General features: G+C 43.0%; 1 protein-coding gene across 1 annotated transcript; it reads right to left on the bottom strand.

Annotated features, from left to right (window-relative positions):
- Positions 1 to 29,728: 29,728 nt before the first annotated feature.
- LOC149441896 (uncharacterized) lies at positions 29,729 to 55,258 on the bottom strand. Its single transcript, XM_089656776.1, has 7 exons — positions 55,121 to 55,258; positions 41,985 to 42,018; positions 34,619 to 34,738; positions 34,467 to 34,532; positions 31,700 to 31,761; positions 31,539 to 31,604; positions 29,729 to 31,108 (listed from the first exon to the last, which is right to left on the bottom strand). The coding sequence occupies exons 1-7, from the start codon at positions 55,256 to 55,258 to the stop codon at positions 30,461 to 30,463; spliced, it is 1,134 nt and encodes a 377-aa protein (XP_089512902.1). The 3' UTR covers positions 29,729 to 30,460.
- Between the last annotated feature and the right edge of the window lie 16,831 nt (positions 55,259 to 72,089).

The following is a 72,089-nucleotide window of genomic DNA, read 5'->3' as shown; positions in this document are numbered from 1 at the left end:
CCTTTCTGGCTCCTGTGGCTGAGCTAATTCCTCCCCAGGACCATTTGGGCACCCACCCTGATGGATGGATGGATGGATGGCTGCAGCTGGATGACTAACCCATAGCTGCCAGCATACCGCTGCACCCCCAGATGTGTGATGTGTATAACCCATGTGCATTAATATTTTTGTTCTGGTGAGTGTAGACCAGTCCCAAGGGTGGTTTATCTTTCACGAGTTCATGCACTACTGTTCGTCATGGAGAAACCACACGTGCCATTCATAGGCACTCTCTGAGTTGGTACTCTCACAAGAAGGACATTCCATTATTCAGGAATGATTATATGAACTTATTTTAGCACCATTTACCATTTTACATCATTATTGCAATTATTTGCACTTTTTGGTTTTTACATGCGTTCATTATTGATCACATGCATTTATAGCGCTGCACTTGACTTAAAAAAAAAAAAAAAAATAATAATATAGGTGTACTAATTATGTTACATTCTAAGTATTCTCTTTTGCTAACAGAAAAACGCCAATGGGACAAAGCCCGCGCTTGTGCACCATCTAGCGAACATATCTGGTATTGCACCTAAAAATGTGCCAGATGCGATTTCACATTTACTAATAGTAAAGTAGACGTTTGTCAATGAGATTGCTAGACGCCGCTCAGAAGACTGACAGGTCTTGATTGATTTAATTGAGTCTGCCTGAATGTTCAGAGTCTGCTGGTAGACTCAAGTCTTAGTAAATCAGGCCATTGTGTCCATGGAAGATTTATTTTTTCCACAAGTTTCTGGAAAATGACAAAAACATTTTTTTTTTACACAAAATTGTCATTTAAATGATTTATTTCTTGCACAAGCCATGGGTATATGTGGAATTACACCCCAAAATACATTCTGCTACTTCTACCGAGTATGAGGATACCACACGTGTGAGACTTTTTGGGAGCCTAGCCACATACAGGAGCCTGAAATCCAATGACCACTTTGAAAGCCTGAAGGTGCGTAACTTCTTCATTTCACTTCCTCACTACCTAACTAAAATTGGTCATTTGGGGGGGTTTGGTGCTATTCTGGCATTCCAGGGCCTCCGAAACTGTGATAGGTAGTCAGGAAGTGTAATGAGGAAATAAAGCACTTTAAAAGCCTGAAGGTGCTTATTGGATTTTGGGGTCCTGTACTTGGCTAGACTGCCAAAATTTCTCTCACCTGTGGTACCCCCATACTTGGGAGAAGTAGCAGAATGTATTTTGGGGAGTAATTCCACATATGCATATGGCTTGTGTGAGCAATAAATTATTTAAATGACAATTTTGTGTAATTTGTTTTTTTTTGTCATTTTCCAAATACTTGTGGTAAAAAAATAAATTATTCTATTGATTCAACATGCCTCTCAGCAAATAGTTTGGGGTGTCTACTTTCCAAAAAGGGGTCATTTTGGGGGGTGGGGGCATTTTATGCCCAGCATTAGAAGTTTATGACACACATCATTCACTCTTCTAACCACCTGAAGACCAAGCCTTTTCTGACACTTTTTGTTCACATTAAAAAAATATGTATTTTTTCTAGGAAATTAAAGTGAACCCCCAAACAGTATATATTTTTTTACAGCAGACACCCTAGTAAATAAAACGGTGGGTGCTGCAATTTTTTATCTCACATATTACCATATTTTTCGCTCCATAAGACACACTTTTTTCCCCCCAAAAAAGGGGGGAAAATGTCAGTGCGTCTTATGGAGCGAATATGGAGCGGCCGGTCCGATATTTCCACCGCCGCCGTGTCAGAATACCGGGCCAGCCGCTCAGCTCTGCAGCGGGACCTTATGGAGATGACTGCTGACCTTTGGGGAGCGAGTACATGATTTTGACAGGTACCCGCTCTTATTTCCGCAGAGTTGTTCTTTGATCTTACCTGTTCCTCTATCCAGCGGCGTGCTGTCTTCCCGGCTTCTGTAGTGTGGGCACTGGGCTTGACAGCCGGGTGCCAAGTGCGCATGCGCAAGAAGCGGTGCTTTTTGTGAATGGTAAGGCGGTACCTGGACACATGACAGATCCCAGAAGCTGCCGGACCAATCACAAAGCGCAAGTGCTTCTCGCCCATGCGCACTGGGCACCCGGCTGTCATGCCGAGCGCCGACACTACAGAAGCCGGGAAGACAGCGCGTGGCTGGATAGAGGAACAGGTAAGATCAAAGAACAACTCTGCGGAAGTAAGAGCGGGTACCTGTCAAATTCAGGTACCCGCTCCCCCCCCCTCCCCAAAGGTCAGCAGTCATCTCCTGTACTGTCCGCAGTCTCTGGTCATCCCTGTGCTGTCTGTAGTCTCTGGTCATCCCTGTGCTGTCCGCAGTCTCTGGTCATCCCTGTGCTGTCCGCAGTCTCTGGTCATCCCTGTGCTGTCCGCAGTCTCTGGTCATCCCTGTGCTGTCCACAGTCTCTGGTCATCTCCTGTACTATGTCTGCATTCCATTAGTTCAGAATTTTTTTTTCCTGTTTTCTGCCTCTAAAACCTAGGTGCATCTTATGGTCAGGTGCGTCTTATGGAGTGAAAAATACGGTACTTACACAGCGATTTTTCAAACGCAATTTTTTTGAAAAATATACACTCTTTTTAATTTTAATGCACAAAATCACAATATATTGGCCAATTATTTGGTATGATATAAAAGATGATGCTATGCTGAGTAAATAGATACCAAACATGACATGCTTTAAAATTGCGCTTGCCCTGTGCAATGGCGACAAACTGCATACATTTTTAATATCTATAGGCAATGCTTTAAAAGCCTTACAAGCTACCATTTTAGATTTACAGAGGAGGTCTAGAGCTATAATTACTGCCCTTGATCTGATGTTCATGGCGATACCTCACATGCATGGTGCAATCGCTGTTTCCATACTGGCACAGGGTCAACGCTCACGACCTCAGGTGTGCGCGTGCGCGGATGGGTGAGGGTACTTTTAATTTTTCTTTTTTTCTTTTTTTTCTGATTTATTTAATTATTTTTGCACTGTCCCTTTAATTTTTTTTTTCATCACTTTTAATGCTATCTCAGGGAGGGGGGGGGGGACATTTTCTCCCACTGCTTGTTAAAGCAATCCTGCAGCTAATTAGCCACTAGGAATGATTTTACATGAAAGCCCATTGCAGGCTGAAAAAATGATACCAGGATGATGCCTGCAGCTGCAGGCATCACCCTGGTATAACCATTCAAAGTCCAGTGATGTACCAGTACGTCGCTGGTCCTTGTTGGGTGCTATGCTATGTTCTTTTTTTCTTTATGCAGCCTGTGGGCTGAATGAAAAAAAAGAAGAAGAAATCTCTGCCAGAAAAAGTGTGTGGTATGCCCACCATTAGAAAACCTCCCTGCATCCACCCACTTCTAATGGTGGGCACACATGAAATATAAAATATATATGCCGAAGCATAGGGGTCATCCACGGACTGGCCACCCCAGGCCCCCATGCTTTGGCATATATTCTCTTTTTTTTAACTGTAGCACTGCACACACCTACTTATGTCTATTCTGAAAGCAAGACCCTATTGCTGTCAGAATAAACAGGTCAGTGCTGCAGTTTGACATTCCTGCAAAGAAATCAACAATGGTTAACAATAAAACAAACTCAATAAAACAACTTTATAATTGAAATATCTCTGCAAGGAAAAGTGTGTGGTGGTATGCCCACCATTAGAAAACCTCCCTGCATCCACACACTTCTAATGGTGGGCACACATGAAATGTGCCAATATAAAATGTATATGCCGAAGCATAGGGGCCATCCACCGACTGGCCACCCCAGGCCCCCATGCTTCGGCATATATGCTCTTTTTTTAACTGCAGATGAAAAATGTCATCCAACAGCGCTGCCCACATTGATTTATGTCTATTCTGAGAGCAAGTTCCTGTTGCTGTCAGAATAAACAGGTCAGTTTTGCAGCTGAAAGCATTCCTACAAACAGAAATGATTAACAATAAAACAGTAACAATAAAACAGTAAAAGTAGAACAATCACAAAAATGACAACAACAAAAAAAACTATAACTATTTTTGGTTTTTAAATTTTTTTTATTTGGGGGATTTGTACTTTTAATTTTTTTTTTTTTTTTAACTTTTTTTTTTTCAAACTTTAAACATTTTTAAAACAGATGGTAGGGTCTCTCCAAATGCGATAGCCAGTTTCCTGACTACCTAACATCTTTCGAGATCCTGTGTAAATGTGCCCTGAACTGTGCCGTGCTGTACCCTATACTAATAGTTCACTAGTGTATGGTAGAGGCGGAAGCAAGGCTTGAAGCAGAGGCCAGGTTGGCCAGGACAGGAGGGACAACAACAGCGGCTGTCACGCCTAATTCCACATTTGCTACAGGCACGACATCTTTTTTGGGGTCTTCTTTGGGTTGGGGTACAAGGAATGGTATCGGGAAAATGTTTCTCATGGAGACGGCTAACTGCATCTGAGACGGGGTTTGGGGCGCAGCACCTTTTGGATACAAAAGGGCCCTGATGATCTCTAACTGGAATTTTAGGTAGGATTCACTATCTCCAGTTGCTTTGTAGAGAACAAAAGCGTTATATACAGCCAATTGTAATAAATAAACAGACACTTTTTTGTACCAGCGTCTGGCTTTTCAGGAAACTAAGTACGGCTTCATCATCTGGTCGTTGAAGTCCACCCCTACCATGTTAAGGTTATAATCGTGGACACAGAGGGGCTTCTCAACAACACCAGCTGTCGTGACAATTTGGACGGTTGTATCTGCGTGAATGGAAGACAGGAGGTAAACATCCCGTTTGTCCTTCCACTTCACTGCGAGCAATTCTTCATTTCTCAAGCAGGCTTTTTCCCCCTTTCTAAGACAGGTATTTACAAGCCGTTGGGGGAAGCCCCGGCGATTAGGTCGCACAGTGCCACATGCGCAAATTCCCAGATTGAACAAATGTCTAAATAGTGGCAGGCTTGAATAAAAATTGTCCACGTATAAGTGGTACCCCATATGGAAAAAGGATGACACCAATTTCCAAACTATTTTGCCACTGCTCCACATGTAGTCTGGGCATCCAGGGGGCTCCACGTGACTATATTTTCCCTCATAAATCCGAAACTTACATGTATAGCCTGTTGCCCTCTCACAGGTCTTATACATCTTGACCCCATATCTGGCACGCTTGCTGGGGAGAAATTGTTTGATTACAAGGCGGCCAGAAAATTGAATGAGGGAATCATCGATGCAGATGTTTTTATGGGGAGTATACATATCTGCAAATTTTTGGTTAAAGTGATTTACGAGAGGCCGAATTTTGTGGAGCCGGTCAAATTCAGGGTCACCCCGAGGACGACTGAGTGTGTTGTCGTAGAAGTGCATAAAACACATTATCGTCTCATATCTATGCCTAGCCATGGCAGTAGAGAACACGGACATATGAACAAGCGGGTCTGTGGACCAATACAACCACAATTGATTTTTTTTATTAATGCCCATGTTGAGGGTTAGGCTCAAAAATCTTTAAATTTGGAAACCGTAATGGGTTTCCATGTGAATGGTCTGGCAAGGTTTGAATCTGAGTTGGCGGAGATAAATTGTTGTGCATATAAATTGCTTTGATCCACAATCAATGCATAAAGATCATCTGAAAAACAGCTAAAAAAAATCAAGGGGAGTATTTAAATTTGCTGTTTCCACCTGAATTCCGGGTTGGGCAGTGAAGGGGGGAAGTGCGGGTGCTGCAGAATTTGTGGGCTGCCAATCAGGATTTGCAAGCACATCCGGAAGGATACTAGGGGCTCTACGGGCCTGTCTGTGAATTCTTGGTGGCCGCGGGACACTACTTGTGCTTGCCACTGCACCAGCTTGTACTGCACTTATGGGACTCGCCACGTCACCAAGTGATACTGCAGTGCTGGTATGTATAAGACCAGGATGTACTAGGCCGCTGGTGCTCGCCAGTTCACCAAAAGGTAGTGCGGCACTAGTACTGACACTCTGCTGCATATGAGAGTCATCATGCATTTGTACCACCTCAGCAACCTGGGAATGGGGTCGGGTACACCTGATCTTAGCAGGGACCTCTTCTCCGTCGTCTGAGCTATCTGTCAGGGTGCCGCTGCTGTCTATAGGTTCGTATTCTGAGCCCGATTCTGCCAGTGAGTCTTCCCCTTCGCTCTCATTTGACATGCTCAGAATCCTATAGGCCTCTTCACTAGAGTACATTTGGTTGGACATTTTGGCCACTAAATTTACAGGTACCTAGTGCGACTCATGGGAAAAAGAGCGCCTGGCTGTCAGGGACTGCTTGAACCGCTACAAAAAATTTACCGACAAGTGCTAACAGAGATCAGGCCTGATTCTGTGAACACTGCGGTTTTATGTGTAATGTATCAAGTGACAGTTATCTACTGACACTGCACTTGCTGGGGGAGAAGGGGGGGCATAGGGGCTAAACGCAGGTGCTGGCAGGTGTCGGGGCTGATCCCGCTAACACTGCGTTTCTGGGGATACTATAGTAATGTGAACGCTAGTATAGCGCTGATCTGATCAAAGATATTGATCCAATCAGACACTATACTAGCAATGGAGGTTTAGCGTGCAAGTGAGCGTGTTCCTGGCAATCAAGGGGTCAAATGTGATTACTTGTGTACTAGCAGGCAATCTGACGCTATCTGGGAGGGGCGCTAACTGACTCTAACACTATCAGAAGTCACCAGTGACACTAATACAGTGATCAGTAAAAAATCTGTTCACTGTAATCAATGACACTGGTGACAGGGCAGTGAAGGCGTTAACTGGGGGGGGGGCAATCAGGGGGTTAAATATGTCCTGAGTGTGTTCTAAACTGAATGTGTAGTGCTTTTGTACTCACAGTTCTTCTGTCTTCTTCTCTGTCTGGGACGAATGTTCCCAGGCAGAGAAGAATGACATCATATCCTGTCCTGTGTAACTTTCAACACAGGACAGGATAGGACAGGGACCGATCATCCAAATTCAGCCGGACATCACAGGCTGAAATCGAATGATTGATCCCTTCGGGATCAAATCGTGACACCCGAGGGTCAACGGGAGCGCGCATGTGTGCGCCCCCTGCCCGCGAAAACCTCGGGAGCGCGGAGCATGTTTTAAAACGTGCTTTTGCGCAGCCGTGCCGCCCTGCAAACATTTATATGCAGTGGCAAGAGGTTAAGAACAGATAATTAATCTGATTTTAGTTTTCAGGGAGAAGTCCTCTCTGTCCCCATGTTTAGGAGGTGGAGGACATTTGTTTTCCGAAGGAGAAGAGAGGAGACCTTTTTTCAAGATGTGTATAGATTTCCAGAGATCTGTGTAGATGGTTGAGGGGCTGCATGTGATCTCCTGAGATAATTGTAATTAACGATCACCTGAGTTAAACCAGTGAAAGAAAAGTAAAAAAAAACATGGAATGAAAATAATAAGCACTGACCACTGTGCTTTGGTAAAGCCACATTTTGGCACATTCTGGTTTCACACTGATGCGGTGTGGAATTTGCAGTGTTTTCTGTGCAAACACTGCACCGCATCACAACCGCAACCCCTTCATGCCACCTGCTGCGGCTTTGTATGTGAAGTTAACAACACACCAAAATTGGTCCACAAAGCGTATTCCAATGTGCCAAATGGGATCACATGCCTATTCACACCCATGTGCATACCCTGAAAAAGGGTCCTGTACCTTTTTGGCCTGGATGCGGTGCCGTGCAAAATGTATGTCTCAAATTGCAACACACACAAATTGCATGTGATTTTCCCAGGAGTGCGGTTCCTGTCCAAATGACATGTGTTATACCACAACGCATGTATGTAAAGCCAGAATAAAAATATGTGTATTTTGTCTACTTTTAATTTCGCATGTTAACATTATGTAAGTGCATTTTTCTTCTGTTTAACATGCTATAGAAATGGAACAGATTGACCCTAGGGTCACACCATATATTAAGCCGCGTTTGTCAGAAATGCTGTACAGTACATTTAAAGCGGATTTACACTTGACCTATCAAAAAATAACAGTCATCAGCTACAAAAACTGTAGCTGCTGACTTTTAAAAAGCAGCCACTTACCTTTCCCTTGGTCCAGCTGTCCTGGTTTCCAGGAGGACGGCATCTTCACAGTGGGCACCCGGCTGTGACTGTTTGCGGCTTCACAGCCGGCTACCCACTGCACATGTGTGAGTAGAACCACGCTTCGTGAATGGCCACGTCACATGTCCCAAAAGACTACAAGGAGGAAGGACACCTACCGTTTCCAAATGTCTAGGCGATCGTAGTGGGAGCATGTACCTGTCAAATTTGGGGACCCGCTCCCCAAAAGTGCCAATCCTTAATGGGGAACGGGGGAGCAGACCTTAAAGCAGAACTTCCCCTTTTGGATGGAGCTCCGCTTTAAGATGATTTCCTATGGGACATGTTTACACCTGTGCGTTTTCACATGGCTTGTTTTTTGGAAAAGGTCAGAGCCTTTTTGGAACTCCAAAAGTGTAATGTTTTTGTCAAAATACTTAAATGGAAACACTGCAGACAAGAACGTATTTCATGTTGTCTGCGTTTTGCCATTTTAAATCTGCCTAGCAACAAAAATGAAAACAATAAGGCACAAAAAAAACATAAAAAACTTGTGTCAAAAAACAAGTGCAAAAACAACACAAAACACAATGCAGAGACGGCTACAACACAATCTGTGTTGCCTTAGGCACTTGAGGGCACATTTGGCCACAGGTGATTTTAACAGGCATTTTGGCGTCAAAGCATGTGTGTTTGCATTTGTGGAAAGTGTATTTTTGATTTAATTTTTGGTGTTGTTTTTTATGCATACTTTGGCAAACTGCACATCTGCATTCAACTTTGTGGTGAAAATTAACCAAATAATGTCCCAGCCAAAATGACATGCATTTGGCATGTGTTGCCAGAACACACACAAAAATGCTGTGTCAGGGATCCCAAGTTTTGCCGTGGCGCACGAATCTGCACATGCGTAGGATCCCGACAAGACATGCAGGCGGGCACTAGAACCCAGGCACGCCTGTCACCAATGACAGCGCCGGGCAGGCAATAGGACCCAGGCACGCCTGTCGGTGCCAGGCAGGCTATTTAAACCAGCTCTTGCAATGCTCACATTGCCGTATGGTCTTGTTCCTGTTCCCGAGAGAGTTCTTGTTGGTGCCGAATCCTGCTTGATCCTGACCATTGCTGACCTTCTCCTGCCCTGACCTCTGGCTCGTTTGACCATTCTTCTACCTGTTCCCGATTGTCTGATCTCCTGCTGCTGAACCTGGCATGTGACCTGACGACCCTCTGCCTGCTGCTCTGTACAGCTCTGCCTCCACCGTTATTGACCTGGCCTGTCTTACTCTGCTATTGTTCCAGTGTGTTCCATCCATCTTGCACGGGCTGCTCTGCCTCTTCACATCAGGCTCTCATCCTGCTACGTGCCACCGGCGGTTCGCTCTACCACAGCTGGGTGTGCTCAGGGGCCGCGACCGGGTCTCAGTCTGCTCCAAGTCCATCCCCACCATCTGGGGCTCTGGTGAACAAGCAGATTGGGGCTTAGACTCCGCGCCCTGGGGAAAGCTGGTCTGTGGAGCGCTAGAGCTACCGTAGGTAGGTACATGACAGTACCATACGGCCATGTCTGAGTCTGCAAGAGGACCATCCCCCCTGGATGAGATTTGCCAACATTTGACGGCACTCACCCAAGCAGTCAAGATGCTACAGGAGGGATATACGCATTTGGAAGGTCGTATTCAGACCCTAACCTCACCGGCATCCATACCTCCAGATCCTGCTTCTCCGCCTCCAGCCAGGAACTCCACGGAACCCTTCGCCGGAGCAGTGGTCACATTCCCTCCACCTGAACCCCGCATACCGACGCCGGAGCGTTTCAATGGATATCGAGGGAGGTTCAGGGCTCTTCGGAACTCATGCCAGTTGTACTTCGACCTGCAGCCATGGACATTTTCCTCGGAATCCGTGAAGGTAGGGTTCATCATATACCTACTGCAAGATGAACCCCAGGGCTGGGCCCATCGTCTACTGGAAGCCCGCCATCCGCAATTAAATTCGGTGTCTACGTTCTTCGAGGCAATGGCGCAGTTATATGATGACCCGCAGCAGGCAGCTTCTGCTGAGGCGGCCCTGCACTCGCTCCGACAAGGTCGCCAAGCGGAGGAAGACTACGCCTCTGAATTCAGACGTTGCGCCATCAGTTTCGCATGGGCCTGTCTGAACCGCTTAAGGATGAGCTGGCCAGAGTGGGCATACCCGACTCCTTGGAAGATCTGATAACTCTGGCCATTCAGATCGACCGCAGGCTGCGGGAACGCAGGCTAGAAAGGTCCAGCCAAGGTCAGAGACCGACATGGGTGTTACCTCAGTTCCCGGTCCAATCAAGTCCCCTTGTTGGTAATCAGAATCCTGAAACTACCAACATTCTTTCAATTTACCATGGCTACCTCGATGTGTTCAGCAAACGGGGAGCAGACGTTCTTCCTCCGCATCGAGCGTATGATTGCCCGATCTACCTCCTCCCGGGGTCTGAGATTCCCTTCGGGCGAATCTTTCCTTTATCGGAGCGTGAGTTGGGGGTATTGAAGGACTACATAGATAACATAGATAAGAATCTCCGAAAAGGTTTTATCCGTCCTCCCACGTCACCAGCTGGAGCTGGTATCTTCTTTGTGGAGAAGGACAAGTCCCTGAGACCCTGTGTGGACTATTGGGAGTTAAATAAGCTGACTGTAAAGAACTGCTATCCCCTTCCTTTAGTCCCCGAGCTGTTTCAGAGCCTGAAGTCAGCATCTGTCTTCACCAAGCTGGATCTGAGAGGTGCCTATAACTTGGTTCGCATACGAGAAGGGGATGAGTGGAAAATGGAATTCCGCACCCGATTTGGCCATTTCAAGTATTTAGTCATGCCGTTCGGGTTGTGCAATGCACCCACCACGTTTCAGCATTTCATTAGCTGCTTCAGACCCAGCCACTGCATGTAAACATTTGCAGGATGGCACGGCTGCGCAAAACCACGTTTTAAAACGTGGTTTTGCAAAACAGGTAGGGGGCGCGCGCCCGCCCTACCTGTCCCACAGGTCTCAGCCGCTGGGTCACAGCCGGTCATTACCAGCCGGTTTCCCCTCGATTAGCAGTGATTGCTGACAGAGAGAGGGCTGCATTATTTACACACAGCCCTGCTCTCTGTCAGTTGCCTGTCAGATCCTGACAAGCTAAAGAGGGAGAGAAGAGTTTCTCTCTCCCGATCAGCCTGTCCCTGTCCAGCACACACCCCCACCCCCTAGTAAAACACTCCCCTCACACAGTTAACCCTAAAAAAGTTAACCCCTTCCTCCCCAGTGCCATTAGTACAGTGCCAGTGGGGTTTTTTTGCACTGATCACTGTATTGGTGTCACTGGGGATGTCAGTGACCCCAAGTCAGTTCCCCCCCAGTGTCAAAATGTCCGCCGCAGTCCCACAGTCCTGCCATAAGTTGCTGATCGCCGCCATAAGTCGCTGATAGCCGCCATATGTCGCTGATCACCGCCATTATTAGTATAAAAAAAAATTAAAAATCCCAGTATCTTTCCTGCCATTTGTAAACACTATAACTTTCATGTAAATCAATTAATTTACACGTACTGGGATTTTTTTTTAGCAGAGACATGTTGCAGAATGCATTTTGGATGAAATTTGTGACAAAATTTGATTTTTTAAATTTTTTTACTGGACATTATATAGCAAAAAGTCCAAAATATTGTTTTTTTTTCTCAAAATTGTCAGCCTTTTTTTTATAACGCAAAAAATTAAAATCGCACAGGCGATCAAATACCACCGAAAGAAAGCTCAATTTGTGGGAAAAAAAGGATGTAAATTTAATTTCGGTACAATGCTGCATGACCGCGCAATTGTCAGTTAAAGTAACGCAGCGCCGTAACACAAACCTCTTCTGTAACCGCTTCCTGACCACCCTACAGCAGAAATACTGCTACAGGGCTGCATGGGTACGCAAAATCACACATATATATATGTGTCTGTGTGTGTGTGTGATTCGTGCTCTTGTGGTTTTCACACCCCTCCCAGATAGCGTCAGATTGCCCGTCAGTACACCAGTCATCACATTTAACCCCTTGATTGCCAGGAGCACGCTCATGTACAGTAAACCTCCATTGCTAGTATAGTGTCTGAACGGGTCAATATCTTTAATCAGGTCAGCACTATAACAGCGTTCACATTAGTATAGTGTCCCCAAAAACGCAGCATTAGCGGGATCAGCCCCGGCACCTGCCAACACCTGCATTTAGCCCCTACGCTTACCCCCCCTTCTCCCCCAGCAAGTGCAGTGTCAGTAGGTCACTGTCACAGGATACATTGCACACAAAACCGCAGTGTTCGCAGAATCAGGCCTGATCTGTGTTAGCACTTGCCGGTAAATTTTGATGACTCTCATATGCAGCAGAGTGCCAGTACTAGTGCCACTCTACCTTTTGGTGAACTGGCGAGTACCAGCGGTCTAGTACATCCTGATCTTTCACATACCTTCTTGATTTTTGGAGCTGTTTTTCACGGAATATCTGTATGCGTTGATTGTGGATCAAAGCAGTTTATATGCACAACAATTTATTGCCGCCAACCCAAATTCAAACCTTGCCAGACCATTCACATGGAAACTCATTACGGTTTTCAAATTTACATTTTTTTTGGGGCCTAACCCTCAAAATGGGCATTACTAAAAGAAATGAATTGTGGTTGTATTGGTCTGCAGACCCAATTCATCATATACCGTGTTCTCTGCTGCCATGGCCAGGCATAGATATGAGAGTATAATGTGTTTTATGCATTTTAGCGACAATACACTCTGTCATCCTTGGGGTAACCCTGAATTTGACCGGCTTTACAAAATTCAGCCCCTCGCAAATCACCTTAACCTAAAATTTGCAGATGTCTATACTCCCTAGCAAAACATCTGCGTTGAGAAGTCCCTCATTAATTTTTCTGGCCGCCTTGTAATCAAATAATTTCTCCCCTGCAAGCGTGCCAGATATGGGGTCAAGATGTAGAAGACCTGTGAGAGGACAACAGGCTATACTTATAAGTTTCGGATTTACGAGGGAAAAGATAGTCACGTGGAGTCCGCCCGGATGCCCAGACTACATGGGGAGCAGTGGCAAGATAGTTTGGGACTTGGTGTCATCATTTCTTCATATGGGGTACCACTTATACGTGGACAATTTTTATTCAAGTTTGCCACTATTTTAGACATTTATTCAATCTTGGAACTGGCACTTGTGGCAAAGTGTGACCTAATGTGTGCCCACCATTAGAAGTGGGTGGATGCAGGGCGGTATATTCTAATGGTGGGCATACCACACACTTTTTCTGGCAGAGATTTCTTCTCATTTTTTCATTCAGTCCACTGGCTGCATACAAAAATAAAAAGAACATAGCATATATAACCAACAAGGACCAGCGATGTACTGGTACATCACTGGATTTGAATGGTTATACCAGGATGATGCCTACAGCTGCAGGCATCATCCTGGTATCGTTTTTTTCAGCCGGTGATCGGCTTTCATGTAAAAGCAATCCTAGTGGCTAATTAGCTGCAAGATTGCTTTTACAAGCAGTGGGAGATGATGTCCCCCCCCCTCCCCCGCTGCCTTCCACGGCCTTCTCGGGCAGTCCCGTGCCATCAGGGGAACCTGAGAATGCAGCCTGTGTTTCTGCCAGCTGACCATAGAGCTGATTGGAGACCAGAACGGTGCCAATCATCTCTATAGTCTAAGAATTCGGAAGCTACAAGCATTTCATCACTTCAGCATTTCGCAGGATATAAACAGCGCCATTTGTAAATTGGGAAAGCATCTGATCACACCAATTTTGGTTTGATTAGATAATGTAAGGGCAGAGGAGATATCTAGAGTCTGATAGACCCCAGATTTCTCAAAAAAGAATATGACAATGCCCATTGAAGTTATAGGGGTTATTTGCATTCCCTGTTATAGCATTAACAGTGATAAAAGAAAAAAAAAATGAAAGGTACAATGTAAAAATAATAAAAAAAAATCAAAATAACTAAAAAACAAAACAAAATTGCCCCTCCCATGTGTGCACACCTGTGTGCACAAGCCTTGACCCTGTGCCGTTATGTTAACAGCAGTTGCACCATGCATGTGATGTATTGCCGTGAACGTCAGATCAAGGGCAGTAATTCTAACACTAGACCTCCTCTGTAAATCTAAAATGGCGGCTTTTAAAGCGCTGCCTAATGATATTAAAAATGTTTGCAGTTTGTCGCCATTGCACGGGGCATGCACAGTTTTAAAGCATGTCATGTTTGGTATCTATTTACTCGGCATATCATTATCTTTTATATTTTACCAAACAATTGGCCAATATATTGTGTTTTTGTGCATTAAAAGTAAAAAAAGTGAATTTTTTTAAAAAAAATTGCTTTTGAAAAATCGCTGCGCGAGTACTATGTGCCATAAAAAATTGTAGTACCCACCATTTTATTCACTAGGGTGTCTGCTTTAAAAAAATATATAATGTTTGGGGGTTTAAATTAATTTCCTAGCAAAAAATACTGATTTTTTTCATGTGAACAAAAAGGCTTGGTCTTCAGGTGGTTAGAAGCGTGAATGATGTGTGGCATAAACTTCTAATGCACCCCCCAAAATGACCCCTTTTTGGAAAGTAGTCACCCCAAACTATTTGCTGTGAGGAATGTTGAATCAATAGAAGAATTTATTTTTTTACCACAAGTTTTTGGAAAATGACAAAAATAAATATTTATATATATTTTTTTTACACAAAATTGTCACTTAAATGATTTACTGCTCACACATGCCATGGTTATATGTGGAATTACTCCCCAAAATACATTTTGCTACTTCTCTCGAGTATGGGGGTACCACATGTGAGAGACTTTTTGGCAGTCTAGCCAAGTACAGGACCCCAAAATCCAATAAGCACCTTCAGGCTTTTAAAGGGCTTTATTTCTTCATTACACTTCCAGACTACCTATCACAGTTTCAGAGGCCCTGAAATACCAGAATAGCACCTAACCCCCCCAAATTACCCCTTTTTGGAAAGTAGATGCCCCAAGGAATTTGATAAAAAGCACAGTAAGTATTTTGCAGATCTCATTTGTTGCCACAAGTTTTTGGAAAATGAAGAAAAAAAACAAAAACATATTTTTTCTATTTTTTTTATATTTCAAAACCTTGTGAGAAAAAATGAGATCTGCAAAATACTCACCATGCCTCTTTTTAAATTCTTGGGGTGTCTACTTTCCAGAAAGGGGTAATTTGGGGGGGGGTTGGGGCTATCCTGGCATGTCAGGGCCTTTGAAACTGTGATAGGTAGTGAGGAAGTGTAATGAGGAAGTTACGCACCTTCAGGCTTTCAAAGTGGTCATTGGATTTCAGGCTCCTGTATGTGGCTAGGCTCCCAAAAAGTCTCACACATGTGGTATCCCCATACTCAGTAGAAGTAGCAGAATGTATTTTGGGGTGTAATTCCACATATACCCATGGCTTGTGCGAAAAATAAATCATTTAAATGACAACTTCGTGTAAAAAAAAAAAAAAAAATGTTGTCATTTTCCAGAAACTTGTGGGAAAAAAAATAAATCTTCCATGGACTCAATATGCCTCTCAGCATATAGCTTCGGGTGTCTAATTTCTGAAAAGGGGTCATTTGAGGGTGTTTTTACTATCCTGGTATTTTAGCACCTCAAGAAATGTGATGGGTAGTCAGAAAGTAAAAGCTATGTAAATTCCATTATCTATCCCATAGTTTGTAGATGCTATAACTTTCACAAAAAGCAATCAATATACACTTATTGGGATTTTTTTAACCAAAAATATGTAGCAGAATACATTTTGGCCTAAATTTATGGTGAAATTTTAGGTTTTTTTAGATATTTTTTTATGACCAAAATAAGAAAATATTGTTTTTTTTATTTTTTAAAAAAAATTTTCTTCAAAATTTTTCTGGTTATAGCGCCAAAAATAAAAAATGCACAGGTGATCAAATACCATCAAAATAATTCTCTATTTGTGTTAAAAAAAGGACATAAATTTCATTTATGTACCATATTGCATGACCGCGCAATTGTCTGTTAAACTAGTGCAGCGCTGTATAGCAAAAAAATGTCGTAAATTGCAGTATCTATACCATAGTTTGTAGACGCTATAACTTTCACACAAAACAATCAATATACACTTATTGGGATTTTTTTTAACAAAAACATGTAGCAGAATACATTTTGGCCTAAATTTATAACTAACTTTGAGTTTACTATATATTTTTTATAGCTGAAAGTAAAAAATATTGTTTTTCTTCAAAATATTTGGTCTTTTTTTTGTTTATAGCGTGAAAAATAAAAAGCGCACAGGTGATCAAATACCACCAAAGAAAGCTCTATTTGTGTGAAAAAAAGGACATAAATTTCGTTTAGGTGCAGCATTGCATGACCGCACAATTATCAGTTGAATTAGTGTAGCGCCGAGTAGCAAAAAGAGGCCTGGTCATTAAGGGGGGTATATCCTCAGGAGCTCAAGTGGTTAATGATGTGTTCAAGGACTATTTAGACATTTTTGTTGTCGTTTACTTAGATGACATTTTGATTTTTTTCTCCATCCCTGGATGCGCATTGGGGGCATGTTAGGAGTGTATTGGAGCGACTTCGCCAGCACGGGCTCTATGCCAAGGCAGATAAGTGCAGTTTCGAGCAGCACAGCATCCCGTTTCTGGGATTAATCATCTCCACCACAGGAATTGCCATGGACCCTCAAAAGATTTCTGTGATCCTAGAATAGCCAGTACCCTCTGATAAGAAGGGTATACAGCGGTTCATTGGCTTTGCCAATTTTTATCGGAAGTTCATCAAGAACTTCTCAGGCCTTGTGTCCCCCATCACCCAACTCACGAAGATGGGGGTTCGGTTCCAGTGGACTCCCGAGGCGCAGGGGGCTTTTGAGACACTGAAAAAGATATTTACAGCAGCTCCCATCCTAAGTCACCCGGATTCTTCCTTGCCCTATATACTGGAGGTAGATGCATTGGAAAACGCAGTAGGGGCAGTCCTGTCACAAAGGAAGGGCCTTAAGGAGCTTATGCACCCCATAGCCTTCTTTTCCAGAAAACTCACACCAGCGGAGAGGAATTATGACAGTGGAGACCTAGAGCTCTTGGCCATCAAAACGGCATTAGAGAAATGGAGGTACCTGCTGGAGGGGGCCATGCACCCGATCTTAATCTACACTGTCCATAAAAATTTGGAATATTTGAGAACAGCTAAGCGCCTGAGACATCAGGCCAGATGGGCGCTGTTCTTTTCAAGATTTGTGTTTCATATCACCTATAGACCGGGGTCTAAGAACACAAAGCCCGATGTTCTCTCTCGCATGTTCGAGGACCCGGAGGAAATCTCTAAACCTGACACTATCCTGCCTGCAGGGAATTTTTTATTGCTGCAGTCTGAACTCCTGTCCAAGTTGCAAGCAGCATCTGTGGGAATACCCAGTCCACCCAGAGTTTCGGTGCAGAACAGAGACGGACTCTTGAGGAAGGGGGAACAGATTGTGATACCTGAGGAAGCTCGAACACTTGTCCTGGGCTACTGGCATGACCATCCATTGGCAGGCCATTTCGGAGTGTTCAAAACATTGGAGTTGATGCAGCGCACATTCTGGTGGCCAAGTATGGCTAAAGACTGCGAGACATACGTGAAGACTTGTGCTATCTGCAACAGAAACAAGCCCACCAGAAACAAGGCCTGGGGCTTGTTACGACCTTTGCCAATACCCGATAGACCATGGAAAATGATATTTATAGACTTCATTGTGGAACTTCCACCCTCCCAGGATCACACTACGATCTTCGTGGTAGTGGATCGTCTGTCCAAAATGGCCCACTTCCTACCATTGAAGAATACACCTTCGGCACCAGAAACTGCACAGATCTTCATCAAGGATGTTGTAAGGCTCCATGGGGTGCCTAGGGATATTGTCTCGGACCTAGGGGTTCAGTTCATCTCTAAGGCTTGGAGAGCCCTGTGTGAAATCTTAGAAATCAAGCTATCCTTCTCTTCGGCCTACCATCCACAGACAAATGGGCAGACTGAACGGACCAACCAAACCCTCGAGCAATACTTCAGGTGTTACACGTCTTTCCTCCAGGATAACTGGCTGGCACTCCTGCCTTTAGCAGAATTCGCCTCAATAATGCAAGTCACTCTGCCACCAAGCAATCCCTGTTCTTTGCCAATTATGGATTCCACCCTACATTCCTGCCTGATCTGATTCCGGAAACTTCAGTCCCTGCCACTCAGGATACGCTGGATTTCTTTTCGTCCAATAATAAGGTGTTACAGGAGGCAGTTGCAAAGGCTCAAGAAAACAATAAGAAAGCCTTTGATAGAAGGAGAAGAGGCAAATTGATTCTGCATCTGAGAGACCAAGTCTGGTTGGCAACGACCAATCTGAAGTTGGCTTGTCCAAGGAAATTGCCACCCAAGTTCGTGGGCCCATTCCGGGTAAAGCGTAAAATTAACGAGGTTGCTTAGGAGCTAGCGCTTCCTGAATCCTTTAAGATACATCCTGTCTTTCATGTGTCTCTGTTAAAACCTGCAGCACCGGATACTTTTTCAGATCGTAGGTCTAGACCCCTGGAGGCCACAGACATTGATGAAGAAGAAGAATTTAAGGTTGAAGCAATCTTAGACTGCAAGAAGAGGAGAGGGTTAACACAGTACCTCATTAAGTGAAAGGGCTATGGCCCAGAAGAAAATTTGTGGGAACCATCCCAAAATGTCCATGCTACAAAGTTAATTCAGGAATTTTTCTGCAGCCACCCACAAAAGAGAAGTCATTTGGGCATCCAGAGGCTGCCCATAAGGGGGGTGGGGCAATGTCAGGGATCCCATGTTTCTCCACAGCGCACGAATCTGCACATGCGTAGGATCCCGACAAGACATGCAGGCGGGCACTAGGACCCATGCACGCCTGTCACCAATGACGGCACCCAGGCGCGCCTGTTGATGCCAGGCGGGCTATTTAAACCAACTCTTGCAATGCTCACATTGCTGTATGGTCTTGTTCCATGTTGTTCCTGAGAGAGTTCCTGTTGTTGCCGAATCCTGCTTGATCCTGACCATTGCTGACCTTCTCCTGCCCTGACCTCTGGCTCGTTTGACCATTCTTCTGCCTGTTCCCGATTGTCTGATCTCCTGCTGCTGAACCTGGCCTGTCACCTGACGACCCTCTGCCTGCTGCTCTGTACCGCTCTGCCTCCACCATTATCGACCCAGCCTGTCTGACTCCACTATTGTTCCAGTGTGTTCCGTCCATCCATCCTGCACAGACCGCTCTGCCTCTTCACATCAGGCTCTCATCCTGCTACGTGCCATCGGCGGTTCGCTCTACCACAGCTGGGTGTACTCAGCGGCCGCAACCGGGTCTCAGTCTACTCCAAGTCCATCCCCACCATCAGGGGCTCTGGTGAACAAGCAGATTGGGGCTTAGACTCCGCGCCCTGGGGAAAGCTGGTCTGTGGAGTGCTAGAGCTACCGTTGGTAGGTACCTGACATGCTGTTACAAAATAATCCAAAATACAGGCTCAATCATGACAAACATGCACATCCAAACATTTTACAAAACATATCTGATGACCAAAAAGCATCAAAAATGTTGATTACAAAATACACCACAATGAGCATTAAAATGTCCAAGAAAGCAAAAATTTAACTTTTGTGCCCATGGAGTGTTGTGTCTTTTTTCAATGCTCATTTAGGTGCGTGCCTAGCGTATTTGTTAAATGTTAAAACGTGCAGCAAAATGCATGTTTGCTAACAGCACTTGGGGTGCCATTAACAATGAATGGCACCCAAAAGCACAACATGTATTTTAAGACCATTTTAGCACAATTTAGAAGTACAGCAACAATTATGCATTGCACAGGTGAGAATGCATTGAAAATAACAATACAATACAATTATACTGTATGTACGTGTATACACACACACACGTATGTAGATATAGTTCATGTTTTAGCTTGCCTTTTGGGACAATTATCCCCTGCTTTGTGTAAGATATTTTGTATGTTTGATTACACAAACCTCTTACATTTAAATTCTTGACCTTTTTTAGTCATCCACAGATCCTACTGGTATGCAAGTATGATGGTGGCTGCTCCAATTTTGCCAAGCAGACCATCCTGCTCCACATAAAAAAATCGGCTGTGGCAGAGATTCCACCATCGCTCCCCTGTGCTACAAATACAGCACAGTTGGAGCGTTGTGAAGCGGCGCAACCCTGCCTTGTTCAAAAACGTTGCCCGCCGAATCTCTGGTAAGTCAAATTGTTATTAAAAACTTTACTTTGATTTTTGTATTGTGAAAAATGTTTTGCTACATTCATTCTTAATTTGTTTGGCAATAATGTTGTTTTTGTTGACTTGTTCTAGCCACAGCTGAGGGTTACCAGGCGGTGGTCTGCTTTGCAAAAAAGCCACACAGGAGGACAGCCACCATACTCTATTTCCAGCCACAGGCGGGGCATCCCCTTCGAAGGCTCCGTATTGTGGAAGGTAAGCACAAACTCTGTAAGCTTAGACCTCATGACCTTGCCATTGTTGGCATCTCAACACTGACCTACAGTGACTGTAAATTGTACATTAATGCCACACACATAGTTCATAAATGACATGATAACTGTGATGGAAGCATAGGCAGGACACAACACACACGGAGGATGCTAAATACACCAAGCTTTGTTATATGGAAAGCACTCAATCAGGGTAGGAAGGTAGCTTCCAGGTACCCAAAAAGGGGGAAGAGAGGGGAGTAGCTCAAAACAATTGTAATTCAGCCCATGATAGGGCAATTTGTGTAGCAATGGCCCAAGCAAGTATTAATGCAAGCAGGCAGCTCCGGCAAAAGTAATAGGGAGGTTCAATGGGGCAATCCAGGCAAAAAATGTATGAGATTTCCACGGGACAGTCCAGGCAGGGAAAATAGGGGGATCCAAGGGGGGGTAGTTCAGACAGGAGGATAGGGTCACTCACGGTTTAGGCAGGAGTATCCTCGGGCACACGGCAGGTAGCAGGCAGGAGTACCCTCGCACACAGCAGATAGCAAGCACCTCTAGCCCCCCAGGTATCAGGTCCAAATACCATGTGATAAGTGTGGTCCAATCCCATTAGGACTTCCAAGAGTTTCTAATATGTAAATTGACATGATCATGTCATTGCATAGCAAATACATGGTCAACAAGCTTAACAAATCATCCTCCTACCATGACTTACTATCTGCTGTAGTGCGGTGGACAAAGTTGTGGAAAAGGATGCAGTCTGCCCCAGCGAATGTACATCCAAAGTCAAAACACAACAAATTAGGGACACGAACGCAATTGTGCCTGTATGTGTGGCCTGACACCAGGAAATGGACAGTTGTCATTCAGCCCTGTGGCCTTAGCTTTGGCACACAGATTGGTGAGAAATTAGTAAACTTCTGCCATGTTTTTATGTTGGTAATGTTTCAATTCTGTGTTATTCTTTTTGTAGAGCAAGAGAGTGAAGAGGAGGCCCACCGTAAGTGCCTTGAATGTGATTGGCTGTTCTCTGTGTGCATTATGTAACTTGGATGTCTGCAATGTGTTTGTTGTGTTCTATCTTGTTGTTTATGTAGCACCAGCTATGTTGGAAGAAGGGGATGAGGAGGATGATGAGGAGGAAGGCACATCCTCTCACGCCAACTGTAAGTGCATTGAATGTGCTTGTCTGTTCTGTGTTCCTTGTTGTCCTTGGCTTGACACCATTTTTTTGTTTTCTGTTATTTTGAAAGTGTAAAAGATGGAAATAAAATCTAACTTTTGTTGACATATTATAAGAATGTCTAATCTGTAATTTGATGCCGTTTGGAGATTTTTCCATCTTTCCTTGGCTTCTTTATGCACATTAATACAAATTTTTAGCTGGGGTGCCCAAACTTTCGATCCCCACTGTAGGTGGTTGAAGCATTGGTTCAATACTTCATCTGTCCCCCTTAGGTTGTAAGGGTGGTAACTCTGCTGTGACGGAGCATAGGCAGGACCGAACACACAGAGCAGATGATAAACACACAAAGCTTTAGAACAGTCGCTCAATTTGGGTCAGAAGGTAGCGTCCAAGTTCCCGGGGCAGGGGAAGAGCAGGGATGGCTCACAAAAAAATTGTAATCCGGCCCCAGGAAGGGCAAACATAGAGTCTCTGTTAAATTGTAATCCAGGCAGGGAAGGGAAAGAGGGGAGAGTTCACGGCCCGTCCATACAGGGGGGAAAACAGGGGCACAAACGCACAGTTCCGGCAGGGGTTTTCCTGGCTCACAGCGGCCGACAACAGGGGGCGACACTTATCAGCACACAGCAGAGGGTCCACTTCTACAGCACACTGCAACACGTGCAATCCTGGCCTCACAGTATTAGGCAGTGTAGCAGCGGGTACTCCTCCAGAAATACTCCTGTATGGCCAGGAGAGGTGTAAATCCCGCTGCAGGGGGTCACCTTCCTCTCATCCAGCTGCACAGGATGGGAGGAAGTGACACTTCTCATCCTGTGCAGGCCAACTTCAAAGGCTGCTACAGGATGAGGAGGGGGGTGAGGGGACACAGGCATCAGGAGGGGGGGGGGGGGAGTTCTTGGAGAGCAGGCACGCAGTGACATCTGCAATCACATGTAGATGGTGGGTCATCTCAACCCCCCCCCCCTTCAGCACTTACTGGGCTGTGGAGGGGGAGGCCGCTGCAGGCTCAAACTCTTTGTTATTCATGGCTAGGCTGATCCAGTTGGTGCTCCAGAGTCTGCAGTATATCATGACTTGAGAGTCGTGATCTTGATCCAGTCTGGCCATGCTGTGTGACTTCAGTGGACTTAATGCAGCTGTCCCCTGAAAATGTGTCACAGGAGTGCCAAATGAACTACAGTTCTGTAATCCACAGGAGAGGTACAGTCCAAAAGTCTTTGGCTGGACTTCCCTTTTAATCAAGGTACAGTATGTCAGGCTTAAAATGTAACTAAACCCCGAAGCCCGCATTCACTCTATCTGGTCTACGCAGACCCTGCATTGACTATATCTGCTCTCCCTGGACCCAGAATTCACTCTATCTGGTCTCCCGCGGTAAACAGAACATGGCTATGTAAGTATTTTAAGGCCATAAAAACAGCTGAATACCTTTTTATCATCAGCAGTTAGAGCAGTCTTGTGACTTCAGCAAAACACTGTTTAAACTTTGTTGGAGTATTTTTCTTTCCGCTCTAGGAGGATGTGAATCTTCTGGCCCTCTGTGAACAGTGCTGATTGGCCATGTGCTGATCACATGCACCCTCCCCAAACCAACACCCAAAAAGTATAGCAATGCACAGAAAACTGAGCATGTGCATGTGATTACGGATTCAGTCTCTATCAGTTGGTCATTTCAACAAAAGGAGGAGCAGAGAAGACAGGATCAAACAGTCTCTTTACACTAGACAGAGTATTAACCCCTTAGGTTACACAGCGAGTATAACAAGGATGCTTTACTGCATATTTACACTGCTTTGACTGTTGTGGGTTTAGTAATACTTTAAGTACTATTGCGTGCTTCCTTATCCCACATGGCCAAGCAGTTTTGGGAATACAGCTTCCAATGTGGATCCTAGTGTAGTGGCCAGGCAGTTATTAGCTCAATATGTGTAGGCCTGTACACATACATACCTTTCTGAGACCAAGTGCTGCTCTCTAGCACAGCATGGGATGATAATTGGCAGCAGGTCAGTATTTTTGGGGCCTGAGGAGGATGCCAAGCAGTGGGGCCTTCATGCTGTGAATGCATGAAGGCAAGAAACTTTGGCCTTTTGACTAAATTTGCAATGACCATCCAACACAGGATATGTGCCCCCAAAATACACTAGCAAATGGATGGGAGAGCCTATCTCTGAGTAGCTTCTCAGCTCTTAGTGTTTGGCAAGTGTTCCGAGTTGTGTGTCTTTGAATATCCAATGGTTAAGGCCTTTCCCTTGTGTCAACCTTTTGAAAAGGTTACAGCTAAGGGCATAGTGGTTGTTAACACCACAACCCCTTGCAATATCCAACATAAAGATTGGACTTTGTTCATTTTCATGAGCTCACCCTCTTCTATTTGGATATTCATGAGCCAGAATTTCATGTTCAACTTTCTTTAAATTCCATGGCTCCCTAGGGTCAGACACTATCCAAACTTATCTGGAGTTAGTCTGCACCTTGTGCTTCAAGTCTGAGAGAATGTAAGGCTTGGTTTCAACATTGTGTGTGTGTTTGTAGTAAACTCTTAAGTTTACAAAGCCTTGAATTATACTGACATGTGGAGCTCTTTTGCTTGTGTTTTTTTCAAGTTACAAGGCACTCAGAAAGGGAGTGGCTGCACTCCAGAGAACCCAGGAGGGAATGGATGGAGGAGGAGGAGGGAGGAGTCTCCTCTAGGTCCCCTGAGCCCCAGGGCCCAGTTGGGCCAGGTATGTCCCATTTGTGTGAAATGTGATCAACTTCACAATATTTGCTTTTGGACAGTGTCTATGTGTGGGGGTGTCACATGAGGTGTGTTGGGTAAAGGGTGGTAAGCCTAGCACCAGACTTAATTTTTTTTTTTTGTGATTCCCAATCTGCTCCAAGCTAAAAATGCCACCTTGCAGTATGTATGTGTTAACACTCGAGGGGGCATTTGTGTATTTGCGTAGGGGAGGAGAATATTGTATTGACTGAGCCCTTTTGTAGCTAGACTGTCAAAGACTTAGACCTTGTGAAATCTTCCTGTGAAGCCTCATCTGCTGCCGACCTGTGTCCTTTGCTTTGGGATGCTTGAAGTGACTCTATTGTAGACCCCAGGAAGGAAAGTGGGAATGGCTGAAAGGGCTGACCAATGAGTGTTTCCACTCTTACTGTAGTGTAAGCGTAGCTAAGCTGATGTGTGTGTGAGCCAATTCCTCTTGTCAAGAGCAAGCCTCTCCAATATTGGAATGCTGGCAGCACACCACTGGCAAGGAAGACTTTTCCTTATCATGGCTGTCAGCTGTAACATTTGGGTTACGTCCTAAGGTGATCTGAAACATTGTCAATGGACAGCCAGAGAGTATGTTAGCATTGTAGGATATGAGCAGCTTGCTGGAGTGTGGGTGCCAACAAGTGGCCAAATGAATTTGGCCTTAAACTCTTCTGGTTCTGGTCATCTAGTTTAGTAACCCAAACCGAAAGAGGACTTTGTTATGTTGGTTAGGGCTAGGGCTTACTACCTGGGGCCTGTACTATGTGACTGTTTAACATCCATGTGTTTGTCAAATGTCATGCCTCGCATCTTTACTGTGTCTTTTTTTTTTGTTACTCTTCACGTAGTTGTACCTCAGGATGCCCCGCCTGATATGGGGGAGCTCCAGCCACCTCTGGATGCCAACATCCCTGAAGGTCAGTTTCTAAACTGTTTACACATATGCACATGTAACGTATGTAGAAGGCTTCAGCTCTCCCTTGTCTAAATTGGTTGGCCTCATCCGGTGTTTAGGATGGCCCCCCCAAAGAAATAAAACATTCACACTAAACAACACATCAGGCAGATAGGGGCTTAATCTTCACACTTAGACCTGACAGCTGAGTTTGTCTACATAGGCATACCTTAAAGTGTTTTTCAAATTAAGAAAGGACAATAAACAAAGAATATGACACAATAATCAAGCACTAACCTGCCACTCCAGTGATCAAAAACCTGCTTCCCAAGTAACAAGTGTTTGTTCCACTCTGGTCTCTCCACCATCTAAAAGAATCACTACAAATAGATGCAGCTGATACATCCATCTTCCTGGGAGATGGACTGCCTCCCTTCAAGGACACACCTGGTTAATTACACTGCCAGCTCTATAGGAATCTCTGGACCTGTGTGGAGGGAGTTGGGCCACTAGCCTCCCATAGGCTCAGAGTTTGCTCAGCTCTGTGCTCTGGCTGTGTATAATGTGTGTAGGGATCCCCCCTGCAGCTAATAGAAAGCTAGGATAGATGCCTTTGGGAACTCTGTGAAGGAGATAGGTGTGGCAAAGTCATCTGTTGTCTTTACTGATGAGGTTGCCCTTTTCACTGTTGCCCACAGATATATTTGTAGTCAGTGAGCAAACACTTTAATCTAGGCCTAAGGATTCCAAGCTCACTCCCTGGCCCATGAAATCCTCCCAGGCAAGAAATGTAAGCTCTGTGTTCCAATTATAAGTTGACAACAGCATAGAGTGCTTTCAGGATAATGGACAAAGTTAGACAAGCATTGCATGCTGTTGTTTGTTTTGAAAGCAAGTGTCTCCTTCTTTTTTTTTTTTTTTTTTTATTGCAGCTAATACATTTTTTCTGACTTTTTCTACAGTGTTCAACCACCCAGCCATTCGTGGCCTCATGGGCTGGGTGTGTTAACGTATTGGGACGCTGGAGAAGGCATTTTTAAATTTTTAAATAAAAATAAATGTTATTTATATTTGACAGTGCACTGTGTTGTGGCCTTCTTTAGCCTTTGCAGGTAGGCAATCTTCTTCATTGCAGTTGGAGCTGATTTGCATGTCCCTAAAGCATTTCAGTACTCGGCTAGCTCCAGCTGCAGTGGCCAATCTTGCTTACCTTGAATTTTTGTTAATGTCCAAACAAAGTCTTTTCTGGCAAGTCCAGCTTTAGGATTGCATGTTTCAAAGAGGTAAACCAGCTCCATCAATCCTAAACTCGGATATATAAAGATTGAAGTTGTCTGCTTGCTGTCTGAAGCTACTCCCAATCTTAGTTTGCTGCCACTTGTGAAATGCCGCAATAGTTTACACAGAACACTCCATTCACATTATATTGTTTACATTTGGAGTAGCTCTTCAGTCCATCCAGGGTCTTCAAGGTAGCTTGGTGGAGTGTAGTTGTGAAGACTGGCAAAAGGGGAGGTGCAACCAAGTAGATAATCTGTGGGTGGATCCTGTGGGCAACTCTGTTAAGATGTTTCTTCTCACCTCATTTCTAATTGGGATTGGCATTACACAGAAGCCACATGACTTGAAAACTGTTCTTGGAAGGACTATCAGTTATGGATGAGACCACTTACATGCAATGTCCCGCAGCAAAGAAGAGACCCTAATGGCCAAATTGACTATCTGCTCCCCACATACCACTTGGATCCAACTTGTTGCTCATTCACATATCAGGGTTTTGTCAACAGGAGGTGGGAAGGGAATGAAGTGAGGAACAAGTGTCCACTGGGAACATAAATTCCATAGGCACACATGTCTAGAATCAGGCAGCGTAAGATCCTATGCTCCCCAACCAAGCTTGGGGCAAGATGTAACACGGTGTGTAAAGCAAACTTAGTCTGGGTCAAGCTAGTCAAGCACAATGATAGTCCAAACAACAGAAGTCCTTTTTGTTATTCTCACAACTTTTAGGTGTCTCTAGCTTTCCTTGGCAGGCTTAATGTTTGTAATTTGTGGCCTGGTTTTGCACCTGGTGGCCTGGCTATTGACACACTTCTTTTATAGTGTGTGTCAATGAAGTAGCCCAGGGAACTTATTTGGACAGCAGTGTCAGTCTCTGGGGAGGCAAGTGTTTGATGCAGGAGTCTTCTTCAAAATCAGCATCCCACAAAGAGCAAAGCTAGCCAACAATTTGCAAACAAGCTGCAATATTGTTTTTTCCCATATTTGGGAAAGTTAGCCTTGCCCACAGAGTCTACTGATAATTCTTTTCTCAATTGGGTCAGCCAAATTGATAGCAGATAATGCCCAACTGCTACATGTGCCAGAGAACTTGTTTGATATGGAACATCTAGAACTCTTTGAAGGACACACCAATAGGTAAAAACAGCAGAAAGACCAAAGAGTATAACCACCAATGCCTTAGGAAGTGTCAACTTTCAATGTTATTTAGTATGTGCTGTTTTTTTGATTGTTAACTGTAGCAATCGTGCCCACAGAGAGGGACGCGTTCATTAATTTTGCTCCAAACCCCTCCATATTGTATCTCTCTCTCCCAAATCAGATTCCTCTGATATTCCCCCCCCCCTGTCTGTTGAGTGACGTGGTCTGGATGATGACAGAGATCAGAGGCAGGAAACTCATTGGGAGGGCATCATGGCTATAAACCTTACTAGCTGGCGCCCCTCTGTCTGGGAGACTCTTGCTGGAGAAGGGGTTATAAAGCCATAAACCGAGCCGTCGCTGAGCTTCAAAAGACATTCCAGGGAATCGTAAAACAGACTAACATTTTAAAACCCAGTTTTACATATAATTTTATATCTCCAAATAGGAAATAATTACACAAACATGGAGCACATATTCGGATGGCTCACTTTAAGACAAGTCGCCTGGTATATTACACACCCTAGCTGTCATATACAGGAGAGCAGAAAATTATATCTCCTTAAGCATCCAAGCAGGTATCTCATATGTAGACGTTTAGCAGAAGATTGTGCGTATTAATCTACTCATGGATAGAATGTTATATGTATCCAGGGTAAGTTATGAACCCTAATGCCCCAACCCATCAGATTATCACCTACTCTCCTCTCCTTTAGGCGCACCCTGAAAACCCATCTCTTCAGGGAAGCCTACCCCACCCCGTGCTAACTTGCTGACCTCCTCCACTCTTCCTACCACTCCATCCCCACAGCTATCTCTTCCTGTGCCACCATCCCCTCCCTCCTAGATTGTAAGCTCGAAAGAGCAGGGCCCTCAATCCCCTCATGTTTTGCATTGTATTGTTATTGTTCTGTCACATGTTCTGTCCCCCTTTTGTAATGTACAGCGCTGAGTGAACTATCGGCGCTTTATAAATACTGTATAATAATAATATAAGTAATGAGTGATTTTTGGTCATAGCTTGGGTCTCCGCCTGCCACACCCGCCCAAATGAGGCAATTGGTTCTCTGCTTCAGGGAGACACCCTGCTGAGTTCCTAGATAAAGGCTGTGATGCTTGAAGTTAAGCTAAGCTGACTTGAGAGAAAATGGTAGAATCTCCCTTTTAACATAGGAACTAACTTTGGGAGATAAGCCCCTTTAGGCTGTGAAACCTGATCTGCTTAACCCATGACAAGTACTTTATCCCTCTAAACTTCTGTTCTCTTTGCTGTGCTATTGTTCTATCTATCTATCTGCTACATCTTTTTCTGAAAATATTTTTCTTGCACCCTTTTGACCTTTTAGTAATAAATCTTACTTTCTGGAAGTGTTGAACTGTTTATTAAAGCTCTTTAATGGAAACTAAGCACCCCTGCCTCTGAAGAGCGCTACTGAGTGTGTGTTTTAAACTTCAGTACAGTGGTATACGAATGCTTATGCAACCATCATAGTGTTATTGCTGATATTGCCAAGTTTCCTCTTTCTCTGTACAAAATAGAGGTGTTGGCAGTGTGAAGGGTTTATTGCATAATTAACCTGATCCAGTAACAATCGCCCCCAGGCTGTCGGAACACAGAGTGTGGTCCATTAGCTGGAAAAGCTTTGCGCAGGGTGCGGCTGGGAGTGGCATTGTTACGTACTTGACAGCGCTGTTTTAGATTGGCTAGTCCTTCGGTCACCAGTTTGTTGAGAAGGGCTGGGGTCTGATGCTGCAATCGTCAACATTAACTATTTAGAATTACTGGTAGCAACAATAAACAAAAAAAACCTTTGTTGGATTCCCTACATGACCAACTCCACATTATTAGCCCAAACACATTTGACAATATGAAAGACACGTTCAGCCACTTTAAAAAAAAAAATGTATTAACATAAATAAAAATAAACACAGTAAATAAACACTGAGTGGCTAAACGGTTAACACTTCCGCCTGGCAGTACTAGGGTCTTTGGTTCGAATCCCAGCCACGGCACCTCCTGTCTGGATTTTGCATGTTCTCCCTGTGCCTGCATGGGTTTCCTGCGGGTCCTCCTGTTTCCTCCCACACTCCAAAGACATGCTGGTAGGTGAATTGGATCCTGTCTAAATTGTTCCTAGTATGTGTATGTCTGAATGTGAGTTAGGGACCTTAGATTGTACACCCCTTGAGGGTTAGGGACTGATGTGAATGTACAATATATATGTAAAGTGCTGCAAAAATTGACAGTGCTATATAAGTACCTAAATTAATGGGGGGGGGAGGCTACGGCTCTGGAGACAGCAGGTGCCACAGCGGCTGTGGCTCCTGCAGCAGGTGCTGCTGCTGCTGTGGGGGGGGGGGTATGAGGGGTGGGGAGAGAGTAGGTATTGAGGTGCTGGGAGAGGGTATTGGGTATAGCTGGCTGATGAAGGGGGGAAGGGAAAGTAGGGCTGTAAGGCAGTGTACATTGGTTGTGGGGCTGTGAAAGAGTGATAGGGAGGGAGTGCTGAATTAGGGGTTGAATGTGTGGTTAAGAGGAGTCTGTTGCTAGGGTGAATGTTGGGAGGGGCATTGGAGTGTGGATGGACGTGTGCACGATGTGTCTGGTAAGGGCGGTAACGTTATTGAGAAGTGTGTGTAGAAACAATGTGAGAGGCTATGAAAGTGGTGGTGTGGTCAAGGGGCAAAGTGGAGCGTGAGGAAGGTGCAGAAGTGTGAGGCATAGGTAAGGAGTCATACTGGACCTGGGGTGGAGGGGCCTGGGGTGGAGTTTCTTGAGGGGGCTGCTCCAGAGTGGGTGACTGCTGAATTGGCACCTCCAAATATTGTTCCCCTGCTGCTTCCCCACCGCTTTCATCAGGGGAACTGTGTGGCACCATTGGCATTGACTCCAAACAACGACTACACAAGGGTTGTGAGCCGCTGTTTGATGGTGCATTTTGATCAAGCCCTGCTTGACACAAGTCTCGGATATCATGCAGCAGTGCATTGTTTTGCTGCAGCACTGCAGTCTGATCCTGGATATCCTGCAGCGCTGCAGTCTGAGCCCAGATATCCTGCAGCACTGCAGTCTGAGCCCGGACTGCAGTGACAAGTTCAAGCAGGGCTGACTGTTGGAGCTCCAGTAAAGCTTCTAAATTAGGTGGTGCATTATAAAGCCTCCTTTGCTCCCATAATATATTCATATGGAACAACAGCCTTTCCCCAAGCTCGAGAAGGGTGCTGGGTCCAGGTGGATGGGGTGCCGATCCAGCTGAATCCAATGTTGGCTACAAGGAGAAACAAACAAAAAAAATTATTAAAGAGTGTTTAACACACAGCACAAGCATACAGTAGGACAGGGGGCTCATCTGACAACAAACACTAGCTCATGTTCTTGTCCCACCCCTAGGACCAGGTATTGGCAAATGCCTTTCCCTGACACATTACACTGGATGAACATTTGCCCGAAATAAATGATTTGGCATCTTTACCCAGACTGATACCTTCCTGCTCTGAAATGTGATTGGATTGGGATTTAGACAAAGTGAAAAGCTAAAATTCCAAATTGTCACATGCACATCACTCTCTCCAGCTCATGACTAAGCAATGATCCCCAAAAAGTAAGTTACACATCACGGTGCCAAATCCTGCCCAGCCAGGAACAATTATACTCTAAATGGGTAACTCATTATGGTTAACATCTTTAGAATCTCTTACCGGAGGTTCAGCCCATTTAGGTGTAGGTGACGGACTTTGATGTAATACAGGAGTGTCTGAAATTCCCTGCACCACAAAAACAAAAAAAGTGCATTACATTTCACAAATACACATGCAACATGCATTTGAACATCCCCACCCCATTACAGCAGTTCCCATACCCCAACATCGGATGTAGACTGTTCACCCACTCTATCAGCTGGGGCATCCAGGTCAAAAAGATCTGAAAATAGATTTCAAGATGATTAGCAACAGATACAAGTTAGGCTGTATGTATGATCTGACATTTTTGTTCAGGATTTGAGGGATTGCTCATTGTTATGTTTTTCACAACAGTTTACCCAGAGAAATAGGACACTGGCAGCCGCAGGCCACGAGACTGTTTGAGAGTAGAAAGAGGCATGGTAAGGCTCAGGAGCAGGGTCCACAAGAATTAGTGGGCACCTTTCCTGCCAAACAAGGAGGTTGATGTGTTAGGATGGCTATAATATGCCCATAAGCTACTGCAGGCTTTTAGACCTTGGCCTTCAAACATTTAATCCAAACATATAACATTTGTTACGGCAACATTCCAAAAAGGCTTAAATACCAACCCAAAATGCTCCAATCAAATATAAATGTGCCACAAAATATTTACAAAGCACAACGCATGTAAATGCATCCCAAAGAATTGTTGATATAACTGTGGATCTGAAGAGATCAAGACCAATGCATACCAAAATCCTTGAATCACTTTTAAAACATAGGTCTCATGACAACTCAATGTGAAAAAGAAAATTATTATCTCATGTGCCAGTCTAAGAATATCCGAAAAGATTAAACAACCTTTCCAGACAATTTGAAGCTGTTTGAGCTACAAACGGCGGGACTACTCAATATTAAACCATACGGACTAAGACTGAAATGCCATTCAAGTTCATGTGTGCGGAAAGGAAGGCATCCCAACAGTGTTGCCAATATAGTGTATTTGTCAATGAACAATAGATTAGTCTTTATGATGCCTTTTGGGCTTTAGGTGACTTCAAAGAGCAGAGGATCTGGGTGGATAGGTCTGGCAAAGGAATAGATCTTCCTGCTAGTCATGTGATGTGCCAAACTCAAGCAGTCTAATTATTGGCCTCATGTTTACATGAGAGGCCAAAAAAATTATTTCATTTACTTTGTTTTGGGGGGGAGGCACTGTAAAATGATTTGCCCCTGGAGATTCCTTTTTCGGGACTTAGAAAATTGACAATTGTGTGTGCTTTTAATTGTGATCCAGCTGGGTTTTTTGCTTGGGGAAAATGGTTCCAAAAATACTCAGTGTTGGTATGTCTTTGATTTTGCCTCTGCATTTTGAGCTATGGTAAAATGGACGCCGTCACTTTGAACTTTACAATTGGGTGAGTAGCTACATTTCTTGATGTTGACCTCTAAAGTTTTACTAGGCTTAAGTCCCAGATCACATGATGAAACAAGTCAGGAGAAAGGGCCCACTAGATATTACTGGCAGACGTGTCAGCACAGATTTTTTAACCACTTGCCTACTGGCCAGTTAAAATCCCTTCCTGGGCTGGACAATTTTCACCTTTCAGTGCTGTTACACTTTGAATGACAATTGTGGTCATGCAACACTGTACTCATATATGACATTGTTTTCACACAAATAGTGGTTGCTTTGTGGGATATTAATGGCTGCTGGGTGTGTTTTTTTTGTTTGCCCTAAAAATACATAACCACCTAACAATGTGAAAAACTATTTTTCTCTTGTTTTCTCTTATCAAATTCTATAAACAGGTAAGTTTTCACCTTCACTGAGCTGTTGATGAGAATGCAGTGATGAGGTGGCACTGATAGGCAGCACTGATGATGCAGCACTGATCTGCACCAATGATGGCCACTGATAGGCAGCGCTGACTGGTGGCCCTGCTGGGCATTGATCATCATGGCAATGATCATCAGTGCCCTGATGATCGGTGGCGAGCCATCCTCTGCAAATTGCCAGTTATTTGCAGTACATTCCTCACATTGACAGCGTGAGGAAAGTGCAGCTGATAACTGGCAATTGCATTGAGCGTTGATCTGTCATGATCACGTGGTAAAGGCCACAGAGGTCAGCAGGTGTGAGCCCCTAGGGGCACACGGGAGGGTGTCATTTGATGCCCTCCCCGGACTATAGACCAATGACAACTACAGTGCGGATGACAAGTGTTTAAACACTACTCTGGAAATCAGCATCCTTAAGGGGGCCAATAAACTCATTGAATGGAAATGTAAACAAGCATGAGCTCTTTGACTTTACTTTTAACAAGGATTTGCCTGGAGACCTGCGGCCTTAAAATTATACTTACTGATTACAAGAGAATTTGAGGAATGTTGCCAATTCTGCCAACCATAGTGTTGACCAAAGTGTGTTTTGACCTTCCCTTTGTGTGGCAAAAAACCTGAAGTTGAGCGGTACAATTGGGAAGTGATGGGTCCCTGTAGTGGAGCACATCATTTCTGAGACTGTCAGAGTTTAGCATTTTGACGTTGGTCAGATGTGTTTGTGTTTACATGCGTGGAATGTTTTTGTGTCTGGGAGAATTTCTGAAGTTGCGAGGGCGAGTCTGATTTTGAACGCTCAGGAGATGTCAGCTAGTTAGTGATGTTTGCAACTTTATTGCTCTCATCATTTAGTTCCCCAATTTGGTTTTTTAGGGTTACCTGCTTGTATTGGCCTGGGGAAACTGGGACCACAACATTTGGCAGGGATTAGACACATTTCTGTGTGGTAACACTTTTTCACATTGATTTCTCTAGGGGTTTGAGTGCAGTACAGCGTGTTGTGGAGATATATTTGTGTTCATCCAGAGTTTAGCAGTTGGTTTGTTCTGCAATCCTAAAAGGATGCTCATAGGCTTATCAGGAGTGATTATGATTGTTCTAGGCAAGCAAATTAATACATACCCAGATCTTCCTCCTGGCCTGGCTGCAGTGGGGGTGGCCTCTCCTCCTCCTCCTGCTGAAGTTGTGCTGTGAATAGGACATTGACATGTGAGATGTTTGATGTTTTAGCAGCCTGTTCAACATTATGGGGTGCATGCCCAATGAGTACTTACCAGGAGGGAACACCTCTGGATCAGCGTATGCGTGATCTGAGTCGTCTGAGTGGCTGACAGGGGCAGCACTTGGCTCGGGACGGGCTACAACACAAGACAAAATGAACAACAATTGTAAAGCTACACTATTTCACACACTTTGCTTTTCAAAAAGATAACACAACTTTAACTGCTTGAGCCCCAGCCACTGCATGAAAACGTTTGCAAGGTGGCACGTGGTTCTGCAAAACAGGTAGGGGGCGCGCCCTACCTGTCCCGCTGGTGTCAGCAACGGGTCTCAGCTGCCGGCGATTAGCGGTAATCGCTGACAGAGAGCAGGGCTGCATTGTTTACACACAGCCCTGCTCTCTGTCAGTTGCCTGTCAGCTCCTGACAAGCTGAAGAGGGAGAGAAGAGTTTCTCTCTCCCAATCAGCCTGTCCCTGTCCAGCACACACCCCCGCCCCCTAGTAAAACACTCCCCTCACACAGTTAACCCTAAAAAATGATAACCCCTTCCTCCCCAGTGCCATTAGTACAGTGTCAGTGGTTTTTTTTTTCACTGATCACTGTATTGGTGTCACTGGGGATGTCAGTGACCCCAAGTCAGTTCCCCCCCAGTGTCAAAATGTCCGCCGCAGTCCCGCAGTCCTGCCATAAGTCGCTGATCACCGCCATATGTCGCTGATTGCCACCATTATTAGTATAAAAAAAATTAAAAATTCCAGTATCTTTCCTGCCATTTGTAAATGCTATAACTTTCAAATAAACCAATTAATTTACACGTATTGGGATTTTTTAACAGAGACATGTCGCAGAATGCATTTTGGATGAAATTTGTGACAAACTTTGATTTTTACATTTTTTTACTGGACATGTTTTATAGCAAAAAGTCCAAAATATTGTTTTTTTTTCTCAAAATTGTCAGACTTTTTTATAGCGCAAAAACTTAAAAACGCACAGGTGATCAAATACCACTGAAAGAAAGCTCAATTTGTGGGAAAAAAAGGATGTAAATTTAATTTGGGTGCAGTGTTGCATGACCGCGCAATTGTCAGTTAAAGTAACGCAGTGCCGTAACACAAACCTCTTCTGTAACCGCTTTCTGACCACCCTACAGCAGAAATACTGCTACAGGGCAGCATGGGTAAGCAAAATCACATATATATGCACGTGATTCGCGCTCCCATGGTTTTCACACCCCTCTCAGATTGCCCGTCAGTACACCAGTCATCACATTTAACCCCTTGATTGCCAGGAGCACGCTCATGTACAATAAACCTCCATTGCTAGTATAGTGTCTGAACGGGTCAATATCTTTGATCAGGTCAGCACTATACCAGTGTTCACATTAGTATAGCGTCCCCAAAAACGCAGTGTTAGCAGGATCAGCCCCAGCACCTGCCAACACCTGCATTTAGCCCCTACGCTTACCCCCCCTTCTCCCCCAGCAAGTGCAGTGTCAGTAGGCCACTGTCACAGGATACATCGCACACAAAACCGCAGTGTTCGCAGAATCAGGCCTGATCTGTGTTAGCACTTGCCGGTAAATTTTGATGACTCTCTTATGCAGCAGAGTGCCAGTACTAGTGCCGCTGTACCTTTTGGTGAACTGGTGAGTACCAGCGGTCTAGTATATCCTGGTGTTTCACGTACCTCCTTGATTTTTGGTGCTGTTTTTCACGGAATATCTGTATTCATTGATTGTGGATCAAAGCAGTTTATATGCACAACAATTTATTGCTGCCAACCCAATTTCAAACCTTGCCAGACCATTCGCATGGAAACTCATTACGGTTTTCAAATTTACATTTTTTTTTGGGCCTAACCCTCAACATGGGCATTACTAAAAGAAATGAATTGCGGTTGTATTGGTCCGCAGACCCGATTCATCATATGCCGTGTTCTCTGGTGCCATGGCCAGGCATAGATATGAGAGTATAATGTGTTTTATGCATTTCAGCGACAATACACTCTGTCATCCTCGGGGTAACCCTGAATTTGACCGGCTCCACAAAATTCAGCCCCTCGCAAATCACCTTAACCTAAAATTTGCAGATGTCTATACTCCCCAGCAAAACAACTGCGTTGAGGAGTCCCTTATTAATTTTTCTGGCTGCCTTGCATTCAAACAATTTCTCCCCTGCAAGCCTGCCAGATATGGGGTCAAGATGTAGAAGACCTGTGAGAGGACAACAGGCTATACTTATATGTTTTGGATTTACGAGGGAAAAGATAGTCACGCGGAGTCCGCCCGGATGCCCAGACTACATGAGGAGCAGTGGCAAGATAGTTTGGGACTTGGTGTCATCATTTCTCCATATGGGGTACCACTTATACGTGGACAATTTTTATTCAAGCGTGCCACTTTTTAGACATTTATTCAATCTTGGAACTGGCACTTGTGGCAAAGTGTGACCTAATGTATACCCACCATTAGAAGTGGGTGGATGCAGGGCGGTATATTCTAATGGTGGGCATACCACACACTTTTTCTGGCACAGATTTCCTCCCCTTTTTTTCATTCAGTCCACTGGCTGCATACAAAAATAAAAAGAACATAGCATATATAACCAACAAGGACCAGCGATGTACCAGTACATCACTGGATTTGAATGGTTATACCAGGATGATGCCTACAGCTGCAGGCATCATCCTGGTATCGTTTTTTTCAGCCGGTGATCGGCTTTCATGTAAAAGCAATCCTAGTGGCTAATTAGCTGCAAGATTGCTTTTACAAGCAGTGGGAGATGATGTCCCCCCTCCCCCGCTGCCTTCCACGGCCTTCTCGGGCAGTCCCGTGCCATCAGGGGAACCTGAGAATGCAGCCGGTGTTTCTGCCAGCTGACCATAGAGCTGATTTGAGACCAGAATGGTGCCAATCATCTCTATAGTATAAGAATTCGGAAGCTACAAGCATTTCATCACTTCAGTTTTGCAGGATATAAACAGCGCCATTTGTAAATTGGGAAAGCATCTGATCACACCGATTTTGGTTTGATTAGATAATGTAAGGGCAGAGGAGATATCTAGAGTCTGATAGACCCCAGATTTCTCAAAAAAGAATGACAATGCCCATTGAAGTTATAGGGGTTATAACTTTCCCTGCATTCCCTGTTATAGCATTAAAAGTGATAAAAAGAAAAAATGAAAGGTACAATGTAAAAATAATTTAAAAAAAAGTCCTCCCATGCGTGCACACCTGTGTGCACAAGCCTTGACCCTGTGCCGTTATGTTAACAGCGGTTGCACCATGCATGTGAGGTATTGCCGTGAACGTCAGATCAAGGGCAGTAATTCTAACACTAGACCTCCTCTGTAAATCTAAAATGGTGGCTTTTAAAGGCTTTTAAAGTGCTGCCTAATGATATTAAAAATGTTTGCAGTTTGTCGCCATTGCACGGGACATGCACAGTTTTAAAGCATGTCATGTTTGGTATCTATTTACTTGGCATATCATTATCTTTTATATTTTACCAAACAATTGGCCAATATATTGTGTTTTTGTGCACTAAAAGTAAAAAAAGTGTATTTTTTTTTTTTTAAATTGCTGTTGAAAAATCGCTGCGCGAGTACTATGTGCCATAAAAAATTGTAGTACCCACCATTTTATTCACTAGGGTGTCTGCTTTAAAAAAATATATAATGTTTGGGGGTTTAAATGAATTTCCTAGCAAAAAATACTGATTTTTTTTCATGTGAACAAAAAGGCTTGGTCTTCAGGTGGTTAGAAGAGTGATTGATTTGTGGCATAAACTTCTAATGCACCCCCCAAAACGACCCCTTTTTGGAAAGTAGTCACCCCTATTTGCTGAGAGGAATGTTGAATCAATAGAAGAATTTATTTTTTTACCACAAGTTTTTGGAAAATAAATATATATATATTTTTTTTTTACACAAAATTGTCACTTAAATGATTTACTGCTCACACATGCCATGGTTATATGTGGAATTACTCCCCAAAATACATTTTGCTACTTCTCCCGAGTATGGGGGTACCACATGTGAGAGACTTTTTGGCAGTCTAGCCAAGTACAGGACCCCAAAATCCAATAAGCACCTTCAGGCTTTTAAAGGGCTTTATTTCCTTATTACACTTCCAGACTACCTATCACAGTTTCGGAGGCCCTAAAATGCCAGGATAGCACCTAAGCCCCCCAATTTACCCCTTTTTGGAAAGTAGACGCCCCAAGGAATTTGATAAAAAGCTTGGTAAATATTTTGCAGATCTCATTTGTTGCCACAAGTTTTTGGAAAATGAAGAAAAAAACCAAAAACATATTTTTTCTATTTTTTTTATATTTCAAAACCTTGTGAGAAAAAATGAGATCTGCAAAATACTCACCATGCCTCTTTTTAAATTTCTTGGGGTGTCTATTTTCCAGAAAGGGGTAATTTGGGGGGGGGTTTGGGGCTATCCTGGCATGTCAGGGCCTTTGAAACTGTGATAGGTAGTGAGGAAGTGTAATGAGGAAGTTACGCACCTTCAGGCTTTCAAAGTGGTCATTGGATTTCAGGTTCCTGTATGTGGCTAGGCTCCCAAAAAGTCTCACACATGTGGTATCCCCATACTCAGTAGAAGTAGCAGAATGTATTTTGGGATGTAATTCCACATATACCCATGGCTTGTGCTAGAAATAAATCATTTAAATGACAACTTTATGTAAAAAAAAAAAAAAAAAGTTTTTGTCATTTTCCAGAAACTTGTGGAAAAAACATAAATCTTCCATGGACTCAATATGCCTCTCAGCAGATAGCTTAGGGTGTCTAATTTCCGAAAAGGGGTAATTTGAGGGTGTTTGTACTATCCTGGTATTTTAGCACCTCAAGAAATGTGATGGGCAGTCAGAAAGTAAAAGTTATGTAAATTCCATTATCTATCCCATAGTTTGTAGACTCTATAACTTTCACAAAAAGCAATCAATATACACTTATTGGGATTTTTTAACCAAAAACATGTAGCAGAATACATTTTGGCCTAAATTTATGATGAAATTTTAGTTTTTTTAGATATTTTTTATGACCAAAATAAGAAAATATTGTTTTTTTTTAAAAAAATGTTTTTTCCGCAAAAATTTTCTGGTTATAGCGCCAAAAATAAAAAGTGCACAGGTGATCAAATACCACCAAAAGAATACTCTATTTGTGTTAAAAAAAGGACATAAATTTAATTTTTGTACCGTATTGCATGACCGTGCAATTGTCCGTTAAACTAGTGCAGCGCTGCATAGCAAAAAAATTTCGTAAATTGCAGTATCTATACCATAGTTTGTAGACGCTATAACTTTCACACAAAGCCATCAATATACACTTATTGGGATTTTTTTTTACCAAAAACATGTAGCAGAATACATTTTGGCCTAAATTTATAACTAACTTTGAGTTTACTATATATTTTTTATAGGTGAAAGTAAAAAATATTGTTTTTCTTCAAAATATTTGGTCTTTTTTTGTTTATAGCATGAAAAATAAAAAGCGCACAGGTGATCAAATACCACTGAAAGAAAGCTATATTTGTGTGAAAAAAAGGACGTAAATTTTGTTTAGGTGCAGCATTGCATGACCGCACAATTATCAGTTGATTTAGTGCAGCGCCGAGTAGCAAAAAGAGGCCTGGTCATTAAGGGGGTGTGACAGTAGGGCGATCTGTCACCCAGGATTCTCAACGAGGCAGGTTGAGGGGCTCCAGGGTAAGTGTTGGATGCGGAGGAAAGTGGCTTTTCACTTTCCTCCTTTGTTTGTAAGGTCTGTTTTGGGATCTGGAGCCTGGAGATTTCAAAGAGATCTGGGAGGGATGAAATCTCCAATCCTGGGACCAGGTTTTGGGAATGGCCAGGAGACTGATTGCACAGGTGTGTGCAGGCCTTTTCAGAGAGTCAGGACCAGCGTTCTGGGCTCCACCCCGGCAAACGGAGTCAGGAGGGCTCCACCCCGGCAGACGGGAGGTCTCTGCCTTGGAGTCAGGTGGAAGCCAGACTAGCTGTGTGTTAGTGACATATTTTGGGAAGAGTCTGCAGGAGACAGACAATGAACTGTGTACAAGCCAGGAGGCTGAAAACTGTTAATTTGCTTGATGGTGGATACCCCTGCGTGGGAAGCATTTGTTACTTGAACTTTCATTTAAATAAAAGTGGGCTAAAAAAGGCCTTGAAAAATAAGCGAGTAGCTGTGTGCGTTTAAAAGCTCTACCACGTTGAAGCGAGTTCCCACAGGGGGTAAATCCTCAGGACAATATGGACATGTGTAGTGTACTTAACACTCTGCCAATCATCAGTATCTGCACGAGCCGTCACCCCCAAAATCGTGGACATGCTGATGAGTGGCAGAAGTGCTTGTTCTTCCCGAGACAGGCGCGGAAGATGGGCAGGATCCACACCTTCGATGGTAACATGCCCCTGCTCAGCCCACTCAGCCAACTTACACTTTAAATTCCGTCTCAGATCACGCATACGCTTTTTGATGTTTGTGAGGGTCCGGCGTGCCATCCTGCCCACTGCATTCATGGCCACCGCAATTTCCTCCCACAGACGGTCCTTGGCCGCCTGACCACTGCGGGAGGACCTGGACCCCAAAATTTGTTCTGACCTTACATAAAGGCAGACACCAGGGCCCAGGTCTCAGTGCAGGAGAAGGGTGGATACTTTGGCTCAGTAGGGGCCTGGGGCCGGGCCCGGCCCGTCTGCCTCCCCCTGATGTCCCTTCACCAGGACTAGAAGGGGAGGCAGCAGCCCCAGCTTTCGCCTCTTCTTGGAGGGAAGCCTGGCTCCTTCTGCCACCAGCTTGGCACCCCCTCACACCAGAGCCATACCCCCGGCCCTCCATGCCCTCCATGCCCCCCCTGGCCCTAACACCCTTCTGTGCCCCCTGCCAAATGGCCCAGGGGAAGGCCTAGTGCCCGAGAGGACACCACAGCCCCCCTGACCCCACGGCTTCTTCGGCCCACCATGGGAGGACAAATGGGCAGGGGGTCTGGCTGGGTGCTGTTTGCAGCAGCAGCAGGAACCTTGCCAGCCAGAAGAAATCTGAAACACAAAAAGTGACATAAGGGCAAGGGTTATTTGTCTGGCGTCAAAAGACAGCACATGCCCTGGAGGAAGGGCCACACTTACCAAATGAAAAAAAATATTTTTTTTGCCGCTGGCCGGGGAAGGGGGAGGATACGTCAGAAAACTGCAGAGAAAAAAGACAGAAGGGCCAAAGTCATGCCTCCCCCCTCCAACCACAGCATATGCCCTAGTGGGGACCACACTTACCAAATATAAACTTGCCCCTGCCCGGGGGTGGGGGGGAAATGTGTCAGAAACTGCAAAGAGAAAAAAGACAGAAGGGCCCAAGTCACGCCTCCGCCCTCCAACAACAGCACATGCCCTAGTGGGGACCACACTTACCAAATATAAACTTGTCACTGTTACCGTCCAAATTCTGCAAAGAGAAAAAGGACATACAGTGAGGAACAGAAGTATTTGAACACCCTGCGATTTTGCAAATTTTCCCACTTAGAAATCATGGAGGGGTCTGACATTCACATTGTAGGTGCATCCCCACTCTGAGAGACAGAATTTAAAAAATAATTCAGGAAATCACATTGTATGATTTTTAAAGAATTTATTTGTCTTGCACTGCTGAACATAAGTATTTGAACACCTAAGAAACAGCAAGAATTCTGGCTCTCAAAGACCTGTTACTATGCCTTTAAAAAGTCCACCTCTACTCCACTCATTAATCTAACTTAGTAGCACCTGTCTAAGCTCTTTAAAGACACCTGTCCACCCCACAGTCAGTCAGACCAAAGGGGCAATTGGGCAAGACCAAAGAGCTGTCAAAAGACTCCAGAGACAAAATTGTGGACGTCCATAAGGCTGGAAAGGGCTACGGAGCAATTGCCAAGCAGCTTGGTGAAAATAGATCAACTGTTGGAGCAATTGTTAGAAAATGGAAGAGGTTAAAGACGACTGTCAGTCTCCCTTGGACTGGGGCTCCATGCAGGATCTCACCTCGTGGGGTATCACTGATGATAAGAAAGGTGAGGAATCAGCCCAGAACTGCGAGGGAGGAACTGGTCAATGACATGAAGAGAGCTGGGACCACAGTTTCAAAGGTCACTGTCGGTAGAACACTACGCCGTCATGGGTTCAAATCATGCATTGCACTTAAGGTTCCCCTGCTCAAGTCATCACATGTCCAGGCCCGTCTGAAGTTTGCCAGTGACCATCTGGATGATCCAGAGGAGGCATGGGAGAAAGTCATGTGGTCAGATGAGACCAAAGTAGAACTTTTTGCTCTAAACTTCACTCGTCGTGTTTGGAGGAAAAAGAAAGATGAGTTGCATCCCAAGAACACCATCCCTACCGTGAAGCATGGGGGTGGTAACATCATGCTTTGGGGGTGCTTTTCTGCGAAGGGGACAGGATGACTGCACTGTATTAAGGAGAGGATGAATGGGGCCATTTATTGTGAGATTTTGAGCAACAACCTCCTTCCCTCAGTCAGAGCATTGAAGATAGGTTGTGGTTGGGTCTTCCAACATGACAACAACCCGAAGCACACAGCCATGATAACCAAGGAGTGGCTCCGTAAGAAGCATATCAAGGTTCTGGAGTGGCCTAGCCAGTCTCCAGACCTAAATCCAATAGAACATCTTTGGAGGGAGCTGAAAGTCAGTGTTGCTCAGCGACAGCCCCGAAACCTGACAGATCTAGAGGAGATCTGTGTGGAGGAGTGTGCCAAAATTCCTGTTGCAGTGTGTGCAAACCTGGTCAAGAACTACAGGAAACGTTTGACCTCTGTAATTGCAAACAAAGGCTTCTGTAACAAATATTAACACTGATTTTCTCAGGTGTTCAAATACTTATGTTCAGCAGTGCAAGACAAAAAAAAATCTTTAAAAATCACACAATGTGATTTCCTGAATTTTTATTTTTATTCTGTGGGAATGCACCTACAATGTGAATTTCAGACCCCTCCATGATTTCTAAGTGGGAGAACTTGCAAAATCACAGGGTGTTCAAATACTTCTGTTCTTCACTGTAAGAGCAAAAGTCTTTAAAAAAATACTATGTTTGGCCAGACAAACAACACATTATAAGATAAGTAAATGTTTTGGGCACTGGCACATTACAGGTGCTACAAACAGCTGAAAATGAGCTAAATGAAAAGCACAGATACAATCCCAAAAATGTGTAAATTAAGTAGAGAAGGATACATTTGTTTACACATAATAGTGTTGTATAGCATATTTTTTGGTGTTTCTAGTAACAAATGTCAGTAAAATTGTACTCTTTAAACATTAGCCGCCCGGCCTATAGCCGTTTGGCAGCCGCAAAAATGCATTAGCTTTCCGGGGTGTATGCCATTTGGCGTCCTCCCGCACATGCACAGTTCGCGCGGTTGCAGAGCCGCGCAGCGGCGCGATCTATCACCGGCCGTGTACCTCGGACACGGCCAATGACAGATCTGAGTACTGGCCCCTGTTACCAGTACCATGTGACCTGCTGTGACCAATCACAGCAGGTCACATGATAGTTGTATACAATGGATGGCTTCATTCATGCCATCCAAGTTAGAGTCTACAAATTATGGTGTATATATACTGTATTTGCAAATTGATCAATCCTGATCATTTTGTAAAGCCCTAAAATGTTAGGACAGCACAAATATCCCCCCAAATGACCCCTTTTTGGAAGGTAGACAGTTAAAAGGTATTTAGTAAGAAGCATGTTGACTTTTTTGAAATTGTACATTGTTTTTGTCAGTTTTTTTGAAAAATGAAGAAATTAAATAAAAAATTTTTTTCACAAATTTGTCATTTTAACACGTTCTTTCTCACACATGGCATAGGCATACTTACAATTACATCCCAAAACACATTCTTCTTTGCCTTCTGAGTATAGGGATACCATATGGGTGATCCTTTTTCACAGCCTAGATGCACGGAGGAATCCAAAATCCAAGTAGACTCGTGCATTGGGCTTCAGACAAATTTTGTTTTTGGACAAAAATCCAATATTCGGAGATTCAGGTACATCCGAATTTCCAAATATAGGAAGTAAAAAATCAAAAAAAACCCAACGAAAATCCAAATATGTTTTGTATATATTCAGATTTTCATCTTTCAAATCGATTGGAATTATTTCCAATTATTATTATTATATCCGATATTATTATATCCGTACATGCAGGCCAGGAAAGGAGGGAATGAGTGAGAGTTTCCCCCCCTGAACCATACAAGGCCACATGCCTTCAACATGAGAGGGTGCTTAGGGGGAGGGGGACTTCCCCCTCAAAGCACCTTGTCCCCTAAATATAAAAAGGGGGGGTGCAGCGCTACATAACTTAGTAAAATGATAAATCAAACACAGATGATAAACAATAAAACAGTGACTATGTGCTAATAAAGCCACTGGATGGTGGCTATGAAGTGAAGGAAGTGAAACAGTCCAATGGAGGAGTGCTCTTAAGATCCAGGATGATCCCCAGACGTCCAATATTAGGAACCGTCAGGTGATAAAAAATGTAAAGACTGCGCACTCACCAGATACGCAATCTTTATGCGCATTTGTGTGAAATATCACCGGACCTCCTGTGTCATCATCCTGGTCTGGTCAGATCTGGTCAGCATATCCTCCCTTGCCTGGTACCTGGATAGATGCAGCTATTCCATGGATCTGGCTGGCTCCCACCAGAACTCAAATAAACAGAAAAGGCCACATAGTGTGATATCCTCAGGTATCTTTATTGTAGGCAAAGGATAGCAGGAAAACCAACATGCAAAATATTACTGACCCAGATACAAATCAAAGATGGCCGCCGGGGCCCCTCGTGGTGCCGGCGGTGAGGCGTCCAACCTGCTGTAGCTCTCCCTGACGCGTTTCGAGCGAAGGCTCGTACTCATAGGGGTGCAGCTTACAGTAGTGGACGCAAATGACAATGTTTAAATACGAGCGATGGCGCATGCGCAGTACGTCGTGCGCCATCTTTCCTATGCTGAATGTCCGCGCGACGGGCGCCCTTTTATTGTAGCCCAACCCGATGGCGCATGCGCAAACGCCCTGTCGTCGGGTACACGGAAACAACCAGCAGAAACGAATGCTATGAGCACCAGGGATGACTCAATCAAATGCTATAAGTGCCAGAGATGATCCAATCAATAATTTAATGCTATAGATCACCTATGTGGAAACGAACCAAGATGATATAGTTATGGGCAAGAACAAAGATGGATCTTAATTAACAGATCCAAATTCATGTTATATAGCCCATGCTTATCACAACAACAATAATGCAAATATATAAATACTTCGTATGAATAACTATATTCACATAAAAATAAATTAAAAAATTATTAAATTAAAAAATTAAAAGATTATATTCATGTGAGAACCTGGTGGTCATACATATATAAACGTTGGCAAATATATAAAGTCTGCCAAACATAAGTACTAGAGATGAGCGAATTTCTCAAAAATTCGATTCGGCTGATTCGGCGAATTCCAGTGTGAAATTTGATTCGATGCGAATTTCTTCGCTACGAAGATGACTTATAAAAAGGGTTTCTAGGCTTCAGAGAGCCTTTAAATTAGTGCAGAACACTGTACCTTTAATTTAAATGCCCTTGGAGATGAGGAAAGAGAAGGAGAAGGAGAAGGAGAAGGATGAGAAGAAGGAGAAGGATGAGAAGAAGGAGAAGGAGAAGGATGAGAAGAAGGAGAAGGAGAAGGATGAGAAGAAGGAGAAGGATGAGAAGAAGGATGAGAAGAAGGAGAAGGATGAGAAGAAGGAGAAGGATGAGAAGAAGGAGAAGGAGAAGGATGAGAAGAAGGAGAAGGATGAGAAGAAGGAGAAGGATGAGAAGAAGGAGAAGGAGAAGGATGAGAAGAAGGAGAAGGATGAGAAGAAGGAGAAGGATGAGAAGAAGGAGAAGGATGAGAAGAAGGAGAAGGAGAAGGATGAGAAGAAGGAGAAGGAGAAGGATGAGGAGAAGGAGAAGGATGAGAAGAAGGAGAAGGATGAGAAGAAGGAGAAGGAGAAGGATGAGGAGAAGGAGAAGGATGAGAAGAAGGAGAAGGAGAAGGATGAGGAGAAGGAGAAGGATGAGAAGAAGGAGAAGGATGAGAAGAAGGAGAAGGAGAAGGATGAGAAGAAGGAGAAGGAGAAGGATGAGAAGAAGGAGAAGGAGAAGGATGAGAAGAAGGAGAAGGATGAGAAGAAGGATGAGAAGAAGGAGAAGGATGAGAAGAAGGAGAAGGATGAGAAGAAGAAGGAGAAGGATGAGAAGAAGGAGAAGGATGAGAAGAAGGAGAAGTCTGCCAAACATAAGTACTAGAGATGAGCGAATTTCTCACAAATTCGGTTCGGCTGATTCGGCGAATTCCAGTGTGAAATTTGATTCGATGCGAATTTCTTCGCTACGAAGATGACTTATAAAAAGGGTTTCTAGGCTTCAGAGAGCCTTTAAATTAGTGCAGAACACTGTACCTTTAATTTAAATGCCCTTGGAGATGAGGAAAGAGAAGGAGAAGGAGAAGGAGAAGGATGAGAAGAAGGAGAAGGATGAGAAGAAGGAGAAGGAGAAGGATGAGAAGAAGGAGAAGGAGAAGGATGAGAAGAAGGAGAAGGATGAGAAGAAGGATGAGAAGAAGGAGAAGGATGAGAAGAAGGAGAAGGATGAGAAGAAGAAGGAGAAGGATGAGAAGAAGGAGAAGGATGAGAAGAAGGAGAAGGATGAGAAGAAGGAGAAGGAGAAGGATGAGAAGAAGGAGAAGGATGAGAAGAAGGAGAAGGATGAGAAGAAGGAGAAGGAGAAGGATGAGAAGAAGGAGAAGGAGAAGGATGAGGAGAAGGAGAAGGATGAGAAGAAGGAGAAGGATGAGAAGAAGGAGAAGGAGAAGGATGAGGAGAAGGAGAAGGATGAGAAGAAGGAGAAGGAGAAGGATGAGGAGAAGGAGAAGGATGAGAAGAAGGAGAAGGATGAGAAGAAGGAGAAGGAGAAGGATGAGAAGAAGGAGAAGGAGAAGGATGAGAAGAAGGAGAAGGAGAAGGATGAGAAGAAGGAGAAGGATGAGAAGAAGGATGAGAAGAAGGAGAAGGATGAGAAGAAGGAGAAGGATGAGAAGAAGAAGGAGAAGGATGAGAAGAAGGAGAAGGATGAGAAGAAGGAGAAGGATGAGAAGAAGGAGAAGGATGAGAAGAAGGAGAAGGATGAGAAGAAGGAGAAGGAGAAGGATGAGAAGAAGGAGAAGGAGAAGGATGAGAAGAAGGAGAAGGAGAAGGATGAGAAGAAGGAGAAGGAGAAGGATGAGGAGAAGGAGAAGGATGAGAAAAAGGAGAAGGATGAGAAGAAGGAGAAGGAGAAGGATGAGGAGAAGGAGAAGGATGAGAAGAAGGAGAAGGATGAGAAGAAGGAGAAGGAGAAGGATGAGAAGAAGGAGAAGGAGAAGGATGAGAAGAAGGAGAAGGAGAAGGATGAGAAGAAGGAGAAGGATGAGAAGAAGGAGAAGGATGAGAAGAAGGAGAAGGATGAGAAGAAGAAGGAGAAGGATGAGAAGAAGGAGAAGGATGAGAAGAAGGAGAAGGATGAGAAGAAGGAGAAGGAGAAGGATGAGAAGAAGGAGAAGGATGAGAAGAAGGATGAGAAGAAGGAGAAGGAGAAGGATGAGAAGAAGGAGAAGGAGAAGGATGAGAAGAAGGAGAAGGAGAAGGATGAGAAGAAGGAGAAGGAGAAGGATGAGGAGAAGGAGAAGGATGAGAAGAAGGAGAAGGATGAGAAGAAGGAGAAGGAGAAGGATGAGGAGAAGGAGAAGGATGAGAAGAAGGAGAAGGATGAGAAGAAGGAGAAGGAGAAGGATGAGAAGAAGAAGAAGGATGAGAAGAAGGAGAAGGAGAAGGATGAGAAGATGGAGAAGGAGAAGGATGAGAAGAAGGAGAAGGAGAAGGATGAGAAGAAGGAGAAGGAGAAGGATGAGAAGAAGGAGAAGGAGAAGGATGAGAAGAAGGAGAAGGAGAAGGATGAGAAGAAGGAGTAGGATGAGGAGAAGGAGAAGGATGAGAAGAAGGAGAAGGATGAGAAGAAGGAGAAGGATGAGAAGAAGGAGAAGGATGAGAAGAAGGAGAAGGATGAGAAGAAGGAGAAGGAGAAGCAGAAGGAGAAGGATGAGAAGAAGGAAAAGGAGAAGGATGAGAAGATGGAGAAGGAGAAGGATGAGAAGAAGGAGAAGGATAAGGATGAGAAGAAGGAGAAGGAGAAGGATGAGAAGATGGAGAAGGAGAAGGATGAGAAGAAGGAGAAGGAGAAGGATGAGAAGAAGGAGAAGGAGAAGGATGAGAAGAAGGAGAAGGATGAAAAGAAGGAGAAGGATGAGAAGAAGGATGAGAAGAAGGAGAAGGATGAGAAGAAGGAGAAGGAGAAGGATGAGAAGAAGGAGAAGGATGAGAAGAAGGAGAAGGATGAGAAGAAGGATGAGAAGAAGGATGAGAAGAAGGATGAGAAGAAGGAGAAGGATGAGAAGAAGGACAGTTCTGTGACAGTTTCTGTCTATTTCTGACAGTTCTGGGACATTCACTCCATACAGCTGTTTCAACCGCTGTATGGAGGGAATGTCATGGAACTGTCAGAAATAGACTATTAATGACAGTTCTGGGACTGTTCTTCCATGCAGCGGTTGAAACATTGTATGTATTTGTTTCCATAAATGGATCCATTTATGGAAACAAATACATACAATGTTTCAACCGCTGTATGGAAGGACAGTCCCAGAACTGTCATTAATAGTCTATTTCTGACAGTTCTATGACATTCCCTCCATACAGCGGTTGAAACAGCTGTATGGAGTGAATGTCCCAGAACTGTCAGAAATAGACTATTTATGACAGTTCTGGGACTGTCCTTCCATACAGCGGTTGAAACATTGTATCTATTTTTTTCCATAAATGACATTCTGCAAATACACTTAGAGGAGCGCTGCAGATACACTTTTTGCCGGCTTGTAATTAATCTTATTTTCATCCTACTTCTTCTTCTTCATCCTCATCCTCATAAGAAGAAAAAGAAGAAGTAGGATGAAAATAAGAATAATTCCAAGCCGGCAAAAAGTGTATCTGCAGCGCTCCTCTAAGTGTATCTGCAGAATGTCATTTATGGAAAAAAATAGATACAATGTTTCAACCGCTGTATGGAGTGAATGTCCCAGAACTGTCATAAATAGTCTATTTCTGACAGTTCTGGGACATTCACTCCATACAGCTGTTTCAACCGCTGTATGGAGGGAATGTCATAGAACTGTCAGAAATAGACTATTAATGACAGTTCTGGGACTGTCCTTCCATACAGCGGTTGAAACATTGTATCTATTTGTTTCCATAAATGGATCCATTTATGGAAACAAATAGATACAATGTTTCAACCGCTGTATGGAAGGACAGTCCCAGAACTGTCATTAATAGTCTATTTCTGACAGTTCTATGACATTCCCTCCATACAGCGGTTGAAACAGCTGTATGGAGTGAATGTCCCAGAACTGTCAGAAATAGACTATTTATGACAGTTCTGGGACTGTCCTTCCATACAGCGGTTGAAACATTGTATCTATTTTTTTCCATAAATGACATTCTGCAAATACACTTAGAGGAGCGCTGCAGATACACTTTTTGCCGGCTTGTAATTAATCTTATTTTCATCCTACTTCTTCTTCTTCATCCTCATCCTCATAAGAAGAAAAAGAAGAAGTAGGATGAAAATAAGAATAATTCCAAGCCGGCAAAAAGTGTATCTGCAGCGCTCCTCTAAGTGTATCTGCAGAATGTCATTTATGGAAAAAAATAGATACAATGTTTCAACCGCTGTATGGAGTGAATGTCCCAGAACTGTCATAAATAGTCTATTTCTGACAGTTCTGGGACATTCACTCCATACAGCTGTTTCAACCGCTGTATGGAGGGAATGTCATAGAACTGTCAGAAATAGACTATTAATGACAGTTCTGGGACTGTCCTTCCATACAGCGGTTGAAACATTGTATCTATTTGTTTCCATAAATGGATCCATTTATGGAAACAAATAGATACAATGTTTCAACCGCTGTATGGAAGGACAGTCCCAGAACTGTCATTAATAGTCTATTTCTGACAGTTCTATGACATTCCCTCCATACAGCGGTTGAAACAGCTGTATGGAGTGAATGTCCCAGAACTGTCAGAAATAGACTATTTATGACAGTTCTGGGACATTCCCTCCATACAGCGGTTTCCGGCAAAAAGTGTATGTGCAGAGTTCCTCTATTCTGCAGATACACTTAGAGGAGCTCTGCAGATACACTTAGAGGAGCTCTGCACATACACTTTTTGCCGGCTTGGAATTATTCTTATTTTCATCCTACTTCTTCTTCTTCTTCTTCTTCATCCTCATCCTCATCCTCTTCTTCTTCTTCTGAGGATGAGGATGAAGAAGAAGAAGAAGAAGAAGAAGAAGTAGGATGAAAATAAGATTAATTCCAAGCCGGCAAAAAGTGTATGTGCAGAGCTCCTCTAAGTGTATCTGCAGAGCTCCTCTAAGTGTATCTGCAGAATAGAGGAACTCTGCACATACACTTTTTGCCGGCTTGCAATTATTCTTATTTTCATCCTACTTCTTCTTCTTCTTCTTCTTCTTCTTCATCCTCTTCTTCTTCTTCTGAGGATGAGGATAAAGAAGAAGAAGAAGAAGAAGAAGTAGGATGAAAATAAGATTAATTCCAAACAGGCAAAAAGTGTATGTGCAGAGCTCCTCTAAGTGTATCTGCAGAATAGAGGAACTCTGCACATACACTTTTTGCCGGCTTGGAATTATTCTTATTTTCATCCTACTGCTTCTTTTTCTTCTTCATCCTCATCCTCAGAAGAAGAGGATGAGGATGAAGAAGAAGAAGAAGTAGGATGAAAAGAAGAATAATTCCAAGCCGGCAAAAAGTGTATGTGCAGAGTTCCTCTATTTCTGACAGTTCTCTCACAGCTTCTTCACATGTACAGCGGTTGAAACATCTGTATCCTAAATGGAAACTAATAGATACAATTTGTATCTATTAGTTTCCATTTAGGATACAGATGTTTCAACCGCTGTACATGTGAAGAAGCTGTGAGAGAACTGTCAGAAATAGAGGAACTCTGCACATACACTTTTTGCCGGCTTGGAATTATTCTTCTTTTCATCCTACTTCTTCTTCTTCTTCTTCTTCTTCATCCTCATCCTCATCCTCTTCTTCTGAGGATGAAGATGAAGAAGAAGAAGAAGTAGGATGAAAAGAAGAATAATTCCAAGCCGGCAAAAAGTGTATGTGCAGAGTTCCTCTATTTCTGACAGTTCTCTCACAGCTTCTTCACATGAACAGTGGTTGAAACATCTGTATCCTAAATGTAAACTAATAGATACAATGTTTCAACCGCTAAACATGTGTTCCTTCTGTCAGAGAACTGTCAGAAATAGCGGAGCTCACTGCAGGGACACTTTTGCCGGCTGATCGGGAAATGTTCGATTCGCGCACCCGAAGTAGGCAAAATTTCGGTTTCGCCGCGAATCGAATATTTCCTGAAATTCGACTCGAATTCCGGTTCGCCTGGTTCGATTCGCTCATCTCTAATAAGTACCCATATATATAAAATTATATCTGAATACTAAAAAGCCAAAAATACATAAATCCACAGTATATATAATAAATGCAGACATAAAATAATACATACATCTATAGACCCATCGGTCATTAGTGCATGTAGAAAGTTAAAATAATAAAACATTAAATATTAAAATTACCTGAATAACAAAAATATGTCGTCAAAACGACAGAGGAATAAAATCATATAATGTTAAGTGAAATACACACTAGGATCAATGGCAAGAATTCATATGTGTATTATAGAAAGATATCTGGATAGTCCTAATCAGCTGTTATCAATAAAACTATTGATATCCAGTTCTATGTTCTATGTTAAGTCCATTGGGGCGCATACAGTCCATCTGGAATATCCATTTCGTTTCCATTTGCGAGACTGTTCTTTTCTTATTTATGCCTCTCCAATGGGCTTGTACTATATCAATACCTACAAACTGCAATGAAGATGGGTCCCTGTTACGAAGTATTTATATATTTGCATTATTGTTGTTGTGATAAGCATGGGCTATATAACATGAATTTGGATCTGTTAATTAAGATCCATCTTTGTTCTTGCCCATAACTATATCATCTTGGTTCGTTTCCACATAGGTGATCTATAGCATTAAATTATTGATTGGATCATCTCTGGCACTTATAGCATTTGATTGAGTCATCCCTGGTGCTCATAGCATTCGTTTCTGCTGGTTGTTTCCGTGTACCCGACGACAGGGCGTTTGCGCATGCGCCATCGGGTTGGGCTACAATAAAATGGCGCCCGTCGCGCGGACATTCAGCATAGGAAAGATGGCGCACGACGTACTGCGCATGCGCCATCGCTCGTATTTAAACATTGTCATTTGCGTCCACTACTGTAAGCTGCACCCCTATGAGTACGAGCCTTCGCTCGAAACGCGTCAGGGAGAGCTACAGCAGGTTGGACGCCTCACCGCCGGCACCACGAGGGGCCCCGGCGGCCATCTTTGATTTGTATCTGGGTCAGTAATATTTTGCATGTTGGTTTTCCTGCTATCCTTTGCCTACAATAAAGATACCTGAGGATATCACACTATGTGGCCTTTTCTGTTTATTTGAGTTCTGGTGGGAGCCAGCCAGATCCATGGAATAGCTGCATCTATCCGGGTACCAGGCAAGGGAGGATATGCTGACCAGATCTGACCAGACCAGGATGATGACACAGGAGGTCCGGTGATATTTCACACAAATGCGCATAAAGATTGCGTATCTGGTGAGTGCGCAGTCTTTACATTTTTTATCACCTGACGGTTCCTAATATTGGACGTCTGAGGATCATCCTGGATCTTAAGAGCACTCCTCCATTGGACTGTTTCACTTCCTTCACTTCATAGCCACCATCCAGTGGCTTTATTAGCACATAGTCACTGTTTTATTGTTTATCATCTGTGTTTGATTTATCATTTTGCTAAGTTATGTAGCGCTGCACCCCCCCTTTTTATATTTATGTCCCTGAAGGTTTGATACGGTGCCTTTTTGGTGTACAGCCGCTGCTCATTATATCTATTTCAAGCGCTCACTTATTTCTGTTTTCTTGATTATTTGTCACCTTGTCCCCTGTTGATGAGGATGAGGGCCTCTTCCCCACAACCCTGACCTGGTGGTTGTGGGGGAAGGGGGGGTTATTTATCAGAATCTGGAAGCCAACCATTTTTGACAAGTACTTTAATAAAGAAAAAAAAAACCAACACAATGTCCCCAGAAGTAAATCCAAAATCCAGCATCAATCATTATGACAATGCTAACAACAATGCTAAATAAATAAAGAGTGGGGTCACCGATGACCCCTGCCCCTTTGTTTATTTACCGTCAGTGGGAACTGGAGCTGTCAGTGTTGTTGCAAGGGTTGTGGGGAAGAGATCCCTGTCCTCACCAACATGGTGGGGACAAGGTCCTTTGGGGGAAGTCCCCTCCTCCAAAGGCCCCCCCATGTTAAGGGCATATAGCTTGTTATGGCTTAGGAGGGGGAGGCCTCTCACTCGGTCCCCCCTCCCTTTCTTGACCTGTATGGCTGGATAAGGGTCTGGTATTTATTTTGGGGGGACCCCACACATTTTTTTTCTGGCATGGGGCTCACCTTAAAATCCATACCAGACCAAATGGCCTTAGGCTATTATTTTTTGGGGGGCCTCACATTGTTTTTGGTGTGGGGTTCCTCTTACAAGCATCGTGTGCAAACCTCGGGTTGTCGGTCATCATGATTGATGCTAAATTTACTTCGAGGAACTTTGTTTTTTTTTTAAATAAAGGACTTGTCAAAAACTGTCTACTGTATTTGTTTACTTTTCACAGTTTTTTTGTGAAAGAGCAGGGGGTACTATGTACCCCATACTAATTCACATGGGGGGGGGGGTCTGGGACTCCCTTGCTAAAAGATTCAGATAAGGCACCCCTACTTGGCCAAGGTTGTGGGGAAGAGACCTTTATCCTCATCAACAGTCCCCCATGTTGAGGGCATGTGGCTTAGTATGGTTTAGGAGGGGGAAGGTCACTCGTCCCCTTTCCTGGCCTTCCAGACTGCTTGCTCAGATACGGGTCTGGTATGGATTTTGGGGGGGGGCACATATTTTTTGGGGCATGTGGTTCCCCTTAAACTCCATACCAGACCAAAGGCCTGGATTTTGGGTGGGGACCCCATGCTTCTTTGTTATTTATTTTGAGTCTTTATGAACCAAATTAATATGAAATTGCCAAAGAACGTCTGAAAATTCAAATCTTTCCGAAATTCAAAAGATATCTAACTCACATCTTCAATCTCTCCCTCCCTTCTGACATCTTTCCCAACTCCCTAAAACATGCACTAGTCCCCCTCATACTTAAAAAGCTCTCACTAGACCCCACCAATCTGAACAAACTACGACCCATCTCCTTACTCCTCCAAACTCCTTGAACACCTGGTCTACAACCAACTGAGCGACCATCTCGCTGAGAATAATCTTCTTGATTTCCTTCTGTCCAGATTTTGCCCTCAACACTCCATGAAAACTGTTCTCCTTAAACTCACAAACCATTTAATAATGGCTAAAACTGCCTTTGACACAGTGGACCACTCTCTCCTGAAAAAACTCTACTCCTTTGTTCTTCGTGACTGTACTCTTTGCTGGTTCTCATCCTACATATCCCACCGCACCTTCACTGTCACTTACAATTCTACTTCCACTTCTACTCTGCCTTTCTCTGTTGAGGTTCCCCAAGGTACTGTTCTTGTACCTCTCCTATTCTCAATATACACTTCCCCCCTGGGTAAGTTAATTGCCTCCTATGGCTTTCAATACTATTTCTATGCTGATGACACCCAAATTTATCTCTCCGTCCCTCAGCTCACTCCATCAGTCCCCTCACGCATCACTAATCTACTAACAGAGATATCACCACTTCCTGAAAATAAATCTATCCAAAACTGGGCACATAATATTTCCCCTACACACCCCTGCCCCTGATTTCTCTGTCAAAATCAACAGCTCAACCATCAACCCGTACCTGCATGCCAAGGTTCTAGGTATAATCCTGGACTCTGAATTCTCCTTTCGGCCCCACATCCAATCACTGTTCAAAGCTTGCTACTTCAACCTCTGCAGCATCTGCAAGATATGCTCCTTCCTAACCAATGACACCACAAAACTTCTAACTCACTCCCTGGTCACCTCCGGCCTCGACTACTGCAACTCCCTCCTCACTGGCTTACCTTTACTATCCCCTCTTCAGTCCATAATGAATGCTGCTGCCAGGCTCATTCACCTTATCAACTGTTCAGTGTCTTCCACCTCTCTATGCCAATCCCCCCACTGGCTTCTGCTCACCCAACAAATTAAATTCAAGATACTTACAACAGCTCATAAAGCCATCCACAACTTGGCTCCCAACTACATCACTAACCTAGTCTGTAATATCAACCAAATCATTCTCTTCATTCCTCCAAAGACCTCCTGCTCTCTAGTTCCCTTGTCACCTCATCCCATGCTTGCCTCCAGGACTTCTCCAGAGCCACTCCCATCCTCTGAAACTCCCTTCCCTAATGTGACCGACTATCCCCTACTCTGTCTACTTTTAGACGTCCCCTGAAAACTCATCTCTTCAGAGAGGTCTATCATGCCACCACCTAACAACTGTACATGTATTTTCTCCATCAGACCAATCCCCCACAGTTATTACCTTTTGTATCTCTTGACCATGCCTCTTAGATTGTAAGCTTTAAGGAGCAGAGCCATCTGATACCTCCTGTATTAATTTGTATTGTAATTGTACTGTCTGCCCTTATGTTGTAAAGTGCTGTGTAAACCGTTAGCGCTATATAAATCCTGTATAACAATAATATCGAATCTATTAGAAAATAACAAATATCCAAAAATGAATTTGAAAAAAAAAACAAACAAACCCAACTAACATAAAGAATCCCGAAAAACAGAATTCTTCACTTAATGAATGGAAGCGAAACAAAACAAATTATAATGGAGGTGCACATGTCTACCAAGGAGCATTGGCTATATATTCTATAATTATCTACACACTAAGAAATGTACATATATCATAATATGAGTTCATATTCCTGTCAATTGGTTTGCATGGGAAATCATATTATTACGTGTTGCTGCTTACCCTCACTGGCAGCATAAACTCACTTTTAGTAAATCATGCCTATAGTCTTGTTTTTAATGTACAAAAACATATTTTTATATCTATAACATTCCTTACACATACAAAAATAGAAATATACATATGCATTAAAGAAATCTATAAACATGAAAATAAATATATTCATATAAAATGTGGAAAGACAGATATTTTTTTTTAGATAGTCCAAGCTTATGTTTTAAAGCAGCATCTAATTTATTAAGAAATTCACATACATATTTAAAAAGAACATAAAACAATAAAGACATTACTTTTCCCAAACTGCATTACTGAGAGAGTGAGAGGCCCCGTCCTCTGCCTGCTAATATCAGCAACACAATTTGTGAGCGAAAAGGCTCTGACTGTGTATATATTACTTGTGTTTAATACAGATAATCTCTTTATAGGCACCTGATTGGCTCCCTGGAGACTAGAAGCAAAACTCATAAAAAAATTGAAAAGGATAGATACACACAAAAACACACTAAAGAATTAATTCACAAATGTGTCAAGATACGGTATACTGTAAAAGATATGTGGGGATATAAAAGTAAGAAAAAGAAGCACATTGCTAACGTAAAGACAATATTTTTTAAAAAATAAGCTAAATTATTAGAAAAGCATGTGCACTGTGACCAGTTGAAGACATGTACAGTATATACATGTAATGTACTGTATATTGGCAATAAAAGATTTTGGTGTATTTTTATTTTTTGCTAGGTACCAGGTCTGTGTGTAAAGAAGATGGCCATGTTTTTAGGCATGCATCACTTTTATCCAAATAGATAGCAGTCATGGAATGTTTAACAGAAAATGTTTGTTCTTCTTCAAGTGGAAAAGATATAACCCCCTACTGGGTGGGGCTTAAGGCACTCAAGTGTGGACACTCTGGAACTGAACTTGCTAATAACTAAACCATCGGCTGAGAGCTGCAGTCATGTGAAATAACATTAGGGCTCCAATCAAAGGGCTTCAATTTGAAGAACTGTATGATTCACATGATTGTCTATATATGGATAACAGAAGGAAGACTCAAATCTGGCATGAAATAGCTGCCAACCTGTACCTAGGTTTGGAGAACCTTAGCAAGAATAATCAAGCTGCTACCTGTAAGTACAACAATCTTAAAGTGATTGCAAATGAAAAAGCATTATTTTCTTTAAATAACAAACAGGCTTGCTCTGAGCAATGTAATTGCACAGAGCGCAGCCCCAAACCTCCACTTCTCAGGCCCCCCACTGGCTCTCCTTGCTCGTCTTCATTTAGTGCTCCTATGGAAATCTGCTATGGGGACACTTGTGTGGGTTCAAACCGTGCTGCCTGCGACACAGACATTGTGACTGTGCCCCTCCCCCTCATCACTGGCTTTGATTGCATTCAGCAGAAGCCAATGGCTCCTGCTGTAGCAGCAAAGCCTATGAGGCCTATAAGTCAGGGGAGAGAGGAACTGCAGACGGGCACATCGCTGGATCGAATGAGGACTCAGAGAAGTATACAAGGCGTGAAAGGGGGATACTGAAGGCTAAACATTTTTTACCAAAGGAGTGCATACATTTTTAGGCTTTATAACCTCTTTTAAAAAAATGAGACACAAAAACAATTGCCATAGCCATGTACAGTATTTTAATAAATAATATATTATAGTTCTTCAAATTATATTGTTAACTTATAACAATCTTTCTAACAAAACGCAATGTGCAAAAACAAAACAAATACAAATTATTTTATCCCACACCATCAGAGATAATGAATATTATCAATAAGGTGAAACAAACAGAGAGTGATATTGAAAAGTGCAGATAAATAATGAAAATTTTAAATAAAAAATAGTCTATGCAAGTCCATGTATTGTTGATGATCAATTCACACAGTGCGATCCATATAAACACTTCATAATTCTCATGTGCACCGAGCACTTCCAAAGGAACCCCCATGCTGTGAACATCTATAGCCGTGTAACCACCAGTTTGTGATCTTGGGTGGCCTCTCACCTTAAGGGAAGACCACACAGGTCTAGTAGCGCTTTGCTCAGATCTCTTCATTGCTCCCGAAGCAATTGCTGCTCCTGCTCACCTCTCCGGTCATTATTATTATTATTATTATACAGTATTTATAAAGCGCCAATAGTTCACACAGTGCTGTACATTACAAAGGGGGACAGAACATGTGATAAAACAATACCAATAGAATGCAAAACATGAGGGGATTGAGGGCCCTGCTCTTTCGAGCTTACAATCTAGGAGGGAGGGGATGGTGGCACAGGAGGAGATAGCTGTGGGGGATGGAGTGGTAGGAAGAGTGGAGGGGGTCGGCAAGTTAGCAGGGGGTGGGGTAGGCTTCCCTGAAGAGATGGGTTTTCAGGGTGCGCCTAAAGGAGAGGAGAGTAGGTGATAATCTGATGGGTTGGGGCAGGGAGTTCCAGAGGAATGGTGACACCCTGGAGAAGTCCTGGAGGCGGGCATGGGAGGAGGAGACCAGGGAACTAGAGAGAAGGAGGTCTTGTGAGGAGCGGAGTGTGCGTTCTGGGCAGTACTTGGATATTAGGTCAGTGATGTAGTTCGGGGCAGTATGGTGGACGGCTTTGTACATCAGCATTAGGATTTTGAATTTGATCCGTTGCGCAATCGGAAGCCAGTGGAGGGATTGTCAGAGGTGGGTGGCGGAAATAACCTTTTTTATAACCTTTTTTATAAATAACCTAATAAATCCCAAGGGTGAATTAGTGCACTCAACTAAAGACATTGCTAGAGTATTTAAGGATAACTATAATGAGTTATATAATATTACACCCCAGGATATAATAAATAAAACTGAAACAGTAAATAGAGAAAAAAGAAGAACATACTTAAAAGAAGCAGATCTACCAAAATTAAGCAAAACACAATTGAACTCTCTAGAAGCAGAAATTACATTAGAGGAAATAAAAACAGCGTTAAAAGGTACTGCGGTGGGGAAAAGCCCGGGTCCAGATGGATATACGGTAAAATATAAAAAATATAAAGACCCATTAATACCCAAGTTGAAGATATATATGAACGCTCTGGGAAATGAGACGGAAATAAGGGGAGAATCCTTACAGGCTAATATAGTTTTAATCCATAAGGAAGATAAAGACCCCTCGCAGTGTGCGAGTTATAGACCAATAGCGCTGCTAAATGTAGATACTAAATTGTATGCAAAGGTTTTGGCAAATAGACTGAAGGATCTGATGCCGGAGTGGATACATGGGGATCAGGTGGGGTTTGTCCCAGGGAGAGAGGGTAGAGACAACGGTTTGAGATCACTGTTGCTCATACAGGAAGGTAAAAAAGGGAAAACCCCAATGATACTGATGTAATTGACGCCGAGAAAGCATTTGATAGAGTGAGTTGGGGTTTTATGATGGACACCTTGGAAGTGATGGGGATAGGAGACAGAATGAGAAAGTGGATCGGAGGGTTATATAGAGGGCCTACTGCCGCTATCATGGTTAATGGAGGAAGATCTGAGCTTTTCGAGATGTCAAATGGTACAAGACAGGGATGCCCATTATCCCCACTGTTATATGTTTTATCATTGGAGCCATTGTTGTCTATGATAAGGAAGAAGATAGATATAAAAGGAATATGGATAGGAGATAGAGAACATAAGGTGGCGGCTTATGCGGATGATTTGATGTTCTATGTTGGAAATCCTAGAATGTCACTTCTAAATTTAATGAAGATACTGAAGGAATATGGGGAATTATCAAATTTAAAAATTAACACGACAAAAACCAAAATCTTAAATATAAACCTTAAAAATAGTGAAAAAGAAAAAATACAAGGCGAATTCCCATTTGTTTGGAGAGATAAAGAATTAAAGTATTTAGGGATAAAACTGTCAGCCTTAACTAAGAACCTATATAAAGCTAATTATATTTCACTATTAATTGAGCTTAAGGAGGAGCTGAAGAGAGTGGGAGGTGGAAACCTGTCTTGGATAGGTCACATAAACTTGATAAAAATGGTAATTGTGCCCAAAGTATTATATAAATTTCAAATGATTCCAATCAAACTCCCAGAGGCATATTTTAAAGAACTTAAAAAAATGATAATAAGATATATATGGAGGAATAAAAAGCCTAGAATACGCTATGAAATGTTGACTAGAAGTAAAGAAAGAGGTGGATTGGGTCTACCAGACTTTAAGAGATATTATAAAGCAGTGACAATTGCGAGAATTTTTGATTGGACTTATAATCCAGAGAAAAGTTGGGTCAAAATCGAAAATACACTGAGTGGAACAAATTTAAGTAAGATTATATGGGTGCCTGCACAATACAGGGGATTAGCGGATAGCACAAGTACGTATACTTTTAACGTTTTAAGAGTGTGGGAAATGTTACACAGACAAAAGGGATGGGTTTTTAATTCACAGTTAATGCCACTAAGGAACACAGAATATTTTACCCCTGGGCAGGAAAACATTGCAGGGAAATGGATTATAAAACAAGAGGCGCAATTCAGAGATATAATGGTTGGGGAGGAATTAGGATCATATGGAGAGTTGGAGAAAAAAAAGGGAGAAGTTTTCAATAAGATGGACAGATTACGATACTACGAACTAAAACATTTTTTTTAGGGTCTCCAAAGCCTATGAGAACTAGAAAAGAGTGGAATCCATTGGAGAGATTGTTGGAAGCACGGGGAGATGGGAGACACGGAATTGCAAAAATATATAAGATATTAACTGAATTAGACACTGATACAAAATTAATATATATAGAGAAATGGGAAAGAGACATGGGAAGGAAAATAGATGAGGAGGAGCAAAGGAAAATGTTTAGATTAATTCACGAAAATATTAGTATGCGGGAGGTGGAAATAAATTACCAGTGTTTGGTGAGATGGCACATTACACCTAATGTAGAGCGTAAATTGAATGGGGAGATTTCACGGATATGTTGGAGAGGTTGTGGAGAGGTGGGCACGTGGTATCATATATGGTGGGAGTGTCCAAGAATACAGGTGTTTTGGCGGAAAATTGTTTATTTAGTAAGGAAAATCACTAAAATTAATATTGGATTAGACCCAGAGTTATGTCTTCTCCATATCACAGAGCTTTCAGTGAAATTATATAAGGTCTTGGGGATATGGCATTATTTGAGTGCAGCGAAGAGCTTGATACCTAGGTTTTGGAAAAAAAAAGAGGTGCCAACAGAGGAGGATTGGATGGGTAGAATGAATCAGATCTGCGGGACAGAAAGACTGTATTACATGCATATAGATAAGATGGAGATGTATAATACAAAGTGGAAAAAATGGGAAGAGTATAGAGAAAAAGTGAAATATATGAGAATATAATTCCCTTTGAAATGGATTTAGAAATAATAGAAATGTATGGTGTAAAGAAGAGAGAAAACGCAGTGGGAGAGGGAGGTGGGGTGGGAAGGGGATGGGAGGCTGAGGAGGGGGGAGGGGGAAGAGGGAGGGTTAGAGGTGAGGAATTTAAATAATTTATACAAATAGGAAGATATTGTCTGAATGTCTTTTTAATAGAAATGTGAATGTGATTTGTATTTGGATTGATAAATTAATAAACAGTTATAAAAAAAAACAAAAACAGAGTAAAACTTAACAGTAGTTGTGTCTCTTCATCAACTTGGACAGAATAAAAAAGCATTGCTTTAATCGATCACAGTATAACACTGTGTATCGTATAGAATGGAGGTAATCAATGAGGGCACATCTGGGACAATGGGTGCCATCCTCCTCTTCCCCTATTTCTGTTGCTACCTCTTTCTGTAGGATTATAACTATATTGTAACCCCTGAAAATATGCTTTGTTGGTAGATTTGGAGGCCTCAAAACATCCAGCGGCGTCTTTCTCCATCACTTGTTTTTCAAATGTACCTACAACCATCTCTGTCCAGTTTGAAATAAGCTGTCTTATTAACAGCGAAATTTCAGGTCTGAATCCTGTCATCAAGGTTTGGATATATATAGTGCCCATTTCTGCACTAGCCATATCCATACCAGCTTCTTTCTTCCAGACTTTTCTAAATGTTTTCACATACTCTGTCACTGTCTCTTTTGTTCCTTGCTTACAAGCAACTGCAGTTGCTAACGATTTTCTACTCCATATTCACTCTACTCAGCTGTCACCTCCTCCCACAACTTTTTCTGAGTGTCTTCCTTCAGCAATACATGAGTAGCTCCCGGGGTTCCAGGATCAACTAGAACATGGCACCCTTGTCAAATGCACGGCCAGCTCCCAAGATGGCCACTATGTGATCTAGCTCCACTGCCACCTCCACCACAGCAATGACTGGCTAGCGACTAACAGGACTCTGACATCCTGAATTGTGGGGTATAACCCCCACACCCTCCAGAACTATTCCACAATGGCACAAGTCTCCGGCCCAGCCACAGAGACTCACCGTCTTCTTCCCGGCCCGGGACTCCAGATTCCAAGATGGCGCAAGCACCATGCAGAGCGGGCGATCAGTCCCTGCGGCTGAGCAGGTCACATACACACCAGACCCCAGACTTCTGGTACCCTTACACGATGGTGATCCAGGTTAGTCCTCTCCCCCACTATCACCTACATCCCGCAGCCCTGCAAAATCTAGGCCCAGGATTGAAGGCCCTGCAAATACCGATACACACTCCAAAGATATCTCCTATACCTCTACAATACTACTACAATCCGCCATTGAGGAATTTCCTACTTCTGATCAACCTGTATCGGAATTGGCCATAAAAGTATGCTTCTCTCATTAAGGCAGACCCAGCACACAATAATATTACTAATGTGATAACCCCATTATCAAAAGCTATTTTTGACCATACCGAACGCCTACAACATATTGAAAACAAAATGACAGACATGTTTATAGCCCATAACAGTGTAGTAGACACTCATGCAGAGCATGAGACCGAGATCCTACAACTAAAAAAATAAGATAGCAGACCTAGAAGACTGTTCTACAAGAAATAACATTACATTTTGTGGAATTCCAGAGTCAGCCACTCCTGATACTTTACTACTCTATCTACAACTATTGATGAAGCACCTCATTCCGTTGCTAAGCCCATTAGAAGCAGCACTTGACAGAGCTCTTAGAATTCCTAAAACCTTCATTTTTGCCAGCCTCAGTTCCCAGAGATGTCAGGGTTCACTTTTACCATATCAAAGAAAAGCTAATGACAGCTGCAAGGAACCCATCACCTTTTCCCACCTCTCATACAGGTGCAAATTATATGCGGACTTATCCAAGGCAATACTCCTTAATAGGTAAAAACTGCTGTCTATCACTCAGGCATTACGAAACAATGGTATAGGGTATCAATGTGGTTTTCCCACCAAACTTCTTATAAAAAGCCAGGGCAAATGTTTTACAATCAGGAATCTGGAGGATGGCATAGACCTCCTTAAAGAATGGAATATTCTTCCTGCTGAAGACCACCAACATACCCCACGCCAACCTCACCAAATGGAGGGTGACTGGACCTAATTAAAGTTCTATTACTAGTCAGTCTCCTGACTGAAACCAACCTATGCATGTTGCTGTATGGCCTTGGCCTACCTCTAATGTGCCCCAGTTCAACTCAGGCTCATTATGGTAACAATTTATTGTCATCATGTTTTTTTTTACATATGTTTATCTCCTATGTTATAGTTTGTTTCTACCAGTCGATAATACTCCACATAAGTATGCTAAACTTCCAGTAATCTTCTCAATACCTGCCTATAAATGACATAATCTTCTGCATTGCTGTCTGCTGTTTCTCCAAATTATACTTTCTGCTCACCAGATGTGTTGAAATACTACACTCCACGTGTATGGCAAGACATCAACTTTCCATCAATAGTCTACTCAGTACCAACCTCTCTGCACCTCTATATACCTAAATGATGCTTAACATAGTATCACTCAATGCCAGAGGCCTGAACTCTCTGTATAAAAGATCATCACTAACCCATTGCAGATATCATCTTTATCCAAGAGACTCATTTTGCCTCTTCTAAGATGCCTACCGTCCAAATGAAGACTTTCGCTACGAAGTATCTAGCTTCTCATCACAAAAAGACAAACGGAGTCATGACAGCAATCAAAGATTCGGTTAACTTCCACTTCACCTCTGACTATGCTAACGCTAAAGTCATTTTCACATTTTAGTATGCCTTATTAACAATATCCCCTATACACTTGTCAGCGTATATGGTCCGAACTCCCATCAACTTCAATTCTGCAAATATCTGCTCACTAAGCTGACCCCTCTTAGAAAGGGTCACCTGATTATAGGTGGGGACATTAATATAGTGGGAAACGTCCAACTAGACTCATCCTCTGGTCACTGTCCCCGAACCACAGTCAAACCAATTTCTTCATGCCAATGACCTTTATGATGTCTGGAGGTGTCAACACGGATTAGAAAGAGATTATTCATATTTCTCTCCATCACAAATTTCATACTCCAGAATAGACTTCTTCATCTTCATTACAGCACATTTCCTCCTCAACAATAGGAACTATAATGTGGTCAGACCATGCACCAAGTACCATCTCGATAGGCTCAACTGGCAGACCGTCTAATCCTAAACCCTGGAGGTTGAATTCTACACTATTAACAGATCCTGCTCACAGGAAAGCTATTATGGAAGCTCACGCTCTCTTTTTTGAAACCAATAGCACACCAGATATCTCGATAAATGTTTTGTGGGCTACCTACAAGGCATTTATGAGAGAGATTCTTATAAAGTTGAATTCTCAGGTACTCACCCACAGGAGGCATCAGATAGAAGAGGTACTGGCTTCTATTACAATTAAAGAGGATATAAACAAAAATAACCCATCTGCAACTAATTCCTCCTTCCTATTAGCTGAGAGGAAAAAGCTTTGCTCTCTTCTACTATTCCAATATGATCTTAATCTAAAGAAAATGAAGGCCAAATACTACTCTCTAAGTAATAAAGCAGGTCCCTTTTAGCCAGATTGGTTAGGCCTTAAGACCTTCAACTCAATTACAGAAAATCTCAGAACCCTTTCACACTACAGAAATCGAATCAGTGATCCATACTTTACCACTCAACAAATCTCCGGGTAGTGATGGTTATACTAATGAATATTACAAGCACTTTGACAATATCCTCTCCCCACACTTGGCTAGCCTCTTCAATTCTGCTGCCTCTTCTGGTTATATGCCGAAATAAATATTACAGTCTACTAAACAAATATTCCTAAACAAGGGAAAGACCCTCAACTAGTACAAAATTATAGACCTATATCTCTCATTAATACTTATGTGAAACTATATGTTAAGATAATAGCTCGCAGACTGCTCCCACTCATCCCATCCCTAGTGCACCCAGATCAAGTAGAGTTTGTGCTGGGCCGTCAGGCCCCTGATGCCGCTAGGCGCTTAATCTCTTTAATTCATGATTTACAGGACCAATGAACACCTTCTCTGCTCTTATCGCTTGACACAGAGAAGATGTTCAACTGCATCCATTGGGCATTTATGCAAGTGGTATTACAGAAACGGCCATTATGTCTCTATACTCCTTTCTCTCAGCCAGGGTGCTTGCAGATGGTATACTTTCAAATCATTTGATATTACAAATGGTGCCCGACAAGGATGTCCGTTATCCCCAATTATATTTGCACTACTCATTGAACCTCTTGCCATAAAAATCTGAGATGACCCACTGCTCACGGGTATTAAATACCACGGTACTTAGCATAAAATTAGTTTATTTGCTGATGACATTATCCTAATGATTACCAATCCTACCCATTCACTGCACAGAATTAGGGACATTTTAACTTCCTACACTGAGATATCTTACTATAAACTCAATGAAACTAAATCCCTTATATTAAACTTACATACACCAAAAAACCCCAACTCCTCCTTTTCAAAATATTTCCATTTACTTGGGCTGAACACTCCATCCCCTACTTAGGAATCAACCTTCCTACTTTAACTTCCCAACTCTATGAACCACAAATTATTCCTTCAATCTCTACCAAAAGAAATCCAATCCCTTCGGATATTTGATTTATCTAAATTGGGGCGCATAGTCTCTCTGAAAACGTTCATTGTACCCAAATTGCTTTATATTTTTAGAACCCTTCCCATTACAGTTCCCATGAAATTCTTCCACGCAACTCAAAACAATTCTCTCAGTTTATTTGGGAATCAAAACAACCCAGATGTACTAATAATCTATTAATTTACCCATACTATAGAGGGGGTGCGAGCCTTCCACACTTACATGCTTATTATTTAGCTGCACTGCTTGACCAGATTTATTACTGGTGGCACCCAACCAGGGAAAAGACTTGGACCAAAATGGAATTCCAATTGTTCAACCCAACTGTACCGCAGAATCACCTCATCCTGCTCTTCATCGACAACAGATGCCTCCCACTCAAGCACCTTTGTATCAGGGCCTCCCTAGAAGCCTAGTCAGCCCTCTTATGGCATTCTTTCCCAACTTCCAATTCGATATCCACTCCCCTTAATGTCATTCACATTCTAATTGCACACATTAATCTAACACGATGGGAAGCCAACGGTATCTCTTTCTTATCCAACCTATATATAGACCTTCTCCAAAGTAAATTCTCGCTACCTACTGATGAAAGATTCAACTATCTCAGAATTGCCCATTGTCTTAAAGCTAAAAAGATTCCCTGCACTGTCACGGTACCCTCTCAAGTGTTCCAATTCCTTGACAAAGCCAAATATCCGGGTAAAGGAATAACACTGTTTTACTCCCTTATTATTGAGTCAAAATTCAACTTAAGGACATTCTCTTTAAAAAAATGGGAATTATTACTGTCCCAAATCATCCAAATCAGATGTGGAGTAGGGCCTTTAAAGCAACCTATAAAGCCTCCCACTGCGCCTCCCATTGGGAATCTTACCTTAAATTGCTGCATCAATGGAATCTTACCCCGGTCTCTCAATCTAAGTTGTATAAAGCCTGCTCTTCACAGTGCCGGAGACAATGTGGAGAGATAGGTTCTCTTTTTCACATAATGTGGTCTTGTAAATCAATTAGATCATTCTGGAATAGTGTCTATATATACATTATATATATATTTTTTTTTTAGTTCCCTCTTTTTTATATTACTTGCAAAACTAAATAAAAACATGTTGAATATAATTCATTTATACAGGCGGTTAGATTCTTCCTGGGATCTGGACTATATCTCATTTAGGATCCCCTGAAAACCACGGGAAAGCTTCATTATCTTCCAAGCACAGTCCTCTTATCATGTGCATATGAAACTTATTATTAGACCCATCTTTAGAAAAGGGACTTCTGCTTTTCATACCCAAGGACCACTTGACAATATTTTCTATGAAAGGGACCACATAAAAATCATCCCATAACAATACCACTGTCAGCACCCGTGGTAGTGAGCTCTATTGATCCTCAACTCGGGGTTCCTCAGGGCGTGGAGTCTAAGCCCCAGCCTGCTTGTTCACCAGAGCCCCTGATGGTGGGGATGGACTTGCAGCAGGCTGGGACCAGGTCGTGGCCCCCAGGTACACCCAGCTGAGGTGGAGGAGACCACTTGGGGAGCAGAGTATAACGGGAGAGGACAAAGGGAATCCGATAGGCAAGCCAAGGTCAGGACAGGCGGAAAACAAGCAAGGTCAGGAACAAAGCCGGGGTCGGTACACAGATAGACAATATAGGATTCACAGCAGGACCACGTGGGAGCTTCAACAACTAAGAAGTTGCTCAGGCAAAGTGGCCTAGTCTGAGCACATCTTATATAGACAGACAGACAAGGAGGCGGGACAGGAAGTGATGGAAGGGAAGGAAATAAAACCCAGAGGACAGCAGATGACGCCCATAGATGAGCACAGACAAACATGAGAAGGAATCAGGAACAGGACTGCAGCAGGAAGGTAAGAACACAAACGAAACTGCAAGCTAACTTGTGACAACCATTATCACATATTCCTTACAAATTAACCTAGACAATTCAGGATTTTCTTGTCTTTCTTTTTTTTTTCCTAGCGATATCACTTAACACTTTATGCGGAGGCTTAGGAATCTTGGGCAGAGGTCCCTTACTGTGGACTATACTCATCTTGAAGCAAAACAGCTGTTAGGCGAAGCACTAAATTATTAGTGTCAGCACGTATTCTCTGAAGCACAGAGGCTGTAACACTGAAAAAACCTTCTCAACAGTTCAGAAGTTTAACACTTAAAAGCACGGACCCTGTAATATCCCTATTCTGTAACACAAATATGCTACATAACAGTTTCTTAACATGCAGCATATAAGCACTTACACTTCTAAAATGGCAAAAATAAAGGACTCCTGTGATTTCACACTTTTTCCCCAGAGGTTACAAATAGAGATGAGCGAATTTCTCAAAAATTCGATTCGGCTGATTCGGCGAATTCCAGTGTGAAATTCGATTCGATGCGAATTTCTTCGCTACGAAGATGACTTATAAAAAGGGTTTCTAGGCTTCAGAGAGCCTTTAAATTAGTGCAGAACACTGTACCTTTAATTTAAATGCCCTTGGAGATGAGGAAAGAGAAGGAGAAGGAGAAGGATGAGAAGAAGGAGAAGGAGAAGGATGAGAAGAAGGAGAAGGAGAAGGATGAGAAGAAGGAGAAGGAGAAGGATGAGAAGAAGGAGAAGGAGAAGGATGAGGAGAAGGAGAAGGATGAGAAGAAGGAGAAGGATGAGAAGAAGGAGAAGGAGAAGGATGAGGAGAAGAGAAGGATGAGAAGAAGGAGAAGGATGAGAAGAAGGAGAAGGAGAAGGATGAGAAGAAGAAGAAGGATGAGAAGAAGGAGAAGGATGAGAAGATGGAGAAGGAGAAGGATGAGAAGAAGGAGAAGGATGAGAAGAAGGAGAAGGAGAAGGATGAGAAGAAGAAGAAGGAGAAGGATGAGAAGAAGGAGAAGGAGAAGGATGAGAAGAAGGAGAAGGAGAAGGATGAGAAGAAGGAGTAGGATGAGGAGAAGGAGAAGGATGAGAAGAAGGAGAAGGATGAGAAGAAGGAGAAGGATGAGAAGAAGGAGAAGGAGAAGGATGAGAAGAAGAAGGATGAGAAGAAGGAGAAGGAGAAGCAGAAGGAGAAGGATGAGAAGATGGAGAAGGAGAAGGATGAGAAGATGGAGAAGGAGAAGGATGAGAAGAAGGAGAAGGATAAGGATGAGAAGGAGAAGGAGAAGGATGAGAAGATGGAGAAGGAGAAGGATGAGAAGAAGGAGAAAAATGAGAAGAAGGAGAAGGAGAAGGATGAGAAGAAGGAGAAGGAGAAGGATGAGAAGAAGGAGAAGGATGAAAAGAAGGAGAAGGATGAGAAGAAGGATGAGAAGAAGGAGAAGGATGAGAAGAAGGAGAAGGAGAAGGATGAGAAGAAGGAGAAGGATGAGAAGAAGGAGAAGGATGAGAAGAAGGATGAGAAGAAGGATGAGAAGAAGGAGAAGGATGAGAAGGACAGTTCTGTGACAGTTTCTGTCTATTTCTGACAGTTCTGGGACATTCACTCCATACAGCTGTTTCAACCGCTGTATGGAGGGAATGTCATGGAACTGTCAGAAATAGACTATTAATGACAGTTCTGGGACTGTTCTTCCATGCAGCGGTTGAAACATTGTATGTATTTGTTTCCATAAATGGATCCATTTATGGAAACAAATACATACAATGTTTCAACCGCTGTATGGAAGGACAGTCCCAGAACTGTCATTAATAGTCTATTTCTGACAGTTCTATGACATTCCCTCCATACAGCGGTTGAAACAGCTGTATGGAGTGAATGTCCCAGAACTGTCAGAAATAGACTATTTATGACAGTTCTGGGACTGTCCTTCCATACAGCGGTTGAAACATTGTATCTATTTTTTTCCATAAATGACATTCTGCAAATACACTTAGAGGAGCGCTGCAGATACACTTGGAGATGAGGAAAGAGAAGGAGAAGGAGAAGGAGAAGGATGAGAAGAAGGAGAAGGAGAAGGATGAGAAGAAGGAGAAGGAGAAGGATGAGAAGAAGGAGAAGGAGAAGGATGAGAAGAAGGAGAAGGAGAAGGATGAGAAGAAGGAGAAGGAGAAGGATGAGAAGAAGGAGAAGGAGAAGGATGAGGAGAAGGAGAAGGATGAGAAGAAGGAGAAGGATGAGAAGAAGGAGAAGGAGAAGGATGAGGAGAAGGAGAAGGATGAGAAGAAGGAGAAGGATGAGAAGAAGGAGAAGGAGAAGGATGAGAAGAAGAAGAAGGATGAGAAGAAGGAGAAGGATGAGAAGATGGAGAAGGAGAAGGATGAGAAGAAGGAGAAGGATGAGAAGAAGGAGAAGGAGAAGGATGAGAAGAAGGAGAAGGAGAAGGATGAGAAGAAGGAGAAGGAGAAGGATGAGAAGAAGGAGTAGGATGAGGAGAAGGAGAAGGATGAGAAGAAGGAGAAGGATGAGAAGAAGGAGAAGGATGAGAAGAAGGAGAAGGAGAAGGATGAGAAGAAGAAGGATGAGAAGAAGGAGAAGGAGAAGCAGAAGGAGAAGGATGAGAAGATGGAGAAGGAGAAGGATGAGAAGATGGAGAAGGAGAAGGATGAGAAGAAGGAGAAGGATAAGGATGAGAAGGAGAAGGAGAAGGATGAGAAGATGGAGAAGGAGAAGGATGAGAAGAAGGAGAAGGATGAGAAGAAGGAGAAGGAGAAGGATGAGAAGAAGGAGAAGGAGAAGGATGAGAAGAAGGAGAAGGATGAAAAGAAGGAGAAGGATGAGAAGAAGGATGAGAAGAAGGAGAAGGATGAGAAGAAGGAGAAGGAGAAGGATGAGAAGAAGGAGAAGGATGAGAAGAAGGAGAAGGATGAGAAGAAGGATGAGAAGAAGGATGAGAAGAAGGAGAAGGATGAGAAGAAGGACAGTTCTGTGACAGTTTCTGTCTATTTCTGACAGTTCTGGGACATTCACTCCATACAGCTGTTTCAACCGCTGTATGGAGGGAATGTCATGGAACTGTCAGAAATAGACTATTAATGACAGTTCTGGGACTGTTCTTCCATGCAGCGGTTGAAACATTGTATGTATTTGTTTCCATAAATGGATCCATTTATGGAAACAAATACATACAATGTTTCAACCGCTGTATGGAAGGACAGTCCCAGAACTGTCATTAATAGTCTATTTCTGACAGTTCTATGACATTCCCTCCATACAGCGGTTGAAACAGCTGTATGGAGTGAATGTCCCAGAACTGTCAGAAATAGACTATTTATGA

This window comes from Staurois parvus, unplaced genomic scaffold, assembly GCF_062004578.1.
Source record: "Staurois parvus isolate SC_StPar_1 unplaced genomic scaffold, SC_StPar_1.0 ptg000937l, whole genome shotgun sequence".
NCBI classification, from domain to species: Eukaryota; Metazoa; Chordata; class Amphibia; order Anura; family Ranidae; genus Staurois; species Staurois parvus.
Note: the sequence above shows the minus strand (reverse complement) of the source record. Positions and strands in the feature narration are given on the sequence as shown.

Excerpts from the sequence above, each read along its gene's own strand:
- LOC149441896 (XM_089656776.1), bottom strand. The coding sequence starts at position 55,258 with ATGGTTTGTGAGTTTAAGGAGAACAGTTTTCATGGAGTGTTGAGGGCA. Across the intron at positions 42,019-55,120 it reads TGTTCAAGGAGTTTGGAGGA|AATTTGGACGGTAACAGTGA; the intron begins GTAAGGAGATGG and ends TTCTCTTTGCAG. Across the intron at positions 31,762-34,466 it reads AGGCCAGGAGGAAGATCTGG|ATCTTTTTGACCTGGATGCC; the intron begins GTATGTATTAAT and ends ATCTATTTTCAG.